A 72,089-nucleotide genomic window follows, 5' to 3' on the forward strand; every position below is an offset into this window, starting at 1 on the left:
GTATACTGAATTCCTGTACCATTTTACTGTTCCTACATGCCTTGCAGTGGACGCACGGATAAAACCCCTTTAGATTGTGCCGGCTACTTCCTGTCTGTACAGTTATGTCACCCTTCATAAGTTTATCTCTAAGGCTTCTACTCTTGCGGTATGTGATTCTGGGTCGATCACTAATCTGGTGACCTATGACGGGGTCACTTTTTAAGATCTTCCAATTTTCATTGAGTATCTTTTGTACTTTCTGGGAGTCTTTATTGGACGTGAGCATTACTCTACTCTCCGAGCCTTCATCCTGATTCTACCTGGGTTTTGCTTCCATAGTTTTTTCTCTTGTTATGCTTTCCATTTTTGTCAATGCTCTACTCAGGACCCACTCAGGGTAACCCCTTTCCCTGAATCTTTGTATCATGAGTCTTTCTTCCTCCTGGTAGCCTCTTGTGTCACTACAGCTCCTCCTTGCTCTCAGCAACTCACCGTATGGAATGCTCCATTTAAGAGTGTCAGGGTGGCTGCTGAGAGCATGAAGGAGACTGTTACCCGCGGTCTCTTTTCTGAAGAGTTTCGTCTGTAAAGTGTTGGCAGTAGCCTTTACTTTCACATCAAGAAATTCTATCTCATCTTTGCTTATTTTGTGGGTTAACACGATGTTATAGGTATTTTTATTAAGAAGATTCACGAAGTCTTCTGCCTCTTGTTTGGTATCCTGCCATATTATAAAAAGGTCGTCAATGTACCGTAGCCATTTAATAACCTTCTTAAAATGGGCATCATACAGGACATCATTTTGTATTTCCTCCTCCCAGAGCCCCAGGAAGAGATTCGCGAAGCTTGGCGTGAAGCTCGTCGCCATAGAAGTACCTGTTGTCTGCTTATACAAGTCTCCATTAAACATAAATATGTTATTTTGGAGACATATATCCATCATTTTTGTCAGCATTTTGGTATGTTCCAGGTACCTTATATCTCTCCCTTCAAGGTAATGGTTGCAGGCTCTTACCCCTTGTTTGTGTTCTATGATAGTGTACAGTGAGCAGACATCCATAGTAAGAAACTGGTAACCCTCCTCCCAGATCAAATTGTCAATTTTACATAAAAAGTCTGGGCTAGATTTTTTCCTGGCGAGGAGTGCACTTGTTTTGGGACAAACTGTGAACTTTAATAAATACGGCCATCCAGCCGGTAAAGTGCACCACTGCCTGCTATTCAAGGCGGGTCTGCGGCTTCATGATGTCGAGGCCAGTCAGAACACCGGGAGCCGTGATTTGCATTTCAAGAGAGCAGTGTTTTATTTCAACCTTATCAAGGGTAATGACTGTTATTTTACTTATCACAGCAGCATTGAAAAGTTATATCGATTTATGGAACTACGAATACCGGCATGCACTGCTTGTTGATGCTATACTCACCTGAGCTTTATTAAAGAGATTTAAGCAGTGTTGGCAGTCTCGTGAGATGTGTAACTAGTGCTGCTAGCCTGTGATCAAGGAAATGAATTCCGAAACGCGTGGGGCTTTATATTGCAATTAAAGAAACTTGCCTTCTTGGAGTGCTGGGCTAGATTTTTTCCTGGCGAGGAGTGCTCTTGTTTTGGGACAAACTGTGAACTTTAATATATTTATATTTATATATATATATATATATATATATATATATATATATATATATATATATATATATATATATATATATATATATATATATATATATATATATATATATATATATATATATATATATATATATATATATTCACTGAAAAAACCATGGGTTTCACACACGTTATAGTTAGGAATTAGCATTTAAAAAACCTTAGAAATTCACTGAAAAAAGCATAGGTTTCACACACGTTATAGTTAGGAATTAGCATTTAAAAAACCTTAGAAATTCAGTGAAAAAACCATAGGTTTCACACACGTTATAGTTAGGAATTAGCATTTAAAAAACCTTAGAAATTCAGTGAAAAAACCATAGGTTTCACACATGTTATAGTTAGCTGGACATTTTACTCGTAAAAAACCAATGAAATTGCCCCGTTATAGTTAGTTCAGCTAACTATAACTCGCGCGCCCGCAATGCACTGCTGATGACGTCACATATTACATCACTCATGACATGGTCAGTGACATCACTCATGACATCACTGATGACATCTCAAATGACATCACTGATGACATCACTGATGACATCATCCAGTGATTGTGTGTTTTTCTGAAAATTATATATTTTTTATATTTATGTATAACTCAAGGTTGATGGAAGAATAAATGGGTATATAAGTGTCTAAATGGATGATTTGTTTTTGAAAAATTGATTGTGTAACTGACTGATTAAGTGTATCTTAGTGAATACATGGCTTAGTGAGTAATGTTTAAATGTGTATATATCTGTATCAGTCTCTCACTTTGTGTATAAGTGGCTGCATGGGTTGGTGAGTAGCTACATGGGTGCCTATTTAGGTTATTAGTTGTTTTTTTGAGTATCAGTCTGAGTGTCTGCATGGTTCGGTGGGGGGTATTACGTAGTGCATAGGTGCATGAATGAGTGACTCACTGTTTGTATGTGTTGAACACAGCATGTGTGCAGGACTGTATGGGTGGATGAGTGTGTGTATGGATGTGTTAGTGAGTGAATGACTGTCTCAATAGTGTCTTTATGAGTAACTACATATGTTTTAAACTAGTATATGAGACTATTGGTGTATATATGTGAGTATATGTGAGAGTGAGAGATTGAAAGAGTTCCTGTATGAATAAGTATGTGTTTCTATAAGTGATTGTTTAAAAGACTAAGTATGTGTAAGTTTCCGTAGAAGTAAGTATGGTGGTGTGTGTATAACTGTATATGCAAGTAAATGTATGTTTGATTCTTTATTAGCATGAGTGACTATGTGTGTGAGTAACTCTATGGATGAGTGGCATTGTGTAACAGGATGTATAGGTGTATGAGTACATATGATGAGTGAGTATATGTATGAGTGACTGTATCGGACTATTGGTGAATGAGTGGATGTGTATGTGGATCTTAGAATTCCTGAAGAGGTTGTTGTAACTGGTATTGGTATGTCCATTGTTTTGAAAATTTTAGTCTCTATTTTTGAATGTGTGTATCAAAGGTTATATTAGGGTGAGAGGAGGTCTGCCACTCTATCACAAGGATGATGTCATCAGTGATGTCATCAGTGATGTCATTTGAGATGTCATCAGTGATGTCATGAGTGATGTCACTGACCATGTCATGAGTGATGTAATATGTGACGTCATCAGCAGTGCATTGCGGGCGCGCGAGTTATAGTTAGCTGAACTAACTATAACGGGGCAATTTCATTGGTTTTTTACGAGTAAAATGTCCAGCTAACTATAACATGTGTGAAACCTATGGTTTTTTCACTGAATTTCTAAGGTTTTTTAAATGCTAATTCCTAACTATAACGTGTGTGAAACCTATGGTTTTTTCACTGAATTTCTAAGGTTTTTTAAATGCTAATTCCTAACTATAACGTGTGTGAAACCTATGGTTTTTTCAGTGAATTTCGAAGGTTTTTTAAATGCTAATTCCTAACTATAACGTGTGTGAAACCCATGGTTTTTTCAGTGAATTTGCAAGGTTTTTTAAATGCTAATTCCTAACTATAACGTGTATGAAACCCATGGTTTTTTCAGTGAATTTGCAAGGTTTTTTAAATGCTTTTTTTTTTTTTTATTCTTCATTTTTTTCAAACATATTTTTAATTTAATTTATTTATCTTTTATAAAGACTATGCTTTTTTTAAAAAAATTCTTTAATATTTTTTTTATATATAATTTTTAAAATAAACAAGTAAAATTTAATTCTAGATTTTTTTTTTTTTATACTACGCGTACCGTAAGCTCACGGTAAGCGTACGGTTTACGCAACGTCCGTAATCTATCTACGCTGCTTGCGTAGAGTTACGTACTCTGCGTAGCCGCGCGTGGGACGCGTGCGCGCTTACGCAACACGCGCACGTTACGCGGTAGTGCCGGGGAGTGACTGTTATGCGCATGTGCGGAAGCGCGTGTCTTTTTTACGCGCATGCGTACTTTTTGCCGTAAGCGTACCGTAAGCGTAACGTAAGCGTACGGTAGGTCATGTGATCTTGAAACACAACTTTTGATTGGTTGAAACTACTTTCAGTTCTAGAACTCTCCTACACCACACCCATTCCCCTCATTTCTGCTTGTGATCCCTTAGGAGAAGGAGCTGGTTTGTCTTTGGGATACGATGGCAGAACAGCAGAGCCCTTCTGAGAGTGAGGCTAGCACCAGCAGCACTGTCTTGAGGCAGAGAGCGAGGAAAGTAAAGCCCTCTTATGTATGGGATTATTTTACTTTTCCTGAAGGCCAGCAAAAGGTGAATGCTCCCTTAGTTACTTGCAAGCTGTGTTCGCGTGTACTTTCTAGAGGTAATCCTGACAGGAAGTATTCCTTTGGGAATCACACCATGATGAGGCACCTCCAGGATGTACACAGAAGGACACATGGTCATCTTTTTGGAGGTAACTCTTCAGAAAGACGAGCCAGTACATCCACAGCAGCTCAGCCTGGACCATCATCTGCAGGGCAGACTCCTTCTTCTGCAGGTCAGGTGAGCCCTTCATCTGTGGGGGGAGAATCTCCTTTTGCTGGCCCTCTGGAAATGAACCTTCGATTTCGGAAGGTTGATATTCATTGCACATTTTGTAAAGGTCTAATTTGTCATAGGGAGACCAGTGTTTCCCTAGTGAACAACAAAATAGATCAGCACATTTGTAGCTTTGAATGATTTTCCCATGGTTCCTTTCCTCTGTCCCTGCATGAACACAACGGTTCTTTTAAGAGCCAACCTTATCTTTCATCTTTTTTTTACATGTTTTTAAAAACTTTTTTTTATTTTTTTTTTACCGTACGCGTACGGTAAGCGTACCTTTTTTTTATTTTTTAAAAAAAACACTAAAAATCATTTATTACATTACAAGGTCCTTGAGACACTACAATTATTATTATTGACTTACCATACTCAGTCAAAAAAATATTTATTTATTTGTTTTTTAAAAAAATAGTTTTTAAAATGGTTGGTGTTTTCGAAAATTTTCTATATCGATCTGGAAAAAAAGAAAAAAGTATTAATATTTTTAAACCATTTTATAATACAGAACACATATTTACATTTTTTACCAAAAAATATTTTTGCCTTATTTTTGCTGTTTTCAGAATATATTGCATTTCACTATAAATTGTGAAAGCAATTGCATTCATCATTTTACAGCGGGCAAAAAAAAATTAACAATCTCAAAGATTGTATTAAAAAAGCCCAGAATCTCTTCTCACTTAGACTTATCATTACAGAAATGCATATTATTCTAAAAAAATATCATCTAAAAACAATTATTTTTTCTTTAAAATACCGTCTGATATTTTTGTTTCAGAAGTACAATCACAATATTATATCTCAAATAACTCCAAAATACATTTGATTTTATTTCCTTTAGGCCAAATAGTAATTTTTTTTTTTTCCCTAGAATAAATTTCCAAGGGAAAACCATTAAAATTCTAAAGTTTAATCTGTCCAGATCTCACCGATTCTCTGTAACATTTTGGTTCACGAAAATTTTTTGAATAATTTATTTAGTCCACAATAGAATTGCTTACTTTTCCACATGGCCAAATAGTAATTTTTTAAATCATTTTTGAAAAAATTTCCAATGGCAGTCCAATAACATTCCAAAATTTAAAATGTGCAGAAGTTACCGATAATCTCTAAATTATTGGTTTTTCAAAATTGCATTAAAAATTAAAAAAGTCCACATTACAATTGGTTATCTTTCCTTTAGGCCAAATGATAATTTTAAAAATCTTTTTTCTACAAAATTGCAATGGTAATCCTGTAAAATGGTAAAATTATTTTGTCCAGATCTTGCCAAGTCTCTCTAAAATTTAGGTTTCAGGAAGATTAGATAGGAATTTGCTAAATCAAAAGGCAAACGTTGTTTGAAAATCAATTGGGAATCATTACACAGTGTCCAGCCTTTTTCACATTTTAGATAAACTGTGTAATGTCCAGAAGTAACAGTAGGTCCATCATGGAAAATTATTGCAACAGTTACAAAAGTTTTTCCTGAAATTGATAATTGCTGTCCTGTAAACTTCTTTATTAAAGTATCCAATTTTGATCCATCAGCTCTACATCGTTGCATCATTAAAATTACATACTGTCCGTATTCCCTTAAAATTAATGTTGATAACATGTCAGAATTACACTCACCACATTTCATGCTATGATTAGCATCTTTAACTAAGTTTGCAAAAGTGACTGTTTTACTCTCTGGCAATGTCAAATAAATAAACCTTTCATTATCAACAATTGAACCACTTATATTATAACAATTATCACAACTATGTTCCCATTTATAAGAGAGACCAAAAAAAATGTCAATGGGAACTCCTTCTTCTTCCACTACCTGAAGAAAATACATCAAAAATTCGTGAGCATCTTGCTGTTCATTTTGAGAAAACTGTGTTCGTCCTGAACATACATCTAAAAGTTTTCTAATATCAGTAGCACTTTCTATTTGAGTTTTATCTTTACTCAGCTTTTGAAAAAGGAGACTGAGCTCTGAACAGAATCTTTTTCCCTGATTTATTATTATCTGCTCTTGCAAACTTTCCAGATAAAATGCAACATTCAGCACTACATTAGCGTAGCAGTTGACACCAGAGCTATTTTCAAAATGACATCCTACAACCAGTTCTTCATTTTCCTTATTCTTTCTGCTTGCAATTACATCACTCCTCTTTTTTTTCCTCCTCTCTACATCTTCATTACAGATATTCTCATTTCTCCTTTTACGAGAAACTACACGTTTCTCCAACACAGGATACTGACCTAAATGAGGAGCATAGCTTCTTCTTAATCTATTGTACTCCTTTACACAGTTTGTATCAGCACTAACTTTTGAGTCATCGAAGTCTATCATGAATAAACCTGATAATGTTTTGACTCGTGACAAAGCTACATATGCCATACCTTCTTTGAACACAGTTGAACCAATGTTCACAAATGCACAATCTACAGTCAATCCTTGAGACTTGTGAATAGTTACAGCATATGCTAGTGAAAACGGAAACTGCTTCCTACGTACATATAAGTCTTTCACAAGCATGAAACGAACTGAACAACGACAAATGTCTTTAACTTCCTCTATCTGATCAAATTTTATTTTTAAACATTCAATTCCATCTTTTTTCTGATAATTAATAAAACCCACAACTCTTCCCATCGCTCCATTTACTAAGCCTTTTTCAACATCCAAATTTCTCCTTAAAAACACTCTACAGTTCATGCAAACATATAGATTTTTTTCTAATCCTGCTGTTTTGGAGATGTTCTTCTCTAGTGAGTCCAATTTATTTTTCAGTTTGCCTGTTACTGTGACAGTAATTCTTCCATCCTCAATTTTGTCCACTGCTTCCAATTTCCTGATGTCTTCCTTTTCCAATTTCAAAAGCTCCTCATTAAATATTGAGCATTCACGTAGAGTTGGCATTAAGCAGATGACACTTTTGTTTTCTGCAATATTCTTGTATATTTTCTCTGCAACTATTTCTTCCTTTGGAAATAAGTTATGTAACAGCCGACTCTGTAATGCTTTTTTCCCAACTTCTGTGAGTAGTCCAATCCTGATATCTTTCAGAATACTTCCATATTCTTCATCGTTTGCTTGCCTCATATTAGTTGTAAGTTCCTTGTACTCAAAGAAGGACCAAATATTTGTATTTCCAATGCTTCCCAATGACTTCTTCGTGTCTTCATGTGTGACAGTATTTAACACTGGTTGTCCTTTAACCGGAGTAAGTTGCAAAAGATCCCCAAAAACTATGACGTGTTTTCCACCAAATAACACGTCATAGTCTGTCTTCAAAATTTGCTGCATTCTTAAATGCACAAAGGCAAGCATTAAGTTTGATACCATGCTCACCTCATCAATAATGAGAACTTGCATCTTCTTCAACACTCTTGAAACTTCCAAGGATGCTTCTCCAGTTAGCTTGTTGAATTGTATTTTGTTCTCATGCTCCACTGGTAACATTAGCAAACGATGTAAGGTGATTCCTTTTATGTTATATGCTGCTAACCCAGTTGGAGCAGTAACCACACAAGACAAAGTAGAATCCGTTTTTTGCTTTAGGTAGCTTCTGATGACTTTAATTAGGAAACTTTTTCCAGTGCCAGCTTGTCCGCTTACATACATCCTGATTGGATGAAATGATGTGCATGAGCACTCTTTTTTTTCATGTAGAAATCCGTGATCAATTTTGTTTTTGATCTCTTCATAAATTTGTTGCTGCTCTTGATTCAGTTGTCTTTCCAAATTTTCTAAGTCTATAAATTCTTCTTGAGCTTGATTCATAGCCGTTTCCACTTCATTCATGGCTATTGATGCTTCATTTTCAACGATTGGTTGTCCTAGGGGATCTTGACTGTATGTTCCTGAACTTTGGCTGTCCTGAGAACTGTCTCTAGCTATTTCTGCTGCAATTGTAGTTTCCTGTTCAATTTCTTCATTTAACATTTGCAGATAAGTTGAGAATGTACTGCATTGTATGCTGTCTTTGCAAGCATTAAAAGAATCTTCATAGCTCTGGAATTCTCCCAGTAGTTCATCCTCTGTACGCCATGGTTTAAACAACTGTAAAAGAGCCAAGTAGTAAAATTCTTTCTTGTCGGTAGTGTCGCAACTCAGCTTCCGGTGATTTATCAAACTTCCTTTGGTTTGCTTCACCAAACATCCTTCTTCACCAACAACTTTATATTTTCCACTGTTGATGTCTTCTGCAGCTTTCCGTGAATAAATGTAGTTCTGCAACACTTCATAGAGACACATGTTCTCCAGATGATGACTTCTCTTGGGATAATATGTGTCCAACATGTTTGTTTTTAATATGTCTGTACTTTCTGGGTCATTCTCAGCCAAATATTCAATTTCTCCAACAGATTTCAGTACCCGATTTCTCATTGCTGCAAGGCCTAAACTTGCCCAAATTATTCTTCTTGACTTCGAGTAGAGACTTGCAGAAGATAATCTATCTGAACATTCGTAGGATCCAATTTCTCGATGCGATAACATCTTCAAACTGAAACTGTACAGCTTCTTACTGACAGTCTTCTCGTGAGAAATCTCTTCCCACATTTCCTTCAATTCTGTTTTTTCTGATTTCGTAATGTAAGACGTTACATATCGAGCAACAGCAATGGAATTGTCAGCAACATACTGTATATCCATGTTAGCGTTCCACATGGATAAAATGACTGGGTTGTAGTCATTTATATTTTTTGATTCTTCTTTTCTTTTAAGGTTGTAGGTATTCTTAGGTGATTTTCTTGTGATAGTATGTCTCACAGCTGACATAAAACTGTTGACTCTTCCATTTGTAAGAACAGGTCTAGGAAATCCAAATCGACATTTAGTGTAGTATTTTTCTTTGCTCTTGTATTTCCGTCGACAGTATTTTCCACACCGATGACTTTGGAAACGTAGAACTTGCTCCTTTAACTTGTACTCTTCTGTGCTTTTAGGTATAGCACATGTTGCATATTCTTCAATGTAAGATAACACTGCTTCATCAGTATCTGTTCCAAACTTTGGGGCATCCTTGATCCACAGCAGCATATGAATATGAGGAGCACCTCTTGCCTGGTACTCTTTTCTCCAAAAGAAATCCACTACTTCTCCAAGGGGTGGATTTTTTTTATTGCAGATGAAGGACATCATAGCCTCAAATCTATGATTGAAATATCTGCAAACATTAACCGGATCCAATGAGCACAGTTCTCCTGCTGTCTTGTATTCGATGTTTTCAATGTTTGAATTGGCCTCTCGTAGAAAATCCAGTAAATCATCCCAAGCGTACTCGGCGCAGCTTAGGGTAAGGAACCATGTTGGTGTTCCTAAATTGCGTAACATGCATTTTAGTTCACCATGGCGTCGGTACCAATATTCATTTGTCCCACGCTGACAGGCCATCAGATTGATCAGTTGTGTTTCCAAATGATCATCTCGGTGCTGCACTTTCTCCATAAAATCCTTAGCAGACACATTTTGTAAATGTACTCCACTTTTTAAAATGTGATTTACTGCATAAGACAGTGCAGACAAGTCGCTTTCAAATAAAAGATGGAACAAATAAGGGATACTTTGTCGAAATCTGGGATCTTCAGCATATAGTCTTGTAGTCCGATACTCAGAAGCTGGAATCTGTTCCGGACGTTCATCGTATCGTCCTCCTTTTCCTTTAGGAAACAGCTGGGGAAAACATCGAGCTTCCAAGCTCTCCTCCCATACACTCACGGGATTTCCTTTTGCTTTCTTCATCTGAAAGAGATCAATATTGTCTCCCATAACTTCTTTCGAATGGAGAGGATGTATGCTAAAATGTTCATAAATTTCTTCTTCCTTTGACTTGTCCACTTTTTCAATTTGTCCACTTGGTGTTTCTGTATCTCCTTGTAAATCTTCTTCTTCTTCTTCTTCTACTATATAAATTGATTCATACCATTTGTTATTTTTTTTCAAATACAAATTTGCTCTTTGTACTTTCCGCACATCTACCAGCTCCTGCCAAATCTTCTTATTCTTTGTAGGTACACCATTAACCAGAATAATTAATGGTTCAGTTTCCAAAGTATCCGCATCAATAGTTTCCATATTTTTTTTCAAATCCAAGGGCAAATACACCACTCTACCTTTTAAACCTCTCAGTAAATCTGAAGGAGGTAATTTACCAGTTTTGGGCTCCATACGTACTATGGTCTGGAACGGATGAACACATTGAATGAGTATAGACTCATATGTATTTAATTCAGAAAGTTCAGCAGGAATAGCATCCAATTCTAAATTATTATGTACAGCTCTGGTCGGCATTCTATTTTCCTCTAACTTGTTGTAGCAGTATTTACAAATACGCTGATCTTCACCCAATTCAAAACAATTTTCAAGAAATATATATGTGGCAAAATCCATCCACTTATAATTATCTTCATTTTCACTCTTTCTGTAGAGATCAACATTCCTAGTTTGTTTTCTATAATGAGTTCTGCGGCAACAAATACAAGTAACATTTGGTCTTTCATTAGAGACTATTGCAAATTTTGTTATGTGATCATTAAATGTCTTACTTACACAAGGTTCTACATTCTCTTCCACTTCTGCCTCATTTACTGTGTCCTTCTCTGCACTGTTTTGTTCAGGACCAAAGTAACAAAACTGAATTTCATCAACAACCTTCTCTACATCTGATACCGTTCCTCGGAACAGAGCCCTATTCAATTCATTTAACTTTATTGCTGGACTTTTGGCAAAATACAACCGTCTCACAAACTTTCTCATTTCAGTATGATGAACAGCCAGCATCCTAAAATGATGGAAAACACTATTGCACACTTTTCTAGATAGACAAGCAAGAGAATGACCCTGCAAACCAGTATTCTCTCTCACTCTGCATGGATCCAGACTTTGAAGCACCTTAATCTTTTGTTTTACACTTTTTTTACTATATTCTCTTAGAAACTCTCGAAATCTGTCAATAGATTCCTGACGCACAGTGCAAATACTACTACAATTCCAAGTGTACACTGGGGCTTTAGGACGTCTCCCCATTGCCTCATCTGCCATCACTTGTACCTCATCTCTTGGAACCATTATCTCCTTCTCCATTATGCAACCATTTTTTACTTCGTATGAACGACCTCTGGTGTCAACTGCATGCAGCAAACTATTACTTTGAAAATAGCTCTCTTCATTAAAAAAAGGTTCACTACTTGAACTATGCATCCACTTTCCTAAAAACACTTTACAAAAGTTTGTTCTGTTCACTACTCTTTTGCTTTTGCTTTGTGATTTCAGTACATTAACCATTTTATCTAATGTACGCATCCTATTCAAAATTAATATGAATAGTTTCCTTTTTAATTCTAATGCTTTTGCTGCAATGGCTTCAATTTCTTTTTTTCTCTTGTAATATTTAGCCTTTTGCTTATATTTCTTTATATCCTTTATCAAATTGGACATAACTCTTCTCTGAAACATTTTTCTACGTATCTCTTTAAATGCTGTTTTTCTGTTTATGTTAAACTTTTCAATTGCAGAAGGTATATTTGCATTAACTAAATCCTCAATTTTTTGCTGTTCTGTAGGTTTTTTTACATTTTTCCGACAACAGACATTTTGTACATTTTTCTTTGTTTTGAATAATTTGTTTATAAATTGTTTTTTTTGCTTACCAGAAGATTTTTTCTTTTTCCCTACATCAGCATCTTCTACTAACTTTGGTCCTCCAGTTGTCTTCAAATATAGTTTTTTTTTTAGCGTTTTTTGAACTCGAGATTTTGTAGGCATCTTAAATTTTGTTCACTGTTCTTCAGCAATACCTGAAAAAAACTAAAAAAAAAATCCTTTATTGTATTTAAATATATTACTACATTTCTTTTCACAATAGTCACAAAACGAAATTTCTTTGCCAATTTGAATGCACACAAACTCCTCTTTTTTTTGGGCAAGTGATAATCTGTTTTACAAACTGTCACATTATGAAACCAAGCTGTTTTTTTTTCAGACCACCACCGTGTGTATTCTCTGTGACTGCCTACACTCCAGCAGGGGCAACCAGCCTTAGTGATGCTGAATGTATTTGCATTACAGACTTAAACCTGAAAACCCCACTCGCTTCTAATTACTGTGCATGACTATACATGGCAAGCACATGGGTGTGTGCTAAGCCTCTGCTTCTTCCCCCAAAAATTCGCTCCTCTTTTCCATCTACTGCAACTGTGAAATCACCAGAGCAAGACGCTATAAATTTCTGCCTATAATTCTTCTATGCACACAGAGTCATGTTTTCACATTAGTGCCAAAACGAAATTTCTTTGCCAATTTGAAAGCACACTTACTGCTCTTTTTTTTCGGGCCAAGTGAAAATCTCTTTTTACGCTTTGAAATCACTTTTACAGACTGACACATTCTGAAACCTTTTTTTTAAATTTATTTAAATGCACATGTCCAAGCTGTTTTTTTTTCAGACCACCACCGTGTGTATTCTCTGTGACTGCCTACACTCCAGCAGGGGCAACCAGCCTTAGTGATGCTGAATGTATTTGCATTACAGACTTAAACCTGAAAACCCCACTCGCTTCTAATTACTGTGCATGACTATACATGGCAAGCACATGGGTGTGTGCTAAACCTCTGCTTCTTCCCCCAAAAATTCGCTCCTCTTTTCCATCTACTGCAACTGTGAAATCACCAGAGCAAGACGCAATACATTTCTGCCTATAATTCTTCTATGCACACAGAGTCATGTTTTCACATTAGTGCCAAAACGAAATTTCTTTGCCAATTTGAAAGCACACTTACTGCTCTTTTTTTTTCGGGCCAAGTGAAAATCTCTTTTTACACTTTGAAATCACTTTTAAAGACTGACACATTCTGAAACCTTTTTTTTAAATTTATTTAAATGCACATGTCCAAGCTGTTTTTTTTTCAGACCACCACCGTGTGTATTCTCTGTGACTGCCTACACTCCAGCAGGGGCAACCAGCCTTAGAGATGCTGAATGTATTTGCATTACAGACTTAAACCTGAAAACCCCACTCGCTTCTAATTACTGTGCATGACTATACATGGCAAGCACATGGGTGTGTGCTAAACCTCTGCTTCTTCCCCCAAAAATTCGCTCCTCTTTTCCATCTACTGCAACTGTGAAATCACCAGAGCAAGACGCAATACATTTCTGCCTATAATTCTTCTATGCACACAGAGTCATGTTTTCACATTAGTGCCAAAACGAAATTTCTTTGCCAATTTGAAAGCACACTTACTGCTCTTTTTTTTTCGGGCCAAGTGAAAATCTCTTTTTACACTTTGAAATCACTTTTAAAGACTGACACATTCTGAAACCTTTTTTTTAAATTTATTTAAATGCACATGTCCAAGCTGTTTTTTTTTCAGACCACCACCGTGTGTATTCTCTGTGACTGCCTACACTCCAGCAGGGGCAACCAGCCTTAGAGATGCTGAATGTATTTGCATTACAGACTTAAACCTGAAAACCCCACTCGCTTCTAATTACTGTGCATGACTATACATGGCAAGCACATGGGTGTGTGCTAAACCTCTGCTTCTTCCCCCAAAAATTCGCTCCTCTTTTCCATCTACTGCAACTGTGAAATCACCAGAGCAAGACGCAATACATTTCTGCCTATAATTCTTCTATGCACACAGAGTCATGTTTTCACATTAGTGCCAAAACGAAATTTCTTTGCCAATTTGAAAGCACACTTACTGCTCTTTTTTTTTCGGGCCAAGTGAAAATCTCTTTTTACACTTTGAAATCACTTTTACAGACTGACACATTCTGAAACCTTTTTTTTAAATTTATTTAAATGCACATGTCCAAGCTGTTTTTTTTTCAGACCACCACCGTGTGTATTCTCTGTGACTGCCTACACTCCAGCAGGGGCAACCAGCCTTAGAGATGCTGAATGTATTTGCATTACAGACTTAAACCTGAAAACCCCACTCGCTTCTAATTACTGTGCATGACTATACATGGCAAGCACATGGGTGTGTGCTAAACCTCTGCTTCTTCCCCCAAAAATTCGCTCCTCTTTTCCATCTACTGCAACTGTGAAATCACCAGAGCAAGACGCAATACATTTCTGCCTATAATTCTTCTATGCACACAGAGTCATGTTTTCACATTAGTGCCAAAACGAAATTTCTTTGCCAATTTGAAAGCACACTTACTGCTCTTTTTTTTTCGGGCCAAGTGAAAATCTCTTTTTACGCTTTGAAATCACTTTTACAGACTGACACATTCTGAAACCTTTTTTTTAAATTTATTTAAATGCACATGTCCAAGCTGTTTTTTTTTCAGACCACCACCGTGTGTATTCTCTGTGACTGCCTACACTCCAGCAGGGGCAACCAGCCTTAGAGATGCTGAATGTATTTGCATTACAGACTTAAACCTGAAAACCCCACTCGCTTCTAATTACTGTGCATGACTATACATGGCAAGCACATGGGTGTGTGCTAAACCTCTGCTTCTTCCCCCAAAAATTCGCTCCTCTTTTCCATCTACTGCAACTGTGAAATCACCAGAGCAAGACGCAATACATTTCTGCCTATAATTCTTCTATGCACACAGAGTCATGTTTTCACATTAGTGCCAAAACGAAATTTCTTTGCCAATTTGAAAGCACACTTACTGCTCTTTTTTTTTCGGGCCAAGTGAAAATCTCTTTTTACACTTTGAAATCACTTTTACAGACTGACACATTCTGAAACCTTTTTTTTAAATTTATTTAAATGCACATGTCCAAGCTGTTTTTTTTTCAGACCACCACCGTGTGTATTCTCTGTGACTGCCTACACTCCAGCAGGGGCAACCAGCCTTAGAGATGCTGAATGTATTTGCATTACAGACTTAAACCTGAAAACCCCACTCGCTTCTAATTACTGTGCATGACTATACATGGCAAGCACATGGGTGTGTGCTAAACCTCTGCTTCTTCCCCCAAAAATTCGCTCCTCTTTTCCATCTACTGCAACTGTGAAATCACCAGAGCAAGACGCAATACATTTCTGCCTATAATTCTTCTATGCACACAGAGTCATGTTTTCACATTAGTGCCAAAACGAAATTTCTTTGCCAATTTGAAAGCACACTTACTGCTCTTTTTTTTTCGGGCCAAGTGAAAATCTCTTTTTACGCTTTGAAATCACTTTTACAGACTGACACATTCTGAAACCTTTTTTTTAAATTTATTTAAATGCACATGTCCAAGCTGTTTTTTTTTCAGACCACCACCGTGTGTATTCTCTGTGACTGCCTACACTCCAGCAGGGGCAACCAGCCTTAGAGATGCTGAATGTATTTGCATTACAGACTTAAACCTGAAAACCCCACTCGCTTCTAATTACTGTGCATGACTATACATGGCAAGCACATGGGTGTGTGCTAAACCTCTGCTTCTTCCCCCAAAAATTCGCTCCTCTTTTCCATCTACTGCAACTGTGAAATCACCAGAGCAAGACGCAATACATTTCTGCCTATAATTCTTCTATGCACACAGTGTCATGTTTTCACATTAGTGCCAAAACGAAATTTCTTTGCCAATTTGAAAGCACACTTACTGCTCTTTTTTTTTCGGGCCAAGTGAAAATCTCTTTTTACGCTTTGAAATCACTTTTACAGACTGACACATTCTGAAACCTTTTTTTTAAATTTATTTAAATGCACATGTCCAAGCTGTTTTTTTTTCAGACCACCACCGTGTGTATTCTCTGTGACTGCCTACACTCCAGCAGGGGCAACCAGCCTTAGAGATGCTGAATGTATTTGCATTACAGACTTAAACCTGAAAACCCCACTCGCTTCTAATTACTGTGCATGACTATACATGGCAAGCACATGGGTGTGTGCTAAACCTCTGCTTCTTCCCCCAAAAATTCGCTCCTCTTTTCCATCTACTGCAACTGTGAAATCACCAGAGCAAGACGCAATACATTTCTGCCTATAATTCTTCTATGCACACAGAGTCATGTTTTCACATTAGTCCCAAAACGAAATTTCTTTGCCAATTTGAAAGCACACTTACTGCTCTTTTTTTTTCAGGGGCAAGTGTAAATCTCTTTTTACGCTTTGAAATCACTTTTACAGACTGACACATTCTGAAACCTTTTTTTTAAATTTATTTAAATGCACATGTCCAAGCTGTTTTTTTTTCAGACCACCACCGTGTGTATTCTCTGTGACTGCCTACACTCCAGCAGGGGCAACCAGCCTTAGAGATGCTGAATGTATTTGCATTACAGACTTAAACCTGAAAACCCCACTCGCTTCTAATTACTGTGCATGACTATACATGGCAAGCACATGGATGTGTGCTAAGCCTCTGCTTCTTCCCCCAAAAATTCGCTCCTCTTTTCCATCTACTGCAACTGTGAAATCACCAGAGCAAGACGCAATACATTTCTGCCTATAATTCTTCTATGCACACAGAGTCATGTTTTCACATTAGTCCCAAAACGAAATTTCTTTGCCAATTTGAAAGCACACTTACTGCTCTTTTTTTTTCAGGGGCAAGTGTAAATCTCTTTTTACGCTTTGAAATCACTTTTACAGACTGACACATTCTGAAACCTTTTTTTTAAATTTATTTAAATGCACATGTCCAAGCTGTTTTTTTTTCAGACCACCACCGTGTGTATTCTCTGTGACTGCCTACACTCCAGCAGGGGCAACCAGCCTTAGTGATGCTGAATGTATTTGCATTACAGACTTAAACCTGAAAACCCCACTCGCTTCTAATTACTGTGCATGACTATACATGGCAAGCACATGGATGTGTGCTAAGCCTCTGCTTCTTCCCCCAAAAATTTGCTCCTCTTTTCCATCTACTGCAACTGTGAAATCACCAGAGCAAGACGCAATACATTTCTGCCTATAATTCTTCTATGCACACAGAGTCATGTTTTCACATTAGTCCCAAAACGAAATTTCTTTGCCAATTTGAAAGCACACTTACTGCTCTTTTTTTTCAGGGGCAAGTGTAAATCTCTTTTTTCAATTTGAAATCACTTTTACAGACTGACACATTATGTAACTACAACAAAAACAATTCCCATTTCTATTATTCATTTCTTAAGTTACCACATACATCCCCTCTCAAACTGTAAACTCACCTTTTAAATTAGTTAGTTGTGAAAGAAATGTGGCACTCAAACAGCAGATTATCAGAGCCAGGATCTCTGTTGTGTTCACCTCTCTCCTCTCAGCAGAACCAGATAATGGCAAACTTTCCCTCTATTTTTCCACACATATACATGTAAGTTTCAAATCTCAGTGCTTCCCCCTTTTTTTCAAATGTAATGACACATTTCTATTGGTTGAAAACCAACCCTTTTCCAAAAGTACCCTGCCCCCAACTTGACTTCTGCCTAGTACCCTTCCCCCAACTTGACTTCTGCCTGCTACCATAGCAACAGCTCATGGAACACTGCTGTGTGCAGTTAGGTCAGAAGTTCGACACACAATGTTTCAATTCCACAGAGCAAGAGTGCTTGACTTTTCAATCCTAACAGCAAATCCATAGTACTGTTCTTTGGTTACACATTTTTTTGTACCAATACAAAACATGCTTCTATTAATTTTCACATACAGCCTAGTTTTTTTTCTAGAATGGTATGAAACAGCCAATCAGTTCTTTTTGTTTTGTAAAAAATATGTATGCCTCCATTTCCAAACTGTCTTTCTTTTCATATTGCCATTCTACTGAAAGACACCTCCTGAGTGCATCCAGTTCTCCTTTGAAGATGTTCACAGTGTGGATTGTAGGGCACAGCTATGTCTTCTGGAGTAAAAAGTTTGCAGAGAAAACAGATATGGTGAGAGACCTTGCTTTGCCAAATGTAGACATTAAATGGATTGGTCAGAGAGGGTTAAAGTGGCACCAATTGATGCCATTGGTGAAATCCTTCATTCAAATCCAACACCCTGACCTCATAATAGTGCACTGTGGTGGCAATGACCTAGGCACTTTGACTGGGGTAGGTCTGGAAATGCTTATGAAGGACACCTTTGCACAACTGTTTACACTTTTCCCTAAAACTGCCTTTGTGTTTTCCAACATATGCCAAAGGCAAAAATGGAACTGGTCCAATCATTTCTGTCCACAGATTGACAAAGCAAGAAAGCACGTCAACAAATCTGTTTCTGCTTTCCTCCGTGACTATGGTATGGGTGCCATTTACCACAACAACTTGCGTTACGACATGCAAGACATTTATAGAGGAGATGGTGTGCACTTCAATGATGAAGGGAACAGAGTCTTCCTCTTGAACCTTAGACTCTGCATCGGTACTTACTTGTAGGTACCACTAAAAAAATGACTCCATAAACACAACAGCTCTTTTTAGAGCTCCCTAATTTCTAAACTCTTAAATCTGATTTTCATTTATTTATTATTTTTTTTTTTTACCGTACGCTTACGGTCAGCTTACCGTACGCGTACCCCGTGATTTTTTTTAAAATCAATAAATGTTTTTTTTGTACTTTTCTGTCCTTCTTTGACCCCCTTACAAATGTTAGGGGGTCTGTAACTCTCCTCATTGCCCCCTTTCCTTGTTTTCACTCTTTATTTTCAGAGTGAAATACACAAAATGGCGGCTGCCGCTTCCTGGTTTCGGCCGATTCGAATGTTTACTAAGATTTAAGAGCCAATCAGAATCGCGCTCGCGCACGGCACCGTACGCTTACCGTAAGCGTACCCCGTGATTTTTTTTTAAATCAATAAATGTTTTTTTTGTACTTTTCTGTCCTTCTTTGACCCCCTTACAATTGTTAGGGGGTCTGTAACTCTCCTCATTGCCCCCTTTCCTTGTTTTCACTCTTTTTTTTCAGAGTGAAATACACAAAATGGCGGCCGCCGCTTCCTGGTTTCGGCCGATTCGAATGTTTACTAAGATCTAAGAGCCAATCAGAATCGCGCTCGCGCACGCCCCGTACGCTTACGGTGAGCGTACCGTAAGCGTACCGTAAGCTGGCTCAGATATATATATTGATTTAAAGGCTATTTTCTCAGAATCTACTGAACAGATTTACACCAAACCTACAAAAGGCACTTCCTTGACCTAGGGACTACCTCTCTGCCAAATTTCGAGTAATTCTGTTCAGCCGTTCGGGCTGTAGCTCGTTCTAAAGGTCCTATGGAAAAATGCATGGGAAAAACGCGTTTTGGGACCCCCCTTTTATCTCAGCCCCCGCTTGACGGATCCCCCCGAGACTTTCAGGGTAGGAGCGGAGCGTAGCGCCCCACCTATCTTGAGAAATTCGCGAGGATTCGTCGACCGGCGCCAAAGTTATTCAAAATAGAATGTTGAGGTTTTCCTATGGAAACGTGGTCCTAACTATAACTACCTACTGGCGACCGCCAGTAGGTAATATATATATATATATATATATATATATATATATAAATATATATAAATATATATATATATTGCACACAAATGACCCAGATTCCTGAAATCCGTGTCCCGTAGGCAGGTGGCGAGTAAGTACCGAGCAGGTCTCCCGGCAGTCAATATGCACACAGAAACTTCTAATAGAAGGACTCGCACTCGGAAGGATAAACTCAAAGTTTAATTAACACTCGTAACGCGTTTCGTCAGTGAAACTGACTTAATCACACGAAGTGCAACAGGAAACAGGAAGTATTTATCTGACTGTTGAAACAGACGACAGGCACAATTAGTTTGGCAAGTGATGTCAGTAACTACGGCGGCCATTACTAAATGTCTAAATACAATGTAAAGATATGGGACCTGCCATAGTTCATGGTTACATTTTGTCCAGAGTTATTCCGTACACATCTAAATCCAACAAAATATGTAACACAAATAGTGTGTCATTTGTTATCGACCAGAGTAGGTACTAACACATATGATGGTCATGATGCTGGTAATGTGTCTTTTGTTTCATATTAGTACAGTCTAGTGCTCCTATCAGAAGCCCCGTGAAATGTTGGCATTATGCAACCAAATAAAGAGTTTACACAAAACTGACAAATGCAAGTGTCGAATTGTTACTAGTAAAAACACAAATAGTGTGTAGACATATAAATCGCCGTGATCGATAATATTCAAATTACATAATTGCCGCAGACACAAGGCAAGAACATTGTTAATAATACAAGTTCCATAAAGTATATGCGTGTACATCTGTAGCATCAATTAGAAGTCGGCATAGTGCCTATAAGAGCCACAGTTTTGGAGAACCAAAATATCAACATAAATAAACACAGTAATTACTGGAGTGTTGAGTCACAAGCCACCTGCGTCGAACAAATGTCTAAAAACAACAGCCTATTAAGACTTCCATTTCATTCAAAATAGTGCCCAAAATATTATCAAAATATGCAAAAAATACAAAAAGATATATAAATCTTATCTGTGTTCAAGGAACCGGGAAGAAAAGGGTAGGGTAACCGGTGCGGATGAAAATGGTCCGGTAAGATGGCGACCCTTCCTTTCCTCCTGTGCACAGAAAAAGAAAAAAGGAAATAATAATATAGTAAATGTTGTAAAACACATGATTAAAATGCACATGATTCTACTATTCCATCATAGTATTCACATTGGCTAAAATTCATTCTTAACTTTATCAACCAGCAAAAAGGACATATAGGACCATAGTTAGTGGCCTAATAGATACAGGTATACAAATTTGGAATTTGGAATCAGAAAGAACACAGAATTAGTCATCATGTAGATGTACACTAAGTTCCTCGTCGAGATTGTGGCCTTTGGGGAACTTAGTCTCAAGTACAATTATCCATTTGGACTCGCGTTTGCGGAGTAATAAGGTTCTATTTTCGCCCCTTGGGCCAAGGTGGACTTGTTCTAGGACAAAATAGCTCAACAGAGAGCTGTTAGACAAGTGGAAGAGGTCGAAATGTCTTGCAATGGGATAAGTACTGTCTTTCTTGTTGATGGCACGCATATGTTCCAATACTCTTTTCTTTGCCATACACGTTGTGCTCCCAACATACCATAACTTACATGGACATATCAATACATACACACAAAAGGAGGTACTGCAAGTAAGGAATTGATTGATCGTTTTAGGTGTAGTTTGTCCTGGGATATTCACAGTTTTGGTCATGTGACTATTTCGGCAGGCTTTGCAGTGACCGCAAGGATAGAAACCTGCAAGGTTATGTGTGTTTGTATTGGTTCTAGATGTAATGTCGTTATGAACCAGCAAGTCCTTTAGACTGCGACCCTTTCTGTATGTTATTCTCGGTCTACTTTCGACTGTATGACCAATAATGGGATCACTTTTCAATATATTCCAGTTATCTGTCAGTATTTTTTGTATTTGTCCAGAGTTGCCACTGAAAGTGAGTATAACTCTGCTGCTGCCTTCTGGGGTGTTGTCAGTGATATCAGCGTCAGTACGTAAGGTTTGAGCATGGTCAATAGAGTTGACCTTGGAGATGGCTTTCTGAAGGACCCATTTAGGATAACCTCTATCAACGAATCTCTTGATCATGGTTTCTTTTTCTGTTTGAAATGCACTGCCGGTACTGCAGTTTCTTCTTGCCCTCAGCAGCTCACCATATGGAATGCTCCATTTAAGGGGCTCAGGGTGGCTGCTGAGAGCATGAAGGAGAGTGTTTCCTGCTGTGGTTTTGCGAAACAGACTAGTTTCTTGTTTGTCTCCTTGGGGTTTAATCAGTAAGTCTAAGAATTCAATTGAGTGTTGGCTCAGGTTACTGGTGAGAGTAATATTGCGATCATTGATGTTAAGTTTCTCTATAAAAGCAATAGCCATTTGTTCAGTATCAGTCCAGATTAAAAAAAGGTCATCTATGTAACGCAACCAAATTTTTACTTTACTGAAAAAAGGAAGGAGTATGTGTTCTTTTCTGATGTCCTCCTCCCATTTCCCCATAAAAAGATTAGCAAAACTTGGGGCAAAGCAAGTCCCCATCGCTGTACCCAGTGTCTGTTTGTAGATGACGCCATCAAACATGAAGATATTGTTAGTAAGGCATAAATGCATCATATCTAACACCATGTTGGTGTGTTCAAGAAATTCTATCGGTCTCTTGCTAAGATAGTGTCTACATGTCTGTAAGCCTTGTGTATGGTCGATGATAGTATACAAGGAATTGACGTCAAGAGTCATCATGAGATCCGTAGGTTCCCACTTGATGTTATTGAGTTTGATTAAAAAATCTTTACTGCCTTTGACATGCGAGGGGAGTTGAGTGACATATTCGCGCAAAAAGTGATCTACATATTTGGAAACATTTTCCAAAGTGCTCCCAATGGAAGATACAATTGGTCTTCCTGGTGGTACTGTGGAAAAGTGGATTTTCCTGATCAGTTATGTCCCCTATCTTGGACCCCAACGGTTCCATATGCATGTTACAAGTACATGTATGTTCTCTCCAGTTCCAGTTTCGAAGACGCAAACACATGTGCGTCCACCGTCAACATGTTCTCTGTCAGATCCGCCATCAGTGGGCTGGATATTTGATTCCTAAGTAGGAAAGGCCACCGACTTTATATGGCTCAGTTACTCCATTTTTACAGTTCAGGCGAAGTAGGCCCGATTCTGTCCTCAAAGCCTTTCCCTGCTCTCTGTCTCTGACAAGCTTCAGTTTGAGCTCGCATCTGTATCCATGAACTTTGTCCTATTTCCTGTGCAGCTAACGGTGCCTGCCTCGGCCAGTCTTCGCCTGCCTGCCAAGAAGCTGTATTTCACCTTCGAATTATCTCCTTTGCTCTTCAGCCGATGCATTCCTGTCTAGTGATTTAGGTAAACATTTCCTTTAGCTCTCGTGCAAAGGGCTGTCCCCCTGCAAGCAATTCATAGCCCAGTTGCCATGGAAAGTTTTCTGCCTACTGCATTTCATATAGACACTTAGACGTTTGTGCACGCACACACAGTCAGTATAGACTAGATTCTGCCCGAGAGTCCTTCCTTGTGGATAACATAGTTCTTTAAACATAGGATGTTAGATATGATTTGGGATTAGGTTGACTTGACCCCCTAGACTTTTCGTCTCCACATGTAGAGTTAATGTCAAGTCCCCTTCACCCCTTAGTTACACGTCAATTACACGTCATGCTGCTGCGCGCGCATCTATGCCAAGTATTATCTTATAGAACCACCTATATATGATAACTTTAACCAATTATGTTTCTTTTTACTCCTTATTACGCCTAGTTTCGATTACGTATTTACTATGTCACTTTTCTTATCAAATGTTACGCCTTCTACATTCATTTCATTGTAATGTACTTACTATAAAAATGCATGTCTGTCAATAAAGTATCGTACTTCACTTCCTGAACCTTTTCGGTGACGGAACCTGAAGGCCGCGACTCGAGTCGGCCACTTTTTGGAATAAAGCCCATTCAGAAACCTCTTATACCACGGATTCTGCCTCTTATTATTCTGAGCTATTTGATTAAAGTTCCAGTATGAAATTCAGTACGGTAAAGAAGATTTTATTTACCACATAATGGCGCCCGAATAGGGACACTTTCTCATCTCACGCGCCGGCGGTGCGTTGCAGGCCCGGTCTCCTGCCACAGCTGGACGGACCATAACGCGTACCAGCAGGATTTCCTGTAGCTCCCTCCGGTCAAGCGGGGGCGACTGAGGCTGCGATCAACCCAGACGAGGCGGTGAGAAGCGCGAAGTATCCCGACCAGAGCCTAGCTGAGAGAGCAAGATCCGAGGTATACAGAGGCCCACCAGGTTTCCGAAGTCCCGATGTCCAGAGGGTCCGATGTCCGAAATCGAGTTCAGTTTCCGAGGCCTTTCGTTGTGAGCTACTCGGTGAGTACCATCGCCGGGGAGGCGTGTTGACGTGCACATAGGTTGTGCCGGTCAAGACGGATTTGGGTACACAAATCCGGTCTGCACTGTTTAGCAGTGTATATGTACGGTTTAGCCGTATATCAAGTATTCCGAAGTATCTAGTTATCGTCAAGAATTCTGCTTGGTGATTAGTTATGCAGACTGTCATCATTGTTGGTCATTTTTTTTAAAATGTTTAGTGTTTTATTTTTAACGTGTTAAAATGTCCTGCATATTGTGGTATGAATGATTGTTTATTTGTGCTTTGTTCATTATTGTGTTTTTCCGTACAAGTTGTGTTCAAGAGTAAGTACCAGATTAGTTGTCAATATGCCGCTCTTTTCGAAGCTAAGACAGATCACTACTAGAAAGGGGGTGCTTGAAGAGGCAGTTCCTATTCCTCCTAGGGACACTCCAGGGCATTTTATGTACCACAAACATGGCTTAGACGCCATATTATTCCTAGATCTATGGGTGGACTACACCAAAGAGTTGCCGGAGAATCAGAGATGGCCCGTAGCTGGGACCTGGGATGCAGACTGTATCATGAAAGTAGAAGAAGAGTTGTGGAAGAGGAAAGCTAGACAGTCACAGAAAGACGCTATTGAATTATGGCGTAAAGAATCGCATAGGGGCACCGAAAAGGCGCTAAGACAGGAAGAGAGAAGTAAAGAAAGTGCAAATAAAGTTCGAGAGAAGCAGTTGATTGAAGAAGGTACACGAGTACAAGCAGAACAAACAGAGAGACAAAGAAATGCCCTTATGAAAGGGATGTATCCCCTTCTGGCCGAAGGATTGCCTCAAGCCACTGCGGCCATACCTAAAGACTTGCCACCCCCATTGTTTCCAATAAAGGTACATCCTAAAGGACATCCTAGAACCGCAGAAGATATTTTTCTTTCCTCTTATCTAGATGACACAGTTCCCGAATATGCCAACCCCGCACCACATAGACCGTCAGCTGGGGGGGTTCAACGACAAGAGCAGGTATCTGTCACTGTGCCACAGCAAGTTCCGGCACAAGTCACAACACAAGCTTCAGCAAGCACATCTGCTTCCGCGTCTGTCCCCGCAACTGATTCTACAGCCGTGTCTACACCTATAGTGGCTGTAGCACGTTCAACGAATCCTTTCACGTCTGACACCTCAGAGGGGGCTACTGGAGGTGCTACTAGCCTTCATTTCACGCCACCCCGAGGGAGTAAATTTTCTTTCCAAGAATCAGTACATACACGTACGCCCAAACTTATAAATAACCGTACGCTTAAGGATCTTATGGTAGATTGTAGATATGATCCGGTGCCTGGTAGAGAGGATGAAATGATTATAACATCATTACGTATTAGACGAGCTGCGTCGTATTTAGGAAGGCTACCAGGAATGGCCGTGCATTTAGATAACATATATCATTTTGTCCAAACAGGAAAGGATCCTGAATGCATTAACAGAGCTATGGAATATCAGAAAGTCGAGATACAGGGAGAATTGTTACGTTTTTTTATAAATTGTGTGATCAGAAATCAAGACCGACCAGGGGTAGACCCGGAAATAATGCAGATCCTTACTAAATGGAGTCAGAATATATCCGATGGAAAACATGATAGACAAGGAAGTATAGTAGCCATGTGCCGAAAAATTAGGAAAGAAGTAGAACACATGCATGCAGAAAGATTGGAAACAGACGAGTTCGAGCAGGATGAAGAGTCCGAATCAGGAGATTCAGGAAGACAGCCAGACACCATAGCCTATGTGGGCAGAGGAAGGTCCTGTAATAATACCGGAGGTTTTTCTGATCCGATACACTCTATACGTCCAACAATAATAAATATGAAATCTCCTGAGCGTTTGTTTCAAGCCGCAGATAAAATACTCCGGGAACGAAGGGGTTACCACCTCCTCGATTCTATGGACGAACAAGAATTAGCAAGGGCAGCTGTTCATTGGATGGACAGTCCCGGTAAATATGGTGATGTGACAGTAGCACACGCGTTTTTGAACCTCAGTCCAGATGAACAACGTTTAGCTGGGATTTATATGATTCAGCAACTTCTTATACAATATAAGAGCCAACATGCTGATCCTGGTCCCTTACCCGATATGTTAACCGAACTACTCACGAATAGATGGAGAGGTTCCAGTAACAAGTTAATCAAAGAAATACTAATGTCACGTAAACAGTACGTTCTTTTAGTAAACGCGGATCCTTTCTCGATCCCCAACAAAGAAGGAACACCGTACTACATGGATAGACAGAATCCCTTACGAGAAGTACACCCAATAAAGGGCGATGACAATGAGTTTCATCGTGTATTTGTCTACACACCCATATCAAAAATGGAATTATTAGAAATTAAGAAAGTAGTACCCAGTCATGACAAAGACCCAGCGGGTTTTCACCGAGAAATTAAAGACATGTTACTGATGGGAGAGTACACCTTTCCTGATATTATGACGATATTAAAGGTGCTTTTGCCTGCTGGCATTTATGAAAAACTGAAAGAAAAAGAGTGGGAAGTGGGAGACCAGAAGATAGACTGGACAGCATTGGCAGAAGAAGAAAGGGCTCGAGCTGCAGGTTCAGGGCTCGGGGATAAAGTTAAACTGTTACCAGGTTTACTAGTACAGGTACTACCACGTTTATTAACTACTAAAAAGGAAGATTGGGGTGCAATCACAGCCTGCAAACAAAAGCAAGATGAAGACACAAGTGATTATTATGCCCGTTTTGAAAAATGTTTTGGTATAAACAGTGGTATAAAAGCAAGCAGTGACTCATATCCACATTTGTTTGTGACTAAATTGGTGGAAAATGCATTACCTCCAGTGAAGAATAGAATATTGAAATTCGAGAGTACCTGGCAAAGTAACACTCCGTCACAAATGCTACAAATGTTACAGTATCATCACAATAGAATTAGGGATGAACAAGAACACGAGCACAGACGCATGAAGGATACTAAAATGAAAATGCTAGTTTCACAGACAGTACCAGCGGATGGTCACAAAAAGGGTGTGACACATTCAGGAGAATCTGCAGTTCCTGTAAAAGGAACCTGCAATTACTGTAAACAACCAGGCCATTATGTACACGATTGTCAAGTCCTGAAACGTAATATAGCCTCAGGTATTGCAAAAGAGAGACCACGATTAGTTAGACAAGATCAGAGTGAACCAGGAGCTATGCAGCATGGACAGTCCATGCCAGTTCAGCAACAGTCTATGCCAGCCGCACAACAGCCCATACACTTTGTGCCAGCTGCACCACCGTTGCCTGCTACTGCCACACAAGTAACTTCACGACAAATGTATCAGACCGCACAGTACGAATATCCTGAGTATCAACGTTATGCATGAACCAGCCTAGAGAGGGAAGTTGACTTACCCCTTATCGAGATTCCAGTAGATCAAGAAGGACCTTATGTTCACAGTGAATTATTAGGTCAGGACAGAAAATTCCTACTCGATACAGGGGCAAGTCGAACAACCATAAAACGTAGTGAAGTTCCAGGGGCACCCCTCTCAGGCTCTCAAAATGTTTCCCTTGGTTTTTCAGGAAAGCCTATTGTTAATGAAGTAACACAGCCACTTCCGCTTACGATTGGTCCATTGACACGAACTACTGATTTATTGCTTACCAAATCATGTCCAGAAAACTTGTTAGGTATAAAGACATTGAAAGCCCTAGGGGCTATTATCTGTTGCTCTCCAGAAGGAGTAAGATTGTTTTTACGTGATTTTAAAGGTCATTATGTATCCAGAGACATGGATTCCCGACTACAGAACTTACCAGCGCATCTATGGGCACAAGGCCCTACCGATGTTGGTTGCATGAACATTACACCATATCGAGTCACACTAAAGGCAGGAGTGATACTACCACGAATGCGACAATACAAGTTACCACAAGATGCTGTAGCGGCTTTACTGAAAATAATTGACGAGCTAGTTGCGCAAGGAGTGGTTGTAGAAACCAACTCCAATGTGTGTAATTCACCGATAATTCCGATTCTTAAACGAACTGATCCTATGGCCCCGCCAGTATATCGATTAGTTATTGATTTGCGTGAATTAAACAAATGCATTGTGCCACAATTTCCTGTGGTCCCTGATATCTCATCATTATTGACAGCTATTGATTCTCAAGCCACATTCTTTACTGTAATTGATCTCAAGAATGCCTTTTTCAGCGTCCCAATAGATCCGGAAAGCCAATATTTGTTCGGATTTAGTTTGAATGGACGAAGCTTTAAATTCACCCGCGCTCCTCAAGGATTTACAGAAAGCCCCAGCATCTATAGCCAAGCACTGAAGAGAGAACTTGACAGTATACACATGCCAGTTGACACTGCACTGCTTCAATATGTCGATGATCTGCTGATCACCGCCCGAAGCGAACCTGAATGTGAAAAAGCATCACTGACAGTTTTACATTTTCTAGCCGACAAGGGGCACAAGGTGTCTCCTTCTAAGCTGCAATTCTGTGTCCAGCGAGTTATCTATCTCGGTCACTCGCTGTCCAAGGAGGGAAGGCAGCTTACACCCGATCGCATTCAGTTAATTGCAAACATGCCAATACCCAAGACACAAAAGGAAGTACGGGCTTTCATAGGCCTCACTTCGTACTGTAGGCAGTGGATCCCTCAATATGCATTTCTAGCGAAACCACTCATTCAGTTGACAACACAGGAGGCAGCCACGTCGACTGTCCTCCCTTGGACTCAGGAACACACACTAGCTTTTGAAAGCTTGAAGAGAGCCCTATGTCAAGCACCTGTTCTAGCGACACCATGTTACAGCAAACATTTTACACTCTTTGTTACAGAGCGTGCAGGTACTGCCTTGTCAGTACTCACTCAGGAACAAGCAGGATCATGTAAGCCATGTGCTTATTTCTCCAGTACATTAGATCCCGTAGCCCAGGCTTTGCCTGCGTGTCTGAAATCAGTAGCAGCAACAGCTTTAGCAATCAGACAAAGCGATGCCATAGTGTTAGGACATCCATTGACAGTACAAGTACCACACGCAGTAGAGGTTCTTGTGAATCGGACGCAAACACAACACTTGACCATAGCAAGACTTACTGGTTATGAACTGACATTGTTTCAGCCGCACATAGAAATCAGACGTTGTAATACACTGAATCCTGCCACACTTTTACCCGTAAGTGGAGCAGACCCACTAGCTCATGATTGTGTTGAAGTTATTGAGATAAAGACGAAACCCAGACAAGACTTAACAGATGTTCCATTGTTAGATCCAGACCTGACATTATATGTAGACGGCTCATGCATGAGAACAAGTACAGGAAGTTTAGTGGCCGCGTACGCAGTCACCACAGACACTGAAGTTATTGAAACAAACTGTATAGATACTTTGTCAGCCCAAGCAGCAGAACTTGTTGCTCTAACACAAGCCTGTATTCAAGCCACAGACAAGAAAGTCAACATATATACTGATTCACGTTATGCATTCGGAGTCGTACATGACTTCGGGGTACTTTGGCGAGAGAGGGGTTATTTAACTTCTCATGGAACCCATATTCAGCATGGGTCCCTCATTCATGCTTTGTTAGACGCGATTCATTTACCGACTGCAATATCGATTATGAAATGTAAAGCACACACGAAGGTCACTGATATCATTTCACAAGGCAATGATTTGGCTGACAGAACAGCTAAACAGACTGCTCAGACCCGTACATCCGACATGACAAAGCCAATAGTTCAGACACCAACACAGTGTATGACGATTAAGGATCCCGCACTGGACGTAATTGACATACAGACACATGCTACAGAGGAAGAAATAAAGAAGTGGACTGAACTAGGAGGGATCCAGACAGAGCAAGGATGGATGACGAAGGAGAAATCTGTATGGTTTCTTCCTGATTCCATGGTTCAAGCCATTATAGCTACAGTTCACAGTCCAGCACATTTAGGAGAGAAAGCTATGTTAGACAGCATTCAGCACATTTGGTTCAACAAACATTTACGAGCAGCTGCTAAACAAAAAGTTCGTACCTGTATGATATGTTGTCAGTTTAATCCAGGAAAAAGTGTCCCCGTAGAGCAGGGTGGATTTCAGCCTCCTGATCATCCTTTTGAGGTCCTCCAGATGGATTATATTCAGATGGAACGTTGTCGAGGATTCAAATATGTTCTCGTAGTTGTCTGCGCTCTCTCCCGTTGGACAGAGGCGTACCCTGTATCAGATTACACTGCCCCGACTACTGCCAAGCAGCTAGTTCGAGAATTCTTCCCACGGTACGGTTTACCACGTGTTGTATATTCAGATAACGGCCAACCTTTCTCATCCGAATTAATGAAACATGTTTCACTTCTGCTAGGATATCAGTGGAAGTTCCATTGTGTCCGACACCCCGAGGCAGCAGGTCTCGTGGAACGACATAATCAACTTTTGAAAATCAGATTGTCTAAAATATGTCAGGAAAAAGGTGTTGACTGGATAGTAGCTTTACCAGTTGCACTATTTTACATGAGAATGGTAGCACACTCTCGAACAGGGCTATCCCCGTATGAGGTGGTCTTTGGCAGACCACCGAATATGTGGGGGACGCCTATACCCCGAAAAATAACTGATGTTGACTGTAATATGCTGACAGATTACCTGGCTTCCTTGATGTCTGCACTACAATCTTGTCGTTCACAGGTGGTCGCAGCTTTTCCTGACAACACTGAGGTGAAACCCCATGACGTGGTTCCCGGTGATTTTGTGCTCGTCAGGAACTTTGATCGGAAAACCCAATTGGACCCTAGGTGGAAACTTTCTAAGCTGGTCCTGCTGACAACAAGAACAGCCGTGAAGATCGAAGGGAGAAAGGGCTGGGTTCACTCCAGCCATATCAAAAAATTTCATGGACTTCCTCCTGACATGAACAGTCCTCCCCGTGTGTCTTCCCCCATTGACTCAAAGCTACCTTTGGCTGAGGCCAGTAGCACCGAACTGTATAAGCAGAAGCTTAGGTCCAGGCCCAAACTGTCGGACGATTTGATTGTTTAAGTCCTCTCCAAGGTGAAGCGGTTGAATCTGTCCTGACATGTATCCCTTAGGTCTGAATCATGTACAGTCTAGAAAAATAGTGAAACGACATGCTTACTGTAAATTACTGCGTAGCCACTGTATTGTGACTTTATTAATTTTGTTTCTCTTGAGTCTTATAATAGTTAATGCAAGTATATTGTTGCATATGTATTATCCTGTTTCTAGACGTGCTTTTAATATAACTGATGAACATTCTTTTAGTGACCTACCCCCACATGAGTTGTCCTACAGACTTGCGCTGCGTAATAACACTTTCATTAGTATGTTACATCATTCCCATCAGACTAGTAATGCAACTAATTGTTGGGTGTGTGGTCGACTCCCTCCCTATCAGAATAACAAAGGAGTTCTGCCTTTCTTTCCACATCCGTTCACATATAATGGTACCTGTGGAGCATGGTTTAGTTTATTGAATTCCATAGATTCAAACACAGCAGTTTATCAACACCATTGGATATGGGGAAATCTGAATATAGTGTTATACAAAGTCTGTCACCCTGACAAGGAGGGTCACCCCAGTAGAACAGGAACTGACCTAGAAAATGAAGTGTATAGATTAGGTAATTTTACACCTAATCTCATGATTCTGAATGTCGAATCCGAAGTTGAGCTAATTTTGCCCACCATGTCCGTATTCCCAGTTAAAGGTGAATTATGTGTAAGAAAAGTTGGTTCCATACATATGGGCCATAGCAAATGTGTTACTACAGTAGAATATAGTGATCAAGGTAAATCTTCATTTAGAGCTTCTCGCCATTCCTACTTTATATGTGGTCAGACGGCATATATGCGTCTACCTCTAGATTGGGATGGTACCTGTTACATTGCATTCCTTCTGCCACCTGTTTTCTTAGCTCCTCCTGATTATTATCGAAATACTCGTTTAGCACACAATAGAGAGCGAAGAGATCTCCCAGTTGTCGACTATACTGAGACGGCATGGGACAAGTATGTAGATTTCAACAAAGGTATTTTTCCATATATAGGTACAATTTCAAATAGTAAGTTGATACGTAGACTAACCAAGACTCTTGAAGCTGTAGTGAATGAGACTATAGCCGCCCTAGGCAATCTGACAGAGGAACAATCAGTGATGAGGATTGTTGTCCTTCAAAATCGCCTTGTCCTTGACGTCATCCTGGCCGATAGGGGCGGAGCTTGTAGGGTCATCGGATCCAGCTGCTGCGTATTCATACCAGAAAATTCGCCATCTGTATATAAAGCTATAACACGCCTTCATAAGATTGTGAGCCAGATACACGAGGATCCAGGCACTTGGACTTGGTCCGGGTGGTTTTGGAGTCTGATATCAGCCTGGGGATGGAGAGTTCTATCCTTCCTAGGTATTGGCCTTCTTATACTATTCAGTTGCTGCCTATGTCTGCAATGTGGACCAGCGATTTGTGGTTTGTGTGCCACATCGTGTATTCCGCATCAAGGTTTTCGTTCAAAATCCCGGAAGAAGAAAGAAGAAGAAATGATGCTCCATGAGCAAATCGATGGATTAATGAAGATTGATGTTTCTTGACGGGCAAGTAAGGGGACAAGGAGGGAATGTGGAAAAGTGGATTTTCCTGATCAGTTATGTCCCCTATCTTGGACCCCAACGGTTCCATATGCATGTTACAAGTACATGTATGTTCTCTCCATTTCCAGTTTCGAAGACGCAAACACATGTGCGTCCACCGTCAACATGTTCTCTGTCAGATCCGCCATCAGTGGGCTGGATATTTGATTCCTAAGTAGGAAAGGCCACCGACTTTATATGGCTCAGTTACTCCATTTTTACAGTTCAGGCGAAGTAGGCCCGATTCTGTCCTCAAAGCCTTTCCCTGCTCTCTGTCTCTGACAAGCTTCAGTTTGAGCTCGCATCTGTATCCATGAACTTTGTCCTATTTCCTGTGCAGCTAACGGTGCCTGCCTCGGCCAGTCTTCGCCTGCCTGCCAAGAAGCTGTATTTCACCTTCGAATTATCTCCTTTGCTCTTCAGCCGATGCATTCCTGTCTAGTGATTTAGGTAAACATTTCCTTTAGCTCTCGTGCAAAGGGCTGTCCCCCTGCAAGCAATTCATAGCCCAGTTGCCATGGAAAGTTTTCTGCCTACTGCATTTCATATAGACACTTAGACGTTTGTGCACGCACACACAGTCAGTATAGACTAGATTCTGCCCGAGAGTCCTTCCTTGTGGATAACATAGTTCTTTAAACATAGGATGTTAGATATGATTTGGGATTAGGTTGACTTGACCCCCTAGACTTTTCGTCTCCACATGTAGAGTTAATGTCAAGTCCCCTTCACCCCTTAGTTACACGTCAATTACACGTCATGCTGCTGCGCGCGCATCTATGCCAAGTATTATCTTATAGAACCACCTATATATGATAACTTTAACCAATTATGTTTCTTTTTACTCCTTATTACGCCTAGTTTCGATTACGTATTTACTATGTCACTTTTCTTATCAAATGTTACGCCTTCTACATTCATTTCATTGTAATGTACTTACTATAAAAATGCATGTCTGTCAATAAAGTATCGTACTTCACTTCCTGAACCTTTTCGGTGACGGAACCTGAAGGCCGCGACTCGAGTCGGCCACTTTTTGGAATAAAGCCCATTCAGAAACCTCTTATACCACGGATTCTGCCTCTTATTATTCTGAGCTATTTGATTAAAGTTCCAGTATGAAATTCAGTACGGTAAAGAAGATTTTATTTACCACAGTACTAGCGTGTTTTTATGGACTTTGGGTAAAAGATATAAAATAGGTAGCTTGGGATAATCGCGTTTCAGGTAGCAATATTCTTCCCATGTGATGTACCCTTGTTCTTCCCAATATTTAAGTTTCGCCCATGTGTCAAAAATGCTGGCATTGTACATGTTGGTGTTAGTTTGCATGTAAAATTTGGTATCACTTAGTTGTCTATGGGCTTCCTCCATGTACATGTGTTTGGCCCACAGAACGATATTTCCCCCTTTGTCAGCGGGGCGTACTACAATGTTGTAATCATCAGCTAGTGACTGTAGAAATTTCTTTTGTTCAATGGATAGATTGAAACGTATGTCTTTTATTCTATTTCACTGATGTTTGAGTTTCAGTAGAGATTGGGTCACCATCTCGTGAAATGTGTCTATATTGTCATGGGGAAGATTGGGGTAAAAGATGGATCGGGGTTTGTATTTGGTAGATGCAGCCGAGTCCGTGGGAATACCCAAATCCCCTGCTTCCCCAGACATGGTGTTCTGTGTCTCATTATCCATTGCTAGGACATACACATCTCGTAAGGTATCTGCGTCAGCGATATTCAAATTTTGAAAAGGACGATTATCCATAGTCATTACTGGAGGTTGGTTATCAAAGTCCCGTTTGTACAGATAATGCCATTTTTTCAATTTGACCTTTCGAATGAATCTGTACAGATCAATGCGCGTGTCTGCATAATTAAAAATTTCAGTGGGGCAAAAAGTCAGACCTAGACATAGAGTTTTTTTCTCAGAGAATGTCAATTGTTTCTCAGTTGAATTAATGATCGTTTTATTTACCGTGTCCGGATCCATCATTTCCTGCTCTTTGAGCCACGTTTCTTGTTTCCCATGGGCTCCTTTGTGTTTACTTGATTCCCTTTGTTTTCTTCTTTTGCGTCGTTGTTTGCTCCTCCCCTCCCTCTTCCTCTTCCACGGCCTCTGCCTCGTGGTGTTCTTCATCTCCTTGGTGGTGACTGTGTGCTTGCTCTCGGTGCTTCTCGGCCTTTCCGTAAGACCCGGAACTCGTCTAAAAAAGTAGCTGTTCTTGTTGTAATTGGTCTTTCTATTGAAGAACCGGCACTGGAGACTGAAATATCTGCATCTGATCCGCTAACTTCTGAACTTGGACAGTTAGCTTATTTTTCTTTATCCAACGGTTGGATTACTTCCAGAGTTATTGGTACGTCATTATATAGATGATCATATTTATGACTGTATGTAAGTATCCGGCCGGATTCATAGTCCATACAGTCTCTATGGAGTTTCCTTTGTTTACGGTTCTTTATATCATCTTCATGTTGTAGCAATTTAGGTTTTAGATCCGCCATAAACTTCTGGATCGCATCTTGTTCATTCCCTTTCGAGAGATACGCTTCAATGGTCTTGATTTCTGATATGATTAGTTCTCGATCTTCCCATGCATACTTAATGAGTATATTCAACATATTGCAAGAACTGTTTGCTGAGTTCTCTTGCCAGTCCTTTAACATGCGTGGGTTCTGGGATTCATATGAGGGCATGATGTAAATTCTCAAGCCCCTAGGGACCATTTGTTTGTCCACATAATCTTGTAGGGAAATTGCTTCCCACCACTTAGCTATTTCCGATTTTTAGAGTTTTTCCAAACGTTTTAGTTTCACGTTTAGCGAAGTATCCATAGCTTGTGTTAGAGTTTGAGAACTGCTTCTCACACCAGGTGTACGTGCTAATAGCGTTGCTGCTGCTGCCCGTCGTTCCGATTCTATGTCCATGCTGGTTGAACAGATTAGTGAATCACTTGCACACTTGTAATGGATAAACAAGCGTGAGTGGTTACAAATAAAGGCACTCGCTTAAGTTAATGTAAATGTCAGTGTACCCTTCCCCTCCACTTGTTGGAGGTACCTGCTGCCGCAAATATTAACGATAAAGTATCAACGTGGCTGAGAAGAGGAGCTCCGTAGTACATACGCCCAAATTCGACATAAAATGTCTGTGTTCTTGATTCAGGTGCTTCGTGTTGTCTATACTGGATATAACTGCAAGTGCAATATCGGTACTTGACATCCGAATGGACCTGTGGGCGCAGTGTTGCCGAGATGAATCACGGGGAAAAAGTGTCTCCTAAAGCCATGCGTGAGGTAGGGGCAGGGTACGCTTGCTCCCAAACGGTCTCCACCGCCCGCCCAACACACGCTCCCCGGAAGGGCTGTGGGGAAGCACGCAGTCCTCGGACACAAGGCATCGTTGTCTTCAAAATCGAGGCGGCTGGCCGTGGATTTCTCCGTAATATTGCACACAAATGACCCAGATTCCTGAAATCCGTGTCCCGTAGGCAGGTGGCGAGTAAATACCGAGCAGGTCTCCCAGCAGTCAATATGCACACAGAAACTTCTAATAGAAGGACTCGCACTCGGAAGGATAAACTCAAAGTTTAATTAACACTCGTAACGCGTTTCGTCAGTGAAACTGACTTGATCACACGAAGTGCAACAGGAAACAGGAAGTATTTATCTGACTGTTGAACCAGACGACAGGCACAATTAGTTTGGCAAGTGATGTCAGTAACTACGGCGGCCATTACTAAATGTCTAAATACAATGTAAAGATATGGGACCTGCCATAGTTCATGGTTACATTTTGTCCAGAGTTATTCCGTACACATCTAAATCCAACAAAATATGTAACACAAATAGTGTGTCATTTGTTATCGACCAGAGTAGGTACTAACACATATGATGGTCATGATGCTGGTAATGTGTCTTTTGTTTCATATTAGTACAGTCTAGTGCTCCTATCAGAAGGCCCGTGAAATGTTGGCATTATGCAACCAAATAAAGAGTTTACACAAAACTGACAAATGCAAGTGTTGAATTGTTACTAGTAAAAACACAAATAGTGTGTAGACATATAAATCGCCGTGATCGATAATATTCAAATTACATAATTGCCGCAGACACAAGGCAAGAACATTGTTAATAATACAAGTTTCATAAAGTATATGCGTGTACATCTGTAGCATCAATTTTGTGTTTTTTACGAGTGAAATGTCCAGCTAACTATAACATGTGTGAAACCTATGGTTTTTTCAGAGAATTTGCAAGATTTTTAAATGCTAATTCCTAACTATAACGTGTGTGAAACCTATGGTTTTTTCAGTGAATTTGTACGGTTTTTTAAATGCTATGTTACTTTATGCCGTTTGTCGCGTGCGCGCCCACCTCACGCAGTTCGTACCGTGCGCGCACAGTGAGCACGCGGTGTGCTTCGCGCACCGCGTGCCCACTTTACGCAGTTAGTGCCGTGGGCCATGCCGTGGGCCATGTACGCACGATGCGCTTCTCGCATCGTCCACACATGGAGGACATATTATGCGCTTCGTTGTGAAAGGTTATCTATTAATTGATCAAATGATTTATATGCCATATATGCCTTTTGCCTTTTGCACACGGGGTGTGGAAAATGTGGATAATTTTTTTTTTTTTAAACATTTTTTTTTACCGTACGCGTACGGTAAGCGCAATCGGCGTTTTTTCAAAAAAAAAAATGAATTTTTGGCCTTGGGGGTTCTTTTGGGACACCGTAACCTTGGATAGGTGGTTAGGAGCTGTCTAGCTTGCCCCTTTTCATGTTATCCAACTTTGTTTTTCCTCCCCTCCTCAGAGTGCGAGAGAGAAAATGGCGGCCGACACTTCCTGGTTTCGACCGATTCGAATGTTTACTAAGATCTAACAGCCAATCAGAATCGCGCTCGCGCACGGCACCGTACGCGTACGGTAAGCTTACCATAAGCGCACGGTAAGCGCACGGTAAGCTGCCACAGATATATATATTGATTTAAATGCTATTTTCTCAGGAACTACTGAACAGATTTACACCAGACCTACAAAAGGCACTTCCTTGACCTGTAGACTACCTCTCTGCCAAATTTCAAGTAACTCTGTTCAGCCGTTCGGGCTGTAGCTGTGTCTACTATAACTCACGCGACCGCAATCCTCTGCTGATGCTAATACTGTATTTAGACACTTATTTGCCCATGTCTTCTTCCATACATTTTTAGCTATACATATATTACAAATAATTTTTTTTCATAAAGACACATATCTCATCAGCAGAAGATTGCGGTTGCGTGAGTTATAGTTGCCCGCAGTAACTATAACGGGGGAATTTCATTGGTTTTTTATCAGTAAAATTTCCGCTAACTATAACATGTGTGAAACCTATGGTTTTTTCAGTGAATTTGCAAGGTTTTTTAAATGGTAATTCCTAACTATAACGTGTGTGAAACCTATGGTTTTTTCAGTGAATATATATATATATATATATACATTGCACATGCTGCCACTAGTGCCTGTGCTATCTCGCGCTCTCCAATGAATCTGTCATTGCGCACAATATATTGCATATTATATTTCACGCCCGGTTCATCTTATATCACACTTTTTGGTGCATAGTTTATACCATACACTATATCTAGTTTTCATTTTCAATCGTGCTCTCAGGACTATGTTCTATATAACACTGTGTTCACCTACCCTTTTCACGGGCATTACATTTTGCGATAGGGGGTGGAGGGTCAGGAGGTTCTTCTGCCAAGTGAGCCTGGATTCACAGTCACAAACGTCTTCTTCTTCCTGAATAAAAGTGAGATTATGCTGCATACTTGTTCATATTTTAAGTAGTTCGCACAGACACACGTTTTAAAAACAATAAAGTTCCTAATACCCGCCTTCTCTGAACAGTTAGCTTGCTGCCCCATCCCCCTCCTCCCTATCCTCTGTTGTGTGAATCCATGGAATAGCCTCCTCCCTCCTGCCATGCATGGTCTGATGTGCTGCCACTGCCCTCAATTTAGTATGATGTACCTGTCCACTCCTCCTGCCCTCCATTGCCCAATTCTATGCCCCATCATTGACCTCCTGCTTAAACTCTGTGCTTAGCTTGCTGCCCCTATTCTCCTTCCCCCTGCCCTCCGATGTCTTTGTGCATGCCCCTGCTCCATCCTTTTTGCCCACCATGTCCCATGGACCTGCCATTCCTATCTACTCTGAGTGTTCTGTTGAGCTGCCACTCCCCTCCCACCTGCCTAGCATTGTCAGATGACTGTAACCTGTCCCTGCCACCTCCACCCTGCCTGTCCACATGCCATGCCCCTATCCTCTTCCTCCTGTCCTACATGGTCCATTGTACTGCCACACCCTTCTGCCCTCCCTGGTCTGTTGTGCTGCAACTGCTCCTCCTGCCTGCCCCGTGTGGTCTGTTGTGAGGTCCCTTCCCCTGAACTTTCTTGTCTGTGCACAGGTCCTGACCCTCCCTTCTATCCTCCATCGTCCTTTGTGCATGCCCCTGCACCCTCCTTCTTGCCCATCATAGCCATTGGTCTTCTGTGCTGCCATGGCCCCTCCAACCTTCCCTGTGTGGTCAGTTAGCTGCCCCTGACCCCCTCCCACCTTCCCTCCATGGTCTGTGTGTATGCCATCACAGTCTCACTGTTGATCTTCATGGTGTGTCTTGCTTCTAGTGCCCATCCTGCCTGACCTCCATGGCTATCTTGCTGCTCCTGCCCTGCCCCCTTGCCCCCAGCCCTCTGTTTACATGTGAAGACCCCTACTCCCTCCCTCCTGGCTTGTCTGTTCCATTGTAATGCCCCTGATCCGTCCCTACTGCCCTTTATGGTCTGTAATGCTGCAGCTTTCTCTCCTGTCTGTCCATTATGGTCAGCTAGCTACCATTGCCTCTTGCCCCTCTGTTCTCTGTTGTCCATGTGCATGGTCCTGTCCCCTCCCTCTTGCTTTCTATGGATTGTTGTGCTGCACTCCCGTCCTGCATGCCCTGTGTGGTGTATTGTGCTGCTGCAAACCCTGATGCCTGCCCTGCAGGGTCAGTTTGGTGCACCTCTCCATGTCCCTCTTGTCCTCTGTTATCCAAGTCCATGTCCCTATCCCATTTCCTTCCATGATCCAATGTACCATACTTGCGAACATTTTGAACTTGGTAAGAGGGAGATTTTGAAAAAAAACTGGGGTATTGATTTTCCCCTTTGAGTTACATTGAAAAAGAGGATATTGTAGACAGGAGACAGATCAAATAAAGCCCATTTGAGCTTAAAAACATTGGACGTCGTTTCCTGGCTGAATCGGGTCTGTTGGCATGTATGGTTGTACTACCATTGCCTCTTCCTTCTGCCCACAATGGTCTATTACATTGCCACAGCCTTGAAGGAGGGTAGATTTTGTATCACAGGGGGCCCCTGGCCCGTTCTGTCCACACCTGAAGTATGAGACCCTTGTCCTTGCCCTGCCAGCCGCATTTGTAGGCCGTATTAAATTGACCAGCGGGTCCTGTGTTGCTATATAATTATCCTGAGACATCCTTACCACTCAGCCAGCATAAAACCCCTGTGTAGGCCCTTCTGTTCAATATGTAGGCCTCTTTGTTAAATTGACCATAGCTCTGCAATTTTAGTGTATAGCAGTCTGAAGGCAGGTCTGCGAGGCCTTCTGCTCCAAACTAGTAGCCCCCACCCTACCCGAGTGCTCCGTGCTCGGTATCAAAGTTCAACATCCCACTGAAGCTGTCGACATACAGTAGGCTGCATCCTGGACTGGTACTTGCTTCCTGGGCAGGTTTCCCGCTTTTAAGGAAGTGGCAACCGCAGAGCGTCAAGTTTGGAGAACTGAGGAGATTTTGTACATGAATATATTGAATTCCCGTACAATACCCATTATTTTCTGCTTGCTCTATGGAACTTACGATAAGCGATTGGCCTGAGAGACTGACCATTTCACCCAGTCCATTGTCAGCATTAAGTGGGTAAATGACGAAATGTCTGGTAAAATCTGCAGACGAAGCTTTTGGGTAGCATACGTAGGTAGGTGTAGCGTGCAAAGGAGCCCACAAAATGATATAAAAAGGGAGCACCCACAGATATCGACGGACTACCACGCCGTCTGTATGTAGGTTAACAGGCTGTGCAGGTTTTCCCCAAGAGCTGGGAGCTCTTGTCTTCCTTTGCTTAAAATGTCTTGCTCTGCTTTGCTTGAAGTATCTTATTCTATTTTACCTATATGAAATGTCATGTTATGTTTAACCATTGTTCTCTTTACTTTTGCATTTAAAAGATTTTGTATTGTAATTGCAGGAATGCTTGCTCTAAGAGTAAACGTGAGTGTTCCTAGGTAACATTTTCCTTGGTGTAACTTGTTTCTCATGATGCATTTATAGATGTGTTTTCTCTCTCTCTCTGTCAGTACATTAATTGAGATACAGAGAATATCATGACAGCTGTATGATTATCTGGATTCTGTATTTTGTACTTTATGTCTCTATTCTGCGGTTTCTTTGAAGTTGTATCTTCTCATTAAACTGCCATTGTATTCTGCCACCAATTCCATGTCTCATATGTCTGTTTTCTTCATTTTTGGAGCAAGCGTTCCTAGGCGCCCCGGCTCAAATTAAGGTGCCCCTTTTGTCCCTGACTCACTCTCCTGCTCAGTTCTGTGGTGGCTCCCGGGGCTCTGGGGACCGTCTCTAGCTTCCTTGACCCGTAATAGATCTTCCCTCCAACAGCCTCTCTTGCAAGTCCTGTATTGTTGGTTTGTTGCCCCTGCCCCCCTTTCCACTGCCCTCCATAGTCTGTTGTGCTTCCACGGCCCTTCCTGCCTGCTCAGTGTGGTTAAATTGTTGCCTTTGCACTCTCCTACCTGCCTTCAATTTTCAGAGTCCGTGCCCCTGGCCTTTGCCTCTCAACAGTATCCCAATGAACAACTAGATTGCTAACATTCTATATTTATTACAAAAGTGTGGAACGCCTGACATCATCTTGATGTAATCAAAACTGTAATACCTAGAGCATTTCCTTTAGAAATTACATATATGAGAGGGTCTTATTGGCATCAAAATTATGGTTAGTGCTCTAAAAGACTAAAATAAGGACATTTTGTCTGAGTTTTCAAATAGCGACAAAGCACTTTTAAATTATTTGTTATCTTTATGTTTTTTTATCCAGTTGACCACTTGATTAAATGTTGCACTTAGGGGAGAGGATGTGGTGTTACTTCCAGAACTGCAGACTTTGCAACTGGGGAACCAGGTTGAAGTTTCTGCTTCAGCTCGACATTCTGTGATTCTGGTCAAATCACTTAGTCTCCCCATGTCTAGAACCAAAATGAATATGTGCTTGTGTGATGTAACCAATGCTCATGTAAAGCACTCCAATACCTGACAAGTCTGCACTATATAACACTGCAAAAACACTAAATAATAAGTGTTTTGCACACTTCTGTCATTGGGCTATATTTGGGCTACATCTGGGTGATTTTGGGCTACATTTGGGCTCTTTTGTCTCCGGTGGCCATCTTGGGAGATTTATTTGTTATGAAGTTTCCTAATTTCCTCATGTACTGCAGTCTCCTCAGTAGGAAATGCTTTCAGTTTTTTACGTTGATTCCATCATGAAGGTATTCAGATATGTCACACATTTGCCATAAATTCTGAATGTTAGCACTCTAGTTGCTCATTAGATCACTGTAGTAAAACTACTGTTCACCATGGAAGTCTGCTCCTGGTATTAAAAGTGCATGTTTCAGTCTGCATGTCAAAATTTTTTAATGAAATAGAAGAGGATTTGAGAAGTCACTCAAAATGTGCCCTCATTTTCTTTCTTCAGCATTAATGATAATTTCTATGGCAAAATGAACCCCCTCATTGTGTTCCTTTTTAAATTAAATGTTTTAAGTGTTACCAGTTTATTCCAATCAAGATGGCTTCAGGTGTGCCATACTTTTGTCATAATGAAGACAGTAAGCGCTCTAGTTGTTTTTAAGAACATTCTGGGACATTCTGTCATTGGGCTATACTTGGGCTACATCTGGGTGATATTTGGGCTACATTTGGGCTCTTTTGTCTCTGGTGGCCATCTTGGGAGACTTATTTGTTATGAAGTTTCCTAATTTCCTCAGTTACTGCAGTCTCCTCAGTAGGAAATACTTTCAGTTTTTTACTTTGATTCCATCAAGAAGGCATTCAGATGTGTCACACATTTGCCATAAATTCAGAATGTTAGCACTCTTTTTGCTCATTAGATCATTGTAGTAAAGCTACTGCTCACCAGGGAAAACTGCTGCTGGTATTGAAAGTTCATGTTTCAGTCTGCATGTCAGAATTTTTTAATGAAATAGAAGAGGATTTGAGAAGTCACTCAAAATGTGCCCTAATTTTTCTTTCTGCAGCACTAATCATACTTTTTATGGAAAAATGAGGCCCCTCATTTTGTTCCTTTTGAAATTAAATGTTTTAAGAGTTACCACTTTATTCCAAGCAAGATGGCTTCAGGTGTGCCATACGTTTATCATAGGTAGGACTGTTAGCGCTCTAGTAGTTCTTTGGAACACTCTGGGAAGCTGCAGTAGAACACAAAGGAATCAACTGACAGTCTCTGCCCTTGTTGGATGTACATGTTTTACTGAGAATGTCAGACTTCATTCTCACATGACTGAGAAAGATAATGTGAATTTACAGAAAATAAGCTCTCAGTTTAGCTTATAGATCACCTTCCAAACCTCTGTGGTAAAAGCATGAGAAAATATTTTTCTCTCAATCATGATATCCCAGCAGAAGGCTTTTTCACATGGTGAAATCACCTTAGAACATACCACAATTCCTAAAATGAGTATGGTACCATCAACAAATGATTTATAATGTAACTAAAGTCTTAAAACCTTCTATTAACTGCAATGCTTTTTAATGAGGTGCTATCATGTATATTGGTCCCAAGATGGCTGCCAACACTTCTTGGATGAAGTGCTGACAGCCAATCAGATCTCAGGATGAGATGTGTGGTTAGGCTCCGCCCACATATATATATGCTTTTAAATGCTATTTTCTCAGGAAATACTGAACAGATTTACACCAAACCTACAAAAGGCACTTCCTTGACCTGAGGACTACCTCTCTGCCAAATTTCAAGTAAATCTGTTCAGCCGTTCGGGCTGTAGCCCTGTCTAAAGGTCCTATGGAAAAATGCATGGGAAAAACGCGTTTTGGGACCCCCCTTTTATCTCAGCCCCCGCTTGACGAATCCCCCCGAGACTTTCAGGGTAGGAGCGGAGCGTAGCGCCCCACCTATTTTGAAAAATTCGCGAGGATTCGTCGACCGGCGCCAAAGTTATTCAAAATAGAATGTTGCGGATTTCCTATGGAAAAGGGGTCCTAACTATAACTACCTACTGGCGACCGCCAGTAGGTAATATATATATATATATATAAAATATGTAACAAATCAACTAATTACAACAAATGGTCCAAAAAAAGAATTAGAAACTAGTTAATAACAAGCCTATTGAATAAAACGTAAAAACAGTTAACACTTAGAAACGCTTTTCCAACTAAAAACTAATATACAAAGACCACATAAATACACAACAAAATCCTTCAGTAACAAGAACAGCAGGACAGTGTTACTGTGTGGGATTGGAAACCTTCAGAGTTGAAAACTTCAACACTTCAACAAACCTTAAAATACTATGAATAGAGTAAGTTTGACATTAAATGAAAGCTAACAGAAGTAATATATAACTAAAGCTATGTTATAGTAACAAATAACTAAAACTATGCTACTTGTTTATTTCTCCAAATTGCAGTTGCATCCTCTGCATGGAGCAAAAAATGCCAAAGGAAAAGAAAACAAATCAAATAGGCATCAAATTACTCAAAATACAAAAACGACTTCATTGAAAGTAAGTATTGTAACCAAAGCACCAAACTAGAATAAAAGTAAAATTAATGCTTTAACAGATTAACATTAAGGTTCAAACTAACACATTTGCAACTGGATTTTACATAAAAAACAACACACCTAAAAAATAAATCTGTTCTTCGCAACATACTGTAACAAAAGAAAACTGTTCTAAAAGCAATACAAAACAGACACATAAAGCAAAAAATCTGAAATAAAAAGAAAGTAAAAACAACATTCAAAATATAAGTTAAAATGTACACCAGCAGTGTAAAAATGTAAACTAAATGTAATATCACACATGGTTTTTATAAAAAACAAATTATTTTCTGAACTTGAAAACTCACAGATTAAGGTGCTTTCCGACCGCCATCATTGGTTTCAATTCTGAATGGCTGATTATGATGCAGCCAGTCGGAATTGAAACTGGCCGGTCATCTGGCTGGCTTCCGATGGACTCAAGGACCCCTTTGGCCAGTTGGAACCCGCTCGTAATCCCAAAGGGCAGGCCTTTCTGCCCTTGGCATTACGTTGCGCGGTTGCTGCCATGGTTTCCATGCTGACCTGTCCGACATGGAAAACACATCGAAAAGCGTGATTGGCCCCCAGCAGGGCCCACTTGTATTTGCGGGCTCTGGTTGGGGGACGAGCTGTTGACCCTGTTGTGGTGCCTGCCATGGGGTGCAGGGATGAAGCACACCTCCTATTTCCTTATGGGAGCATGTCTTAAAGCCGTAATGCATGCTCCCATAGCAAAATGCTGGAATGCGACCAAAAAGTGTCCAGTCTCATTCTAATGAGACCGAAAGGACCGACGATCAGGTGTTGGTTGGTCCCATTTCCGAGACGGTGTAGGGCAGAAGCAATTCCGCCCGACATCGAAATCAGCCCCTAGATGTCTTAAACAGAAAACTACATCAAATCTCAAAAAGGGGAGCTGATATTAATTCATAGAGAATATACTTATAGGAAAGAGAGCACCACCATCAAGAAAACACTCTGATAATTAACAAAATATTATTCAAACTCATGCTATTGAAGGGCTACCACTCAGAATGAAATAGTTAAACATGTTAGGGAACATAACTATCCTTATTTTACTGAACTAGAAATCATAACTATTATTGTATACACTGTTTGCTAAAAAGCAAAGTGGAACTTACAATGGATTGCTAACACATATAAAGCAAAAAACTAACAACTATAACCAACCAAAAAATCAGTATTGACTTTAAATCAGCAATGATTTCTACCATAGTTTGAAATCTACACACTAACTACAATGAAGCATGCTACATTCACTTTGACCAGACCATATGAAGGCCATCCACGAGTATTAGATATGCAAATAGCATAGACTTTGCAGACAAAATAAAAAAAGCTAATAGCTTTAGCAAACACCACTGTAACAGAGGTAACTGAAGATTATGATATGCTAACTGAATTCCCCTGATACCATCAACATGAAACAAAATTAGCCAGTCTTCTACTATGCCTGCACTGATTAGGTCACCGACTACAACCCAGGTATCATATTCTATGGTGGAATGTCTATAACTGCACCATCACCTAAGGACATAAGATAATGCATTGGAAGGGTGACAAAATTCACATTCACAAGAACATTTGTAAGAAGCCACCATACAATCCTTAGAAAAATCCTTAGAAACACTTTAAAAAGACCAACGCTACAAGGAGCCAAGAATGGAACTATACCTAACCCAACTAAACCAAACGTCTCAAAATGCACTAAACAAATGGGTGAATTCCGAGCAGTCAAAACTAGACTCTTTACTAACAATCCAGTCCTGCCATATCTAGTCTCAACGGCAACAATCATACTTTAAAAAAACACTGTAATTAAAACCATTTAACTTCCATAAAACACAAACCCCCATTCTTTATTAATATTTATTTTGAGATAATATTAAAGCGAATGTAAATACCAATTTGAATCAAACATGTTAACACATGAATCCCTGTTGTTAGATCCATTTTACTATAATAAATAAATAAAAGTAAACAAATAAACAATGCCAAATTACCAAAATTATAAATAAACAAACACTGTTTACACCATAAATTTGAGTTTCCCAGTTCCATCATAACCACTGAACTCTGACTGGGCAGGTGCCAATACGTGATAAATTCCAAAACCATACTCCACAAGGAAGAAAAGGCACTTGTGGGCACGCAAGGAGTCATCAAATCGGTTTATTTGTGCAGACGCATTTCGGCATTATTGTCTTTCTCAATGCCTACAATTAAGCAGTTGCACATGATGCATTACCACAGCTTTTTATGCAGGTATCTGAAGCCAGTCCCCTCAGGTGGACTACCTGTGGACAAAAAGAAAGGAATATAGGTCAATCCAGTTGCCATATTACTTATGGGGTCACAATGTTTCAATTCATCCGTGCATGTATTCCACATAGTAATATAAGCTGTATGATGTAATATAAAATCACAATCCAAATAATATATGTCTTTGGGTGCGCAAGCACAGCAATGTTAGTTCAGTAAGTCTATGGCTAAAAATGTATATTAGTTCTCTCATTTAATCTCAACACTCTTCTATCACCCTTCAACATATTCCTACATTTTAAATATATACATATATAGATGTGTGAAAAAAACAAAAAGTCACTGGGACCTTATAGTTAGGCTCAGGGTTCACTCATACAAACCAGAGAAATTCAGCAGTTATCGTTAGCTGAGCTAACTATACTCTGCGCCCCGCAATGCACTGCTTATGGCCTCACATATTACATCACTTATGACATGGTCAGTGTTAGAAGGGCGCCCTCCGGGAGCCCGATAGTGTCGGACTAACCACCCCGAGGACCACCGCTCCGTAGGCGAGTAGCCAAGCGCCACTGAGAAGCCTCCTGGGCGAGGTCCTTCTCCTATGATCGTATCAGCAACGCAACCCCCCCACCACAAAGGGACACAGCCAGGGTATTTATTCTTATAGGATTTTATCGGTTATCAAGGCAGGTTTCTGTGGCAATATTTACAAGTGGATCGAGGGATCCAAGAGAGTCTCAAAGTCTGGTTTGGGATGGGGTAGCGGGACAGTCTCAGTCTTAGCCTGGTACTGGACACCCTGCGCCTTGCTCTCAATCCTCGAGCCGGGGGGTTCCGGGAGCCGGGACGTCGTCCGCACGGTTCGGGGGATTGCTGCGGTGAGGTCGAGCCGCGACGAGGTCAGCAGGGCTCCGATGGTTTACTTCTGCGAGGTCGAGCCTCGACGGGGTCAGCAGGGCTCCGATGGTCTACTTCTGCGAGGTCGAGCCGCGACGAGGTCAGCAGGGCTCCGATGTTCCGGGAGGGTCTTCTTCTCAGCAAAGGGGGGAGCCGCGACGCAGTCAGCAGGGCTCAGAGGTCCAGGTTCCCAGTAATGAGTCTTTCTCGATAGGGTCAGCCGCGATCCGATCAGCAGGGCTCTTGACTCCTGGATACAACTGCCGTCCTGGTTTGAGGCTGCCCCAGATATAGGTCTAGACCCCTTTGATGTCCGGACCCTTGCGCCTGGGGGGCGGAGGGGCCGGGATGGGAGAGGCCAGACACCCAGCGGGAGAGGCGCCAGCGCCCAGGAAGGCCGGAGGCGATCGAAACCAGGCGTTGGGGACCGGTTGGGGGTCCTATCGAAACTCCCCTCCTCCGGGATCGGTGGAGTGGCCACTTGGTGCCCCCTGGCCGGATCTTGGTGCCTCGATGTCGGGGCTTCGCTGGGGCCGCGGCCGGGGCGAGCCGTGTCGCGTAGGCTGGTGCAGGTAGCAAGGTACAATCCGGGGGGACCCCGAAGGGTGGGGGCTGCCCTCGTCGGGTCGGGTAGGAGGGTTCGGGACCACGCCACGAGGCCGGGTCCAACAGTCAGTGACATCACTGAGGACATCACTCATGTCATCAATGATCACATCATCCAGTGGCTGTGAGTGTTTTTAAAATGTTTATGAGTGTTAATATATATACCGAGATGTATTGGTGATTCAGTGGGTGTATGAGGTTTATGACTGCCTGTATGGACAGTGCAGTGTGTTGTGACTGACTGTATAAGTGAGTGATTAGGTGTCTCAATGAAAATATGGGTAAGTGAATGGTTGTGTGAATGTTTGTATCAGTCTGTCAGTTGGTGTCTAAGTGGCTGTATGGGTTTGTGAGTGGGTATGTGAATGGATGTATGGGGGATTGATTGGTTGTCTGAGTACCTGTATGAGTGTCTGAGTGTCTGTGTGGCTGGATGAGGGGTGTGTGACTGCCTGTATGTATGAATAGGTGGGTGAGTCAGTTGCTGTACGGGGTAGTGTGTGTGTGTGACAGGCTGTATGGGTAAGTGAGTATGTGTATGGCTGTGTGGGTGAGTGAGTGGATGTGTCAATGGTATATGACTGAGTAACTGGCTATGTGAAAAGCAGTATAGGTAAGTTATGGGGTATATGAGTCACTGCATTGGTTAGTGAGTGAATGTGAGAGTGGCTGTATGGATGAGTGTGGGCTTGTGTCAGTGACTATATAGATCAGTGAGTACATGTTAGTAGATCTATGAATCAGTGAGTGGGTGTGTAAGTATTGGTATGGGTCCGTGAATGGGTTTGTAAATGGTTTTGTAGGAGTAGGCATATGAAAGGTTCTATGAGGGTGTGAGTGGGTGAGCTAGTGATTTTGTGGATGATGCCATCAGTGATGTCATTTGAGATATCATCAGTGATGTCATCAGTGATGTCACTGACCATGTCATGATTGATGTAATATGTGAGGTCATAAGCAGTGTATTGCAGGTGTGCAAGTTATAATTAGTTCAGCTAACTATAACTGCTGAATTTCACTGGTGTTGTACAAGTGAAACCTGAGCCTAACAATAATGTCCATTTAACCTTTGATTTTCTTCAGTGAATTTCTATGGTGCTTTTAATTAGTGATGATGTTTGCAGTGTGGTGGAGAAAGGGGGCACGCCTCTGACCAGCTCACGTGAATCCTGCTGTGTAGGACTTACAGAAAGTACCATAATGGCTTCTTGGCCCCCAAGGTCTCTCACGATACCAAGAGGACTTCAATCCCCAACCAGGAGACCCGTTTGCAAAGTGGTGGAGAAAGGAAGTTTGGCCTTCCTAGACCTCTAAGCAATCCTGCTGTGTGGGACTCATTGCAGGTAACAGGAGGGGTAGTGGCCCCCAAGGACATCCTTGGCTGCCACCTACCCCTCCTGTTACCACCAGTAAGACCCACACAGCTGGATTGTTGAGACGTCGTAAGAGACGACGACCCCTTTCTCCACCACTCTGCAAACGTGCCTCCTGAAGCCCTCAGGAATAATGTGGAATTCATTCCCCAGCCACCAGCATACCAGGAGGCATGTTTGCAAAGTGGTGGAGAAAGGAGGCGCGGACTACAATTCCTCTCAGCAGTCCAGCTGGCTGTAACTTACTGGAGGTAACAGGAGGGCTGTTGGTCCCCAAAGACCCTCAGCATTCAAGGGAACTTCCTTCCCCAACCACCACTGCGCCAAGAGGTGCGTTTGAGAGTGGTGGTGAAGGGAGTATTCTATTATTTTATGTTTTCTTTTGTTGGGGAAGGGTCTGCGTAGCCCTCATTCCCTGGGCTGTTTTTGGCTCTGGAGACCCCATCCCTCGGGGCCAGTCTTTTATTAAATGGGTGGGGGGGCTAACAGGGCCTGGGGGGTGCTGCGCGGCCCACCGCATTTATTTCGAATAGAGCCCTCGGGAGGTGGCGAATTCGTGGGTTGCGGGAGTCGGGCCAGGCCCCCTGCATCAACATTCACATTTGCCTTGGGGAGGTGGTTACCACGAGGGCAAACTCCAGCACTATTATTTAAATAAAGCCCCAGGGAGGTGGTGGTCCCTGCTGCATAATAAGCCCCAGGAGGGAGGGCTTGTGTGCCCCATCCTTTATTAGTACACTGTCCCCAGTACCGGGCCCACCCGGGGGCCAATTAATACCAAAGCCCGGGAGACCACACTTTTTTTTCAGCCAGATCCACAGATCCCGCTGCTGATGGGCCTAGGGGTGCCTGCGGGGGGGGGGGGGGGGCACATGTAGTGTCACCCTGGATTTGGACCCCCATTTCCTGCACAGTGTGGCATGTACACGACACTATGCAGGAAAGTGCAGTCAACGGTCTGACAGAGGCAGTCTTTATGTTAGGCTCTTCTATAAGCCTAACAGACAGCCACTGTCAGACCACCGCAGGACTGCCTTCCAGACCAGGATTGAAGTCCTAATATGATGGGCGGTAGCACCACAGCTTTGGTGGTCCTACAGTGGACAGCGCGTTGCACCATCCACTGTAGGACCGCCAGAGTTGTAATAAGGCCCTTAGAAAAAATGTATTAAAACAACATCAAATTACAAAGATTAGCCTAACTAAATTTAAAAACCTCCACTACGATAAGCTTAGATAATATGTTTCAAATATTCGATCATAAACTGGAGACAAGCAATGAAACACCACAATCGCAAACTCCACAAACAGCCCAAAATGATGAAGAAAGACTCCAAAATCAGAGAAACTAGCTTAATAAATGGTGTGAAAAGGTAAATAAAAAAAGACTTCCATTTTGTAGAACTCAATGTAAAAAATTGAATGTTATTTAATAATGTTTGTAAAACAATAAACAACATACTAAACATATTAAAATAATTTTACTGTTTAAAAAGTGTACAGCATTTTTAATGCATAAATATATATTAAAAATAGTGGTTAAATATATAAATGTTGCTTAATATATTATTATACTTAAAAACTGTAAGTAATGTAAAATATTACATGTTTAATGAACTTTACTGCACAGCATATTTAAAAAATCTATTACAAACTATTAAAATATGTGTATACCACAGGAATATCATATGTGTAATTGCAATTATTCTGAAGCAAAACTTTTTTTCTTGAAAATAAAAATAATCACTAAAAATGTGTCACTATTGAACATGAATTTACTCTACTCATGGTATATATTAAACAACATGTTTACAAAATGTGAATAACAATAAAGGTGTTAAAAATATATTTTACAATTTTTTAAATTAAAAAATGCATGCTACGAATTACTAAATCTTTTTAATGTACAAAATAAAAAATGCAAACAAATGCAAACAGTTTATAGATACCACATATACTATTTCCAATACAAACATAGCCGCATTGGAGAAATTGTGATACTTTCGGGAATGTCTCCCACTTGAAACTTCATCACATTGGGGAAAATTAACTTTGGTGGCTCCGGGAGGGGGGGGGGGGATGGGGGGTTGCTGAATTACTATTCCTATCCCAAACTTAACAGCATTGGGGAGAGGGTTAGACCTTGGGGGGGGGGGGGGTCAAATGTACTAGTCCTAACCAGATTGGGGAAGGTTTTGGACTTTGGGGTTTCATAGTCACTATTCCCACTCCAAATGGAACCACGTTGAAGAAGGTGTTGAATTTCGAGGTTTCAGCTATGCTATTCCCAATTCAAATGTGACAACATTGGGGAAAGTGTTGAATTTGGGAGGGGGAAGGGTGCTCAAATGTGCTATTCCAACTCCAAACTTGATCAAATTGGGGAAAAATGGGACTTTGGGGAGAGGTTACATTCACTATTCTCACTCAAATTTTAACCACATTTGCTGGAAATGTTGGACTTTGGAGGACTCGGATTTACTATTTCCACTCCAGACTTAACTGCATTGAGGAAAGTGTTTGGGCTTTGGAGCCCGAACCTTAACCACATTGGATAAAGATTTACTATTCCAAATCCAAACTTAACCGCAAAGGGGAAGAAATTAGAGTTTGAGGGGTGGTCATATTTACTGTTCCCACTCTAAACTTGACAGCATTGGGGAAATTGATGTACTTTTAATTTCAAAATGAACTACTCCTGCAAAATGATAATAGATACTATATTAAAAATATTAAACTAGAGAAAGTTATTTTATTCAGCCCAAAAAAGTGAATCACATGAAATAAAAAACTAAAATTGGCAGCAGAACCAAAAACGTAAAAGAATCTATATGTATTAAAACTATAATACATTTTTATAAAAATACTTTTGCAATTTAAAAAAACTAATTAGAAATAAAATGACACTTTAATTTAAAACACACAAAAAATATCAAAATCAATAGAATACATTAAGTATAATTTAAAATACAATTCAAAGAGATCTTCCAAAATTAAGTAAACTTTTTATTTATAAATGTAGGTACAAAAAAGCCTACACAGTTAAACAAAATATCAAAAATTTCAAAATGAAATTTAATAAAAAGATTTAAAAGTTAGACATATAAATTTAGATTTCTTAGATTTGAAAATAGAAAATAAAATGAAAAGGTGCTAATTATTTAAAAATGATTTACTACTTTACTTTAAAAATATATAAATTATAAAATATAACCTCAATTTTAAACATAAACTTTTATAAGTAACTTCTTTTTTACTCCCCACCCTATTCCACACTTAAAACAGGTATACAAAAATTAATAGAAACATATTTAAAAGGAAAAATATATTACTGCAACATATGAAAAACAAATTAATAAATTATATACATTACAATGGTATAACTTGATATTTTTTACAGTGATAAACAATAACAACAACAAAAATCTTACCTTCTATATTCTGACCTATGATATTATGGATATCATAAAATGTAAGCCATGATATTTGTTACTCATGATATTCTTTTGTCTCTTTATTTATTTTGTCAGAACACCTTTTTTTTTGGAGTCCATTTTGTTCCCAACGGCTTGGCTATTTGCAAACTGACCTGTGCTTTATTTCCCATCTGTTTTTTTGGCCTGGCTTTCTGTCTCGCAACACTTTTATTTTTGGAACAAAATTGTACACAGTGTACATACAGAGAGTGGCCAATTGTTTGTGGGTTTATTTTGCTTCACCTACTTGTAGTATACTGTGTGGGGCAATGGGTCAGTCCACTATACCAGCTGCCACCTTCCCTTTGAGTGACTTCACAAAGCCACATTGTTCACATCTGCCTAAACATAGTTTATTTCTCTACAATATAATAGCTTTTTAAAATTGTACTTTATTTTATCATATTAACTTTAAATTCCAGCTATTTATGTTGCTTGCACTTTCAGTGCCTTGTTTGATGGTGATTTATTTTCCTTCTCCTTTGTAAAATTGAAGTTAGAAAGTTCTTTATTGACCTTGTAATATTGTAGCTGTGTGCAATGTCAGTGCTTTGTTTGGTGGAGCGTTATTCTTGTCTTGTGCAAATAATAATAAAATATACGGTACAACCGACATTCTTGTCACTTAAATAAGTAAAACAACCTCCTCAGTGAATTATTTTTAATTTAAAATGTTATTGCAAGCCAATTTCACCTATGTTTAGGTGCCTCCATGCTTTTTTATTTCATTTTATTTTGTGGCATATGCTTGCATTAAAACAATTAACCATTGTACCAGCAAAGACTAGGCTTACTGGTTTTGCCAAAGTTTGTTTCTTGTTCCAGGGGCTTGTGGGCTCCTGCCAAAATGCAGTCAACTAATATCTTCAATTGTTTTTTGGGGGGTATTCTAAGGCATTAGGAAAAATAATCATTAGACATGAATCTTCAAAGTTGTAGCTCGACAACTCTAAATCCAAGAGTGGAGATCTGGGTCTAAATGCATGTTTCTTGAACATTTCCAGAATTTACCTTCAAGCGGAGCCATCTATATTTTCTGAATTGGATCTGCTTTGATTGCAGTCTCCTTTGAATAGGTTTGCAACAATGTCCCTAGTGTTTGCTATGTCATCATTAAAACGGAAACTTATTAATGCCTGGGTTCAACCCCATATATGGGCCCAGATTTACTTAATTTTAAAGCAACGTAACAAGGGACCTTGCTACACTGTGTTGTGTAAAAGGGAGAGCGCAGAAATGCATTGTATTTGCTAAGATATGGCCATAAGCGCACTGATGCTTTTGTGGCAGCCTAGTGCCAACACAAGCACTCTTGCGCCACGATGCAACGGTACATGAGTGGTGGTCAGAACAGGCATGCCTTCCTTCACAATACCTATTTTTAGAGGCTTGTTCCTCTTTGTATGTGTGCTGCAGAATGGAGAACAGATGCAAGGAGGAGGTTTCGTGGAGAAATAAAGATATTTGTCCTTATTGGATCAGCCACTGGTAGGATCATCATTTTCGTGCTAAACCAGGTTTACAGACTTTATTAAATCTGGGTTTGCATCAAAATACATTAGTGGATGCACAGAAATGCCAGTGTTACCAATGTAACTCCTCCTGTCTAACCAGGAGGGTCGAACAACCATTCCTGCGCCCTTTGCCAGAACCACCATCCTCCCTTCTCGAGTCACCACCCGCACCTCCGCCCCCACGAATCAGGATTTCCAACTCCCCACAGAATGCCAACTCCACCCCCCATGAGCCACCACCCGCACCTTCGCCCCCAAGAACCAAGATCTCCAACTCCCTGATGAACGTCAACCTCAGCCGACTCACTTCCAACATCAAGCCAGAAATGACCCTGCCCTGCTAGCACAGACCACTAACTACATTACCCCACCCGTCGGCATCAAGAGGATGAAACCAAGACATGACCCACTGCACCCCTTTCCCAGGGTCCCAAACAGAGGCATCATGGACAACACATGCAGTAATAGACACCATAACACAGACACACCCACCACCATCCATCCCAGCACTGCTCAGAAGACATGCACAATAGAGTAGCAACCTTGGAAGCCATTATTGCTCATGAGACGCAGTTATGATTGACCAAATCCTCCCCATAGACTGGTCGGACCACCACATCATCTTATTCCACATCAACCAAAATGTGCTATCACAGCCACCCTTGCAAGAACCCCCAAATGGGCTAGAAATCTAATCCAGATTCCCCTTGCCATCCTAGAAGAAAGGATAAGCTCGCTCCTCCCCAGCGCCAATGATCACCTCACCACAACTGAACTCATCTCGCTCTACAACTCAAATATGGTGGCCATTCTTGATCAACTAGCCTCCCTGAAATTAAAAAATGCAGGAACACTCCTTACAGATCATAGTTTAACTCTGACTTCAACTGCGAAAGGAGACAACTAAGAGCCACAGAAAGACACTGGAGGAACAATTCTGCCATTATCCTCCGCGAGCAACTCAGAGCAGTTCGCAGGAAGTACAATAATCACATCAAGAACAAAAACCCATGTTTTTTCTGCACCGCGCTAGACAGTGCAAAAAACAGACCCAAGGAGCTCTTTCACATCATCAGGCAACAGACCTCCAAGCCTCCTACGTCCTCAGTGCTGGCTTCCAAAGAACTGTGCGCCAACTTCACCAACTTCGCCAACTTCTTTAATGACAAGACCACCAAGATTGAGCTCTCACTGGACACCAACAGCACCCCCCCATCAAAAGCATCACGTCTGGGGCGTATGATGACGCATCCAAACCCCCTACCAAACCCTGGTTATTCTTCTACCCCATTCAGGAAGCAGAGATAGCCAAACTGATCTCCACCTCCAATCCCTCATCTCACGTCCTAGATCCTTTACCCCCTCAATTGACCAAAAAGCTGAAACTCTCCCTAGCTCCGCTCTGGTGCAAGATCATAAACAGCTCCCTGACTGCAGACTGTCTCAAAGTTGGACAAGTCATGCCACTGCTGAAAAAACCTGGCCTTGACATAAAGGACCTGAATAACTTTAGACCTGTCCCTACCCTACATCTTCTATCCGAAATCCTGCGCGAAAGATGAGTGCTCTAACAATTAACCCAACACATGGATAGCATCAGCCTCCTTGATTCCCACCAGTTAGGCTTCAGAAAAGGCTGTAGCACTGAAACCGCGATCCTCAACGTCATTGATGATATCCACAAATCACTTGATTCAGACCAATGCTGCCTCCTCATTCTCCTAGACCTGGACATGGTCGATCACAAACATCTCGTTACGGTTCTTCAAGAAAGGGCTGGACTTGATGAGGTGGTCCTACACTGGTTCTCCTCCTTCCTACACAACCGCACCCAAAGAATTAAAATAAAAACTTTGCTTCCGACCTACACCCAGTCAGCAGGGGAGTACCCCAAGGTTCAGTGCTCTCTCCGCAACTTTTCAACATTTACATGGAACCCCTCACCACCCTACTCAAAAGCCTACTCAAAAGCCAATATTTCCTTTCATCTGTATGCAGACGAAACGCAGATCTACTAGGAAACCTCCTCCATCAAAAACATTCAAAGATTGAAAGACACATTAAGAGAAGTCCAACACTGGCTGTCAAGTAACCACCTAAAACTTAATCAAGACAAAACGGAAATACTCCTCATCTCGGTCAAAGAAGTGAACCCCCAAATTGCGGAATGGTTAAAAGCTATTGATGCGCTCAACGGGAACCTCACCCTGGCCGACTCTGTAAAATCACTAGGTATCACGCTAGACCCGAAATTGGACATGACCAAACACATTTAGAACTCAGCTTAGAGGGCCTTCCTTAACATGAAGCTACTGAACAAAATAAAACCTTTCATCCCGCCAAGGATCTCAAACAAGCCACCCAAGTATTTGTTTTGTCAAGACTAGACTATGGGAATGCAATCCTCTCAGGAATAGCAAAATCACATCTTGCTCCCCTAAAAACAACTCTCAATGCGGCAGCCAGAATGGTCACCGGAATCAAGAAATTTGATCACATTTCACCTTCACTCAGAGAACTAAATTGGCTCCCAGTTGAAATGCGGGCGAGCTTCAGAACAGCCTGCCTCACGCACAAAGCCTTGCACACCAGCAAACCGGAATATCTGGCTTCCAAATGCAAAAAAGCCGGCCAGACCAGGAACCGCAGGAGTTCGAACACTCTTCTACTCATCCCGCTGAAAACACGCAAACAAAAAAACGCGGCCCGGTCCTTCGCCGGGAACGCGCCCAAAATCTGGAACTCTATTCCCCCTCACATCAGAACTATTCCCTCTTTTTGCAAAATTTAAAAGACAGTTCAAAGTCCTGTTTCTTGACCGCTCTCTAGTGAACCGATAGGAGCCGCCGGAGCGCTGAAGCAGGCACCTCGCACTGCTTCGACTCTGTGTCCTCAAGACTTCTATCCCCGCCTCTCCCCTGACCCCGTTCTCGTGACTCCTCCCTGAACGTGGAGCTCTGCTCATGACAGCAACTCTCCTCTAAGACCTCAGCACCTCATGGTTAAGCTATGAATTGGAACTCTCCGTTCATGACCTATACAATTAATGTATTGTGTGATTTTCTGCAACGCAACTGGTGTAAAGCGCTCCGATACCCTCGGGTCAGGCCAGCGCTATATAAAACTTCTTAAATAAATAAAATAAAATAAAAAGTAACAGCACTATGCGCTGAACTTCATTGCGTTTTTTTTTTAAAGTCACGCAAAGATACGCAAATTTGGCTTTGCGTGGCTTTTTAAATCCATGTTTTGTCGTGGCTGCAACAAAATAGTGGTACACGCTCTATGCAACCACTATTAAATAAGAGCCTTTATGTGTGTTATTTTCAAATAATTTTTTCCAAAGCTTCACACGCCTGAATATGTTACACGAAAAGTTGCTGTGGGTACAAAATGGATCATATTCACTTTGTACTTTTCCATATCTATTTATGAAATGCAATATGCAGGCTTTATTGCAGTTTGTGCCATATTACAAGCAGTTATCCACACAGACAATATGACCGAAATGCTTTTTTGCACTGTTGTTCTTATGTATTAAGGAAGGACTAAGCTAATTTCACAGAACTTTTGAAAATATTAAATATAGCACTGCATTGAACGAATAATCAGCAGCATATAGTGTGCTAAAGAAGATACCCTATTTTTACCTTGATCCAAGCCAGAGAGAAAACAGATGTTGCTAAGAGGAACTCCAGAGCGACAACATTGTTACATTATAACTTACATTCTGTCAGTTTGAAAAGAAACATAATGTATGTTTTGAGTTTGGTTTCAAATTCCCTTTATTGTTTAATTTAAAATTTCCCCTGAGACTCCATTCTCTCTTCACATGAGCACACCCGCACCAGAGGAACATTCCAGTACCTGATACAATTTTCACACACTTCACAGAGGATGAGGCTGACAATGGTGACAGCCTCAAATATATATAAAGAAGTCATAGTGTGCAGGGGAAATGTTGAATTCCGACTGACTGAGGTAATGAATTAGATTTGTTATCCCTTCCTAGCTGGGTCAGCACAATAGGTTCCAAAAGCCAAAAATGTGAATTTCTTCTCAATTATGTTGAACAATTAATATTGATGTTTGTTGTTTTGACACAGATTAGAGAAATGCTTTTTGTGTAATAGGTCTGACCCACTGGCCCGTTTAAAGCAACTAATTATTAATGCATATTTAATTGCCGTGGTGCATGCGCTTTGTAGTGGATATGTCTATAATAAAGCACAATTACAGCATACATGGACAGTGTTTAAAGCTGTGCGACACATGTACAGTACTGTCTGCTCTGTATGAAAATTGCATCTTTTCATTCAATGTCTGTCTTTCTGCAGTTCTCTTCCAGAACTGAATGGGATAGCTTGGAGAACAAAAACAATACTGCTGTGTTCAGCGTCAATGCTATGACCATTCAGTTCTAGGCAACTGCCAATGGTTCAACCAGCAGGGGGCACCAGATTACCAGTGTAATGATTAAATATTACTACATTGTCAAAAGAGGGAGCAGGGGCGGCTCCTCCGCTAAGGCGGAGGAGGATCTCCCCACTGCTCGCAGAACAGGAAAAAGAAAATAATAATAACCTTGTTATTATCATTTTATGTTTCTGCGCTATGGGGCTGGCCTAGGGTGTAGCAGAGCTGACGTCAGAGCCTGGAAGTAGTGGTTCATGGACAAGTGCGCATGATGGTTTGTCCAGCCGTTTTGGCCCAGCCAAACAGTCATGCGCACTTTCCATGTTATCCACCAGGCTGTAAGGCACAGCCTGGTGGGGAACATGCACAGGCTCCATGTCCCCGTCTGAGCGCCGAACCATGGCATGCAGACTAATCATAACACTGCATTGCAGTGCTGTGATTGACTGAGGGGAGCCTGTGTGCTTCTGGGACTTGTCAGGAAACATTGACGGAGGAGAGACAGAGGAGGCCGTGAGGAGGTAAGTGGTCTTTTTTTAAATGTTTTGTTCCCCCCTCACCCTTCCCACTGCTCCACCACCCCTGTTACCTACCAGCCCCCACAGAGAGGGAGAACCAGCACCCTTTTGCTTAGTGTGCCAAGATGTTTTGCAATGACCCTGCATGTGTTGAATATGTTTGTCAATCCAAATAAATTATAAATCATAACTTTTTTCAGCACAGATGTCCATTTCTCCACTCCAGAAAGCTTTCGCTCTGATGGAGCCCCATTGTTTAGGAGCAGGCCACAGAGTAGAATGAAATAGCCGAAGGAGCAGGGGCTAGTCTCTTCAGATCCATCATCTCCATCACTACCGGATGGAAACAAATGGGGGGAATGGGTCACGTGAATACACAAAAATGAAGTCACTTACATTTCATATCATTCTAAAAGCTATCTCTGCATGCCTGATTGATGGTCTGGGCCCTTAATAAAAACTAAAGAAAGACGGCTGCAATTAATTTCAGAAACTAGAGAGGCTACTAATGTAGCCATCCATAACTGGTACATTTCTCTATGAGAATAGATGGTACTAATGGACTGATCGTAAAATAAATTCTCATTGCTGCTTGTGGAATTATTGTTGAACGATGCTACCTTATTGCCATTCTGTGATCTAGATTTATGTGATAAATTTATGTTTACTGTTTCATATATTTTACACTGGAGAACTCAGGGGCTTCTAGGCACTAGTTGTGGCATGATAAGGCTGTTGGGGTTTAAGCCTACAAGGAAGTTTTCTGGCCTAGACATGATGTGTAATTTGGCAGAGTACAGGGCCCAGCAGAAGAGGCACCCCTCTTAGTTCATTGAATACATCGGCATTGAGAATGGGTTAATGTTGTATTGTTCTCTATTGTCTGCACATTTTTAATTTGCTTACTATACTTCTTGAGGCATTAAAGTGGTTTGCGAATGTGAAGCTCAGAGAACTTTTGTTGTTTGTTAGTGTTGTAGTGAGTGGTATATTATGTAACATTATTACAGTTGGTATACTGATTAGTTGCCGACAATTTCTAGTCTAGAGGAATGTTAATTGTTAAAAATTGTAATTGATGAAGATGCTCCAGTTATGTATTGGTTTGTATTCCTAATTATGTCTTTGTGACTAAAATGAATGTCAGCAATGTATATTATTCTTTTGTTTTGTTGTCTTAGTACACTTTATAACTAGATGGAAGTAGTGTTGTTAGAAAATACAGAGATACATATTTTGGGTCATGCTCATACAGGCTTTCTCAATGAGTTTAGCGGGAGGAGCTTAGTAGGATTTAGTTTGGAATACCAAGCAGAATAGGACACGAGGAGACGTGGACTGACATGGATTCAAATAGTAGGGGAATTAAATATGTCAGTCATGTAAATCATGCACATTTAGGAGAACAAGTGTAAGGAAACATTATTATCCTTGAAATTGTGGGTGCACTGAAAGTTGGCAGAAATTAATCAGAGCTGTTCAGGTCTTCATGGATGGGCATGGTAGGAGCAGGACTACATCTCTATTTCGAGATGTAACCTGTCATTCTATAATTGTTTATCATGTTTTAAATGTGTTGTTGGACTTAGCCCTATCTGCAGGTTCATCCCAGAATGTTTTGCCTCCACTTCTTCTGTTTTCTGAGCCCGTTTTTGTTAGTTTTTAGGACAATGTGAACTTAACCAGTGCCAAAGTGCTTGTGCTCTCTCCTTTATACAGGGTGAAATTGGCTTACACCCAATTGGCATACTTAATTTACTTGTACGTCCCTAGTTAAGTGGTACCCAGGACCTGTACATTAAATGCTATTAGTGGGCCTGGAGTGCCGATTGTGCAATCCACTTTAGTAGCCATTTCAAACATGTCTCAGGCCTTACATTGCAGCCTGTGGCAAGTTTTAAACTGCCATTTCAACATGGCAAAATTAACTTTTTGCCACAAGTAAACCTTCCTTTTTAATACCTATAAGTCATTCTTCACCCTGAATGTCCCTAAACATCGATCTGTCAGAGAGGGCATCCACTCCCTGCACAGGCTGCCTGTCAGGAAGCAAGTGAGTTTCTAAGCCCTCTAACTAGTTTGTACTGCCCTCCACTGTCAGGTTCTGTTGCACTTGAGAACGCACTTCCACTGGTATATCACCAAAGGACGGCTAAGGTCTGCCTCTCTTAGGAAGGAGGAAATACCAATATTTCGGAAAGCCAGGTAGGGAGGGGGCATCCTTCGGGGTTGCTGCTTCCAGGTTGTGGAACACCCTACCCACTCATATTGCTAGTATCTCCTCCCATGCGGCCTTTCACAAGCACTTGAAAATATGGCTTTTCTCACTTCCAGATGTTTAGTGCTGGTAATTCCTGTGAAGTTGCTCTTGCTCTAGGTTAGCGCTTTGACACCCTTGGGTATAATGCACTCTACAAATCCCAAATACAAACAGCACACTCATCCAAATACACCTACATATAAAGCAACACCCCCAAACACAAACACCCACACTCACCCAACCAATATACACCTGCCAAGAAACACACACCCAAACGTTCAAAACATACACCAGACCCACATGCAACTGCACAACAGACACATGCACATCACACACTCCAGCTCTCTGTAGCCCCAAAACCCAGTCCTCTTCCACCCCTCCTACTTTTTATCCTAGTTCAGCTTTTGTTTCTGCCATGACCCTCACCCCTTCCAAAGGCAAAGCCACCATGCCCAAACAGAACCCCCTACCAAAAACCAAAGCCAGCACTCCCTCCACTTCCCAACCCACCCATCATACCCCCTCCAAACCCACCTCTCCCAAAACCAAACTCTCCCCTCTTAAATCCACCCCTCCCATAAAAAAAGCATTGAGGTGCCTGCTCTGTGCCCACTAGATGCCCCCTCCAGAGGAGGTTCTCCTTGGCAGTTAGATAGGAGGCACATTTCCACCAAGTGTACAGCACTGAGATACTTGTTTCCATTTCTATTTAATTGTTGAAAGTTATTTGTTGGGAGACGTATCTCATGCGGAAAATAAAACCACTATTTTATTTTCACCAAGTTTGTCCTGACATACATTTTTATTTGCAATTGTTTGATTCTTAGTAATGTTCATGACTAAAATGTGAAGTACATATTTTTATTACCATTATGGCTCGAAATGCAACAGATTTATTGAAAGTCAACTTTGTGAAATGCATACACCAGTTAAAATTGAATGTGATGGTCTTTTGAATTTATGGGCAAGGATTCATCATGATAAAGGACACTTGCACCAACAAATAGATGATTTTATTATTTTTTATAATGTTAATACAGGTGTGTTTATTTCAACTTGATAAGTGATGACTATAAACACATATGTATAACACCTTAAAAAACTAATGGGAAAATTGAAATTTGATAAAATACAGGAATTGCAGTAGACAAGGGGAAATGTTACATGCATTAATATGTTAACTGATTCAAGTTTGTGACTGACATTGATTTTACTGGTATTTAAAAAGTAAATGTAACACCTTGTCTAGTGCAATTCAACATTATGTTCCATTTCACTTATACCAATGATGTGAAATGCATATGTTTTTAATTTGACAATTTACACAATTTATTTGAACACACCTATATGGTCAGTTTTAGATTTTTTGATTGTTGTCCTTTCTTATGTAAGTCTCCATTCTTTTAAAGGCAGCTTGTACCAAATTTTGAAATACAATGTAAACATACAGGTGTGTTTCTTTAAATTTCTTAAATGTCATTATTACACACACTTATGAATTGTGAATTGATATGCTATTGCGTGTGAGAAAGATTACAAAATGCACGAGTCCCTTGCTATTGTAAACAGACAAGTCAAAAGGTAACAGGTAAAAGAGGATCTTACCTTCGATTCCAGCCACAACAGTCTTGATTTTCTTCATCATCAACCAGCAGCAGAGGCAGGACTTGGATGATTGGAAGCGGAAAAGGAAGGGTGAAAGTGAGAAAAGGTGAGTTTCTGACTTATATCCCTTCTACACCACCAACTCAGGTGTGGAGGTTTTACTGCCGTAGTCACGTCGGAAAGCACATTGTGATTGGCCAGGCGGGCAAGTGGCTGTCCTCCCTCAGACAGCCGCTTTTGCCTGTGTCACCATTGACCCAAGTGAACATACCTGTCATAGTCAGCAGTACTGCAACAGTCTTTCATCCATCGAACTACCAGCATCTCAATAGAGCGGGTGGACAGCCTAGAAAGGAATTTGACGAAAGAGCTACATCTGAATCATTGTTGCCAAGATGTAAATCAGGCCCTAAGTCTTCACTTCCCGTTGGCAGTGAGATCCTTACTCTATTTTATACTCCAACGCTCAAGTGGGAGATGAGCACATTTTCAGCATCCTTCTAGACTCCATATGATTTCGGAAGCCCTTATCTTTGCAGAAAACGAATTTCATAGTTCAGTAGGATGTATTTGTGCCTGGGAAGGGTACAATACAGGAATAGAGAAGTGAGGTGCAGCACATGCATGATGAGTATGCATGCTGGGTGTATGTATACGTGCAAGGGATAGATTACATGAGAGATATAGGGCTGTGCAGTGAGTGTGCAGTGAAGCTATGTGCTGGGTGTATGTGTGCTTCTGAAAAGTACAACACATGAAGGTAAAGCATTGTGCAGCATGTGCATGGTGAATGTGTGTGTCTGTGTTTGCAAGCAGCATACCATGGCACAATACAGAAAGGTTACAGTACTGAGTAGTGCATGGCGAGTGAATGTGTGTGCTGAATGCATGTGTGTCTGTAATGGGCACAATGTATTGAGGTAACTGTACTAAATAGTATGTGTGCAATGTCCATACACTGCAAGTGTGCCTGCAATAGCACATTACATAGAGGACTCTGCGTTCCATTTTGCGAAACCCAGGCTTGCCTGTTGAAGACACGAGGAATAGAGGAATTCCCCAAGACAGATTTGTGTATTGTTGCATGGGACACACTGGAGTAGGGAGCGAGAGACTTCCCCTGCACACTTCAAAGGTGCTCATTGATTCAGTCAAGGATCACAAGGAAGGGACCTAGACACATCTCAGGAGGAAGATGGGACTGATAAGGGAATCATAATGGCTGGTGTCCCAAAATTAACATATGAAGAACATATCACTGTGGCTGACATCTAGGTGTAACCTTTAGTCACTCTCGTGGCCAGTGTCATAGGACTATCAGCTTTGGAGTCTCTCCTCCTGTGACAGGCGTCCTTTTAAGAGGAAAATAGAGCAGAAGTGTGAACTTCAGAAGAAGCAGAACCCAACATAAAAGTTCAATGATCCAGATCCTAAATCACATTTGGTGCCTGTAATTGGACTATAAGAAGGGGAGAATCAGACCTCAAAAATTGTCATCTGCCAAGCAGCCATATGGGCTTTGTGAGGGGGGATTTATGAGCTACAACAGAGGGACCCTGAACTGAGAAATATGTGAGGAAAGTGTCAGGGAAATTATAGTCAACAACAACAGGGACTTCCTACACCTATATACTTGGATTTAAGGCCGTGCGTCCATATGAATAAAGTATTGCCCACAGACTACGTGTACTAAAATATATGACTAAGTCATTTATTGAATTTTTTTCATTTTTTAGAAAGACTATTATTTATCCATTTTAAATTAGAAATGAATTACAACATTTAGACAAAATCAATATGTCAACAACAAAACACACCATATCGACATAAATAGAAAACAGCAATAAAAAACATCAAAACATCATACAAAACTGACAAAAGTACAAAAAAGAATACATGTGAGACAATGCAATTTGTTAAAAAAAAGGACAGTTCATCATAAAAAGTGCCACAAAATGTAAACGCCAAGCCTAAGGGCATGTATGTCTGCCACATGTGCACACTTCTAAGCGCTTTTAAATGCTTATACTCATCTATACGTTATTTACCACCAACTATTAGTTGGTGGTAAATACCGACTCGAAACAACACCCACACAGTCCCCCTACATCTGAATTTCTGTATTCGGAATTTACCGATTCTGTAAAATTACCGAATCGGTAATTTTACTGAATCGGTAATTTTACCGATTCGGTAATTTTACCAATTTGGTAATTTTACTGATTCGGTAAATTCCGAATACAGAAATTCACCCCCTACATACCAAAAGCCAAAATACCGGTCGGTAACGGTATAATTACCGAAAATCGGCCGTTACCGACCGGTATTTGGCTACCTACATGAGGCCCTTAGTCTCATGCTTCTTAAGGTTCTCCTTATCCTCATTAACAAGAGAACAAGTCTGAATGTCAAATGGAGCATGGCCCAACATTTGTTAACTCCTTGGTCGCACATGGCAATTTGAAATGCCCTTTTGGTGTTTTACAACCTCCTGTGGTGTTGTCAAAACATAATGAAAAAACATGAGGCTTCCTAATTAATGGCTCATATATAGTTGTCTGTACATAGTTTTAAAGATACCCTCCTTAAAAACAAAGTCATCAATGTCATTGTACAAATGCTACCATATCCAATAAATCATGTTATCACAACACCAGGATGACTTGCTCATGCACAGAGATATTATTTATAAGATAATATTTACAGGGTTGTTTCATTATGTTACAGGTTCACTTACTGGAACAGCCCAAGTCCAGTAACTTCTGTTATGTGGCAAAAAGCAATGGCCACAACATTATAGGTAGTAAAACAACACGTGTTTTTGAAATGTATTAATGTGTGTTAATGCTATGGTATATTTTGGAGTGCATGTCTCTCTACCTTGCCTTATGAATTCATCAGTGGCCCCTCCTTGAATAGCCACACATGGTTTAGGGGATAACTTAGACTTTTTCAGATGTTTCTGGACCACTTCTGCAATATGCCTCCATGCTAGATTAGGTATGCTTCATAGCCTTTTTTTGCATTAAGCTCTCACAGCTCCAATGTGGAGTATACCTTTAGTGACTGGTCTTGTTACGTTCTATTCAATTTCTTAGCTAAACCTTTGAGACTTGTTCCCTAATGTTTATTTCAGTATGAATAGTCTACTTTTAGAAATAATCTATTGCAAGCCAGAGAGACCCCAGAAAGCTGGAGACTGTCCATCCTGCTCTTCTGTTGGGACAGAGAAAGGGCTCCTACATGCCTCTGGAAAGCATGGGCCGCTGCCTCAAATTCCTCAGCGTAAGCTGCAGTGTTTTTTATCTACACACTAAATGATCATGTGTGCCCCGCTTGGAAGTTAAGGACTTTCCCCTGCCCTTTCCTAGTCTATTATTGCCCGGGAGAGGCTACCCCCCAAAGGTTAATATTTAATTAACTGGGGAAGCCACCCTTTGGAGTCTTGTTTTAGTATGTATTTTTGTATATGGCATTTCTATAGTGACAAGTACGGGGGAAAGACAACCATAAAGTTGAGGAGCGATCGAAGAGATAGCTGCGTTAATGAGAGTTAATGCATTGTGAGGTAGTGTTCTTTAAAGAGGAGCATCTATAGCTCTAGCTCTATCCTAAATTGAAGCAGCGTTTGGCCGGTCCTGTTGGAGATAGGAATGTTGTTCCAGATCTTCTTAATATGTAGTGTGATGGCGACCTGGCTGTGGGTGTGCCAAGTGCCACCAGAGGTGGTAACTTTGCCTTCAGGATAGGAGAGGGTGCTGGTTGGGATGGCTTTATAAATGAAGAAGATGGTTTTGAAGATGGAGCCAGCCAACACGGTGGGGCAATGGACTAATGGAGTTTCATCAGGGTGAGGGTGAAATTATCATATTTCTTCAGGCCCTGGATGAGAAATGCTGTGGTGTTTAGGGCACCCATAAAGGGTACCACTGTGGAGTCCTCCGGAAGTCCATATAGCTGGGAGTTACCACTATCCAGAAGCGAAAGTAAGAGGGCTTGACAGCTCTTCTGAAGTTGCTTTCTGGAAGAAATGGTTTCAGATCCTTTAGATAAGACAGCTTGTACCAGGCCTTTTTTTGGCCGTATGGTCCTTGAGAGTGAGGTTGTTGTTGAAGGCCAATCTAAGTGTCTTGGAATTCAGTGAGAGTTGGGGTTCAAGGCAGTCAAATTCCATGTCATTGATCCAGGTCTATGTTGTTTACTGTATGGTGTGGTGTTCTTAGCAAATAACTATCTTTGATGGGTTGAGCTTCATGTTGGTGCTCATCATCTACATCTGGATCATGGGCAGTCAGTATTTGAGGCATTGGATGTTTGAAGCATTAGAGTTGGGTATCATGGGCATATTGGTGAAACTTGTTGCTGTTACCTGTTAGTAGAGCACCCTGTTCCATGTGGAAGTTGAAGGTGATAGGCGTCAGTATTGAACCCGTGGGGAACTCTGCAGATGAGCTATTGGGATTTGGAGGTGACATGTGCAAAAAACGGTGTTAGTTGGAAAGGTTGGAAGAGAATTAGTGAAGGATATGACGGGTGAATCCCTTTTGAGACTCCTGGTTGTGTATGAAGGTGGGATGGCCAACTGTATTCAAGCAAGCTGAGAAGTCCAGCAATATCCGAAGGCAGGGTCTTTTTCGCATGTTGTCAGGAAGCCATCATCTACAATGTGAAAGATAGAAGTCTCTGTGATGTAGCATGATCTGAATCCAGAGTGGTAGTCATGGAGTTTAATGTAGACGGCTTTTTCAATGATCTTGCAAATGAATGGCAAGAGATTTGCAGGCTGGTGATTGACGAGGTCTCTTTAAGAGCAACAGAATCTGGCCTGTTTTGACTGCTTCTGGGTGAGTTAGGGTGAGAGAGGAAACTTTGAAGAAGGATGAAGGTAAGACATCCTCTTCATAAAAGTGCCTTTGTGGGAATTGAGTATGTCAGTGAGATCTGTGAGAGATACTGCTTTGAAGGCTGACTGTTGTGGGATTCTATGGGAATGGGTCTGCATAAGAGAAAAACAGGATTGGTGTTGTTGATGTCCTGATAAATTTATATTTTTTCAATGAAGAAGGGGTTGATGGCTTTGCAATTTACTGTGGAGTGAGGAATAGATGGGTCTGACAGGGAGTTGATGCAGTGCATGATTGTCTTGAAAAGCATTGTGCTACTGTTGGTTTGGCCGATGTTATGAGCTTTCTGTGTTCTGCGCAGAGAGACTTCAATAACATGAGGTCATTTGAATTTCCTGTTTTCTTCAACTTTCTTTCCTGTGTGATGATGGATCATTTATTGGCAGCAAGTCCCTTTAGAGTACAAGGGCGTTCAAGGCTTCAGCTTGCACTTGAGTATTTTAATTGGGGTGTGGATGTGCACGTAATTAAATAAAATTACACCAAAACAATCAAAATCCAAAACAATCAAAATCCCATCAGTAGAACCAGAGTGATAAATGTTTAAGGTTTTGGATGAAAACAGCACCAAAAAGCACAGAGCACCATTTGTGGTTATCTCCTCATGCTAGCCTGTGAGAGAGTCACAAGTTTAGGCCAAACCCAATGAAGCACAGGTGGGATACAGGGACCAGGTTAGTCCCACTGAAGAGTTACTTTCTCATGTCTGGCGCAAAGAGTGGAGCTCATGTTGGTGGGGAATGCAAAGAGGAGTCTGTCAACCCTAGGAGCAGGTTGAGCATAGTGGACAGATATTGTTGCAATGTGAAGAGCTGGCAGTCGTTGCAGCTTTGCATTTGTTGATCGATACAAATGGTTGCTGTTGGTGCAAAGTGCAGGTCTCCCACTGAGGATCATCATGGAGGGTCACTGCTGGTGTGAACAACAGGTCCCACTACAGCATTGCATTGACGGCCATTACAGACTATTAGTTCTAGGCACAAAGATGTCACTTTGTGGCCAGGAGTAGCCCATAGTTCTGTAACATTTTCTTCTGGAGTAGTTCTCACTGATTCCAGCCAAGGGTCGACATCCTGGGGGCACCTCTTGGGGTCAGAAGTCAGTTAAGCAGAGGTCAGAAGTAGGGCTCAGACAGGTCCAGGTAGGTCCAGTTGGTGCTGATCAGCTGGTAGTTGCAGGGCAGCCTCTGGAAGCTTGTTGTGCTCAAACAGGTGGTCAGCCAACTGACCGTTAGAGTCACTCAGTGAAACTTGGTTCAAGGAAAGCAGGTCCAATCTTTCTTTTTCAGTCAGCAGGCAGTCCTTCTTACTCAGACGGCAAGGAAGCCCTTCTTCCGAATCCTCCACATATCCAGGAGTGTTCTGAAGAATGTTTCTGTAGGTCCCATGTTGATACTTGGTTGCTTTGTCTAGGGGAATTCCCTGAGCTACCCAAAAAGCTGGTCAAGGTCACTTCTTCCTCTGGGTTTGGCTACAAACGTTCTAAGGTAACAAATGCAAGGACAGCCCTGGTATCAAGTTTCTTTGTGAGTGCTGCTGTGAGAGCCCTTTGAAATGTAATCAGAGCAGTGCACAACTCTTCCCAATCCATTTTGTCAGAAAGAACCTCTCCCCTCACACCTAGTCTTCCTTTATCTTCAGTACTGGAAGGAGTACACACAGCACCACAGGAAAGCCATTCACAGTCATGTGACCCTGGACACAGACAGAAAGGCACATTGGGTTTGGTAGAAAAATGGCAACTCTCTAAAAGTCTAAACATGCCAAGCCAGTGAAGACCTGGCTAAGGAGTTCGGGCTGGGCTGTTCCCATGAGGAACAGGGTCAAGACTGATTTGCATATGGCTGGTTCTGTACTGGGGTGGCGATGTGAGCTAAAGAGCAATGATGGATTCAATCCAGATCTGTGACTGGGGGTGAGTGTCTGAAAAGTTTCAGCGCTCCGGCCATCATCTCCTTGTGTTAACCTTCTAACAGTAGCATTTTCAGAATACTAACTTAAAATCCAACTTTATTATTAAAGAGGATTTTAAATAACAGCTCATTTGAGTCTAAACAGCATATCACTATCTGGTATTAAACTGAAATCAGCACCTATTAGGAGTAATAAGGTAAGCCAGTATTAGCCTATGGAGAGCTAGCCTTGCAGTTGTGAAAATTACTTAACGAGCTATTCACTGCCAGGACATGTAAAACTTAAACCTGCTTTTGTAAATACCATACACTCTGCCTAGAGCCTTTAGGGCCTAACTTAGAGTTTACTTTAAGTATTCAAAAGGAATGTTTAGACCTGGCAATATGTTTATTTTACCAGATTAAAAAGGCAGTTTAAAAGTGCACACGCATGCGGCAGGGGCAGGCCTGAGACATGTTTGAAAGGTTTATTTAATCGGTGACACAATGAGTCCTGCAGTCCACCAGTAGCATTTAATTTGCAGGCTATGGGTACACATAGTACTATATACTAGGGATTTATAAGTAAATGAAGTGTGCAAATTAAATATATGCTGATTTGACCAGGCTTAGTAGCAACTTAACCACCGTTTGGCAGTGGTAAAAATGCAAGGGCCAACAAAATCAGAAGCCAAAAATCCAGGGGAATACCACACAAAAATTGGTCATTTCCAACATTGCTTAATTGTAGTTTACTTAGAAGATCATGTATACCCAATTCTTGAAATGTATACATAATGAGATTGTATTTGCATTTTAATTTCAAAACAATGCCGCTTGGTTTCTTAATTTGCAGGCTCATTTCCAACAGCTTTTCATTTCTTATACCAGTTCTACAGGTACCATAATCAAACTCAGCATTCAGACAGGAGAAGTGCCCCAGCTCAAGAACTGATGATTCTGCAGGAGTCAAAATGTTTTTGGAAAGATGAGTGAGAATTTGCTTTCATTTTGAATTGTTAATCTGAACCATTATATTCCCATGCAGTGTTTTGTTCCTCTATTTTCCATCCCCCACTGCATCTGATTTTCCTCTTCTACAAATATATCTATACTTATATATCTATATCTATATATCTATATCTGTATCTATATCTATGTTGCACAGTGGTAGTTGCTAGAGGGTAGTTATAGTTAGGATTGCTTTTCCGTAGACAGGGTGTTTTTTCGCTTTGCGAATAACTTTGGTGCCATTTGATCAATCATCTTCAAGAAATTTTCCCAAAAAAAGCAAATTCACTTTAGCTCCTTACTTGAAAGATTTGGGTGATCCATCAAGCGGGGCCAAGAAAAAAGGGCAGTTCCTAAA

The sequence above is a fragment of the Triturus cristatus genome, chromosome 9 (genome assembly GCF_964204655.1).
Source record: "Triturus cristatus chromosome 9, aTriCri1.1, whole genome shotgun sequence".
In the NCBI taxonomy this organism is placed as follows: Eukaryota; Metazoa; Chordata; class Amphibia; order Caudata; family Salamandridae; genus Triturus; species Triturus cristatus.